The sequence below is a fragment of the Asparagus officinalis genome, chromosome 3, assembly GCF_001876935.1.
Source record: "Asparagus officinalis chromosome 3, Aspof.V1, whole genome shotgun sequence".
NCBI lineage: Eukaryota > Viridiplantae > Streptophyta > Magnoliopsida > Asparagales > Asparagaceae > Asparagus > Asparagus officinalis.
The window spans coordinates 57,504,049-57,576,137 of NC_033796.1; the positions used below are offsets into that span (position 1 = coordinate 57,504,049).

The 72,089-nt window shown below is 36.1% G+C and overlaps 1 protein-coding gene across 1 annotated transcript; it reads right to left on the reverse strand.

Annotated features, from left to right (window-relative positions):
• On the reverse strand, positions 13,349-43,057 carry LOC109835161 (calcium-transporting ATPase 1, plasma membrane-type-like). Its single transcript, XM_020403150.1, has 22 exons — positions 42,825-43,057; positions 42,525-42,697; positions 40,789-40,962; positions 40,518-40,641; positions 40,336-40,436; positions 40,115-40,201; positions 38,730-38,825; positions 35,697-35,817; positions 34,562-34,690; positions 32,519-32,610; positions 32,101-32,212; positions 30,324-30,506; positions 30,099-30,271; positions 29,343-29,584; positions 22,271-22,496; positions 19,512-19,724; positions 19,375-19,429; positions 16,545-18,496; positions 16,299-16,457; positions 14,688-14,859; positions 14,160-14,458; positions 13,349-13,931 (listed from the first exon to the last, which is right to left on the reverse strand). The coding sequence occupies exons 1-22, from the start codon at positions 42,892-42,894 to the stop codon at positions 13,683-13,685; spliced, it is 5,202 nt and encodes a 1,733-aa protein (XP_020258739.1). The 5' UTR covers positions 42,895-43,057; the 3' UTR covers positions 13,349-13,682.

Below are 72,089 nucleotides of genomic sequence, written 5' to 3' on the forward strand. Positions count from 1 at the left end.
GAAATTTCTCAAAATTTTCATGGACGACTTTTCCATCTTTGGTGACACATTTTCCCAATGTTTGCATCATCTTAAACTGGTCCTAGAACGGTGTAGGGAGAAAAATCTGACTCTCAATTGGGAGAAATGTCATTTCATGGTCAAACAAGGCATTGTCTTAGGACATGTAGTTTCCAATAGGGGAATCGAAGTGGACAAAGCTAAGGTAGATCTCATTTCCAATCTCCCTCCTCCCAAAACTGTCAAAGATGTCAGATCATTTCTTGGTCATGCTGGTTTTTACCGACGTTTCATCAAGGATTTCAGCAAAATTGCTAGACCCTTGACCAATCTCTTAGCCAAGGATACATCATTTATCTTCTCAACCACAGCTCCTATCATTCATGCACCGGACTGGACCTTACCATTCGAACTGATGTGTGATGCATCTGATTCTGCGATTGGAGCTGTTTTAGGACAACGGTTTGATGGAAAACCGCATGTGATCTACTACGCCAGTAGGACTCTGAATGATGCCCAGCAAAACTACTCTGTCACAGAGAAAGAGTTTTTAGCTGTAGTCTTTGCCTTAGAAAAATTCAGGTCCTACCTCATCGGTTCCTTAACCAAAGTTTTCACAGATCATGCCGCACTAAAGTATCTTTTGACCAAAAAGGATGCTAAAGCACGACTCATTAGATGGATTCTCCTTCTTCAAGAGTTTGACATTCAAATTCTTGACAGAAGGGGAACAGAGAACCTGTAGCAGATCACCTCTCTCGACTCCCAAATGCACCAACATCAACCGTTCCGATCAATGAGCATTTCCTTGATGAACAACTCCTAGAAATCCAGTCTGTTCCATGGTTCGCTGACATTGTGAACTACATAGTCATGAACCAGATCCCTTCTCATTGGTCCAAACAGGATAGATCTCGTTTTCTCTCCCAAGTAAAATACTTTTACTGGGATGATCCATATCTGTTCAAATACTGTCCTGACCAGATCTTTAGGAGGTGTGTTCCCACGGAAGAAACTAGGAGTGTTCTATCATTTTGTCACGAGCAAGCCTGTCCAATCTGGGCTGTATTGGCCCACTCTCTTCAAGGATTCATTCGAGTTTTGCAAAACTTGTAACCGCTGTCAGCTTTTAGGGAAGGTCACTAGAAGAAATATGATACCCTTACAACCCATCTTATCCGTTGAACTTTTTGATCTGTGGGGTTTCGATTTCATGGGACCATTTCCAAATTCCTTTGGAAATGTTTATATTCTAGTAGCCGTTGAATACATGTCAAAATGGGTTAAGGCGGTAGCTTGCAAAACTAATGACAACAAGTGTCAAAATGGGTTAAGGCGGTAGCTTGCAAAACTAATGACAACAAGGTCGTTGTCAAGTTTTTGAAAGAGAACATTTTTGCCCGGTTTGGAGTACCCCGAGCGATCATCAGTGATAACGGTACACATTTCTGTAACCGTTCTTTCGAGGCTTTGATGAGGAAATATTCAATCACACACAAATTGTCAACTCCTTATCACCCCCAAACCAGTGGACAAGTAGAGGTCATAAACAGGCAGATCAAACAAATCTTAGAAAAAACAGTTAATCATAACAGAAAAGATTGGTCTGTAAAATTATGTGATGCTCTATGGGCATATAGAACAGCTTTCAAGGCCAATTTAGGAATGTCACCATACAGACTAGTGTTTGGGAAAGCTTGTCACCTACCAGTGGAGTTGGAGCATCAAGCAATGTGGGCAATAAAACAGTTGAATTTTGATTCAGACTCGGCAGGTAAGAACAGATTGCTCCAAATAAATGAGTTGGAAGAAATTCGAAATGATGCATACATAAACTCAAAATTTTACAAAGAGAAAACACAAAATTTTCATGACAAATCAATTTTACGAAATTTTTTTTCTCCAAGACAGAAAGTTTTATTGTACAATTCAAAATTGCATCTTTTTCTTGAAAAATTGAGATCAAGATGGACAGGTCCATTTTTTGTCAAACAAGTTTTTTCACATAGAGCTGTCGAGATAGAAAATCCTAAAAATGGTAATATTTTTAAAATAAATGGTCAACGTCTAAAACCATTTTTAGAATTTTCTACGCTCGGAGAGGAAGAGGTGTTGGTTCTTCATGAACCTCATTATCTATAAAAAAAATTTAAAAATAAAATAAAATCAAATCAAATAAAAATAAAAATAAAATTTTTTTTCTCTCTTATTTGATTTCTTCATCCTCACAGTAATTGCAGATTCTTATTATCATGGTCAAACGAACAAATGTAAGTTCTTCAATTTTATCTGCTTTACTTTGTGCTTCAGCGAATTTGCATTGACGACAATGCAAAATTTAGATGTGGGGGTGAGAAGTACATATTTTCCTCTTTATTTTACCTTTTTAGTTGTATTTTTGTTTGTAGGGTGTAAATTTTGATCTCCCGGAAACAGGGAACTTCGTTTGTATTGATAAGAAAGCTTATTACAAACTAATAATCAAATGTTTACAACAGAAGCGGAGGGAAAGCCCTCCTAGTTTAACGTGGGTTCCTCGGTGGCGATAGGACGCCTCGCTCGGTGCTCGTGCCGAGTCTGCTTCCCTTGGACGATCCGATCGAAGTTGCTGCTGGAGCCGGAGCTTCGGTTCTCAAATGAGGGAGCCTTTGGCAAAGATCCAGGTTCAACCTTTGGGAGATTAGCCAGCCGAATATGCAACAGCCAAAATCCCTTTTCATGCTGGCTAAAGATGGGTTTTAATAGGCAAGGGATAAAATGGGCCATCCCTTGATTCATGGGATTTGACCACGTGAGGGAGACAGCTTGACTACTCCTTGAATTATGGGATGTGACCACACGTCGTTCAGAGATATCCTGCTGTTCACCTGCAACAGGAGCGGTCATTCGAGGAGCCATGTTTTACATCACGTCACTTAGGAATGGGAAAGCCCCTCCTCGTATGCGTGACAGCGGCTGTCAGGTACTCGAGTGGATATGGCCAACTCACTGAGCGCCGGCGGCCCTCCCTTCTGCTTGGACAAGTGAGGTAAGCTGCATTTATGAGAGTGCAGGCTGTTTCGGCGCCTGTCCGCTCATTCGTACTGTGGACGGCCCTCTGACGGGCCTGGAGTATTGTGCCCCCCCTACCCTCACATCACGGAAAATAAGGGAGGTTTGTCCTCGCGAGCTTGGGACTGCAGGCAGAGCTGGGGATTGCAGGCAGACTTGGGGTCTGCAGGCGGATTTGAGACTGCAGGCAGACTTGGGGATTGCAGGCAGACTTGGGGTCTGCAGGCGGATTTGAGACTGCAGGCAGAGCTGGGGATTGCAGGCAGACTTGGGTCTGCAGGCGGATTTGGGACTGCAGGCGAATTTCGAGTTGCAGGCGAGCAGGCAGACTTGGGTCTGCAGGCGTCGAGATAGAAAATCCTAAAAATGGTAATATTTTTAAAATAAATGGTCAACGTCTGAAACCATTTTTAGAATTTTCTACGCTCGGAGAGGAAGAGGTGTTGGTTCTTCATGAACCTCATTATCTATAAAAATAAAAAAAATAAAAAAACTAATTTTTCTTTTGTTTCTTAAAAAAAGTTCTTTTGTTTCTTATAAAAAAACATAACAAAAATTTGAATAAGTAACATAGGTAAAAAAAAATTACTTACAATTTTTCCTCTTATTTGATTTCTTCATCCTCATACTAACAGTAATTGCAGATCCTTATCATCATTGTCAACCGAACAACTGTAAGTTCTTTAATTTTATCTGCTTTACTTTGTGCTTCAGCGAATTTGTATTGAGGACAATGCAAAATTTAGGTGTGGGGGTGAGAAATACATATTTTCCTCTTTATTTTACCTTTTTAGTTATATTTTTCTTTCTTTTTGTTAAAAAAAATTATAAAAATATTGTCACTTGCCAAATTAATAGAGTTAAGTAATAATTGATCAAATTGATAGATTTTAAATTTTCTAATTCTTAGTTAGTGACATATTCAAGTTCACCTTTTATGATAACTCCAAATAAAATTCTTAAGAAATGATTTTTCAACTAGTATACTTTACTTAAGTCTTACCTTAGATTTTTAATTAAAAATAATGAAATTTTTGCATGCTTAACTTAGAGTTGAAAATATTTTTTTTTCAAGTTATCTTGATTTATACATTTTTTTTTAAAGACTATATATACTTACACATATATATATTAAAAAAAACTAACCTTATAAAAGAAGAGTGCGAAAAATGGGCACAAAAAAAAACTCTTAAATTCAAGGTGATTCTATCTTATAAAGCCTAAGTTGACTGAGCAATTAAGCCCAAGGAGTATCTCTATACTTAATGACCTAAGCCCAATTGGGTTGGGATTCATTGGCCCAAAACTCGTTAAATGGTCACTTAGAAAGCCCGTTAAAATAGAAAACAATCACCAAGAATTAGAGAGTGAAAAAAAAATATATATATAACACTAACCATTGTTTTTATATATATATTGTTGTTTTGTATATATGGTCTTGAAAAATAATTTTTGATCAAGAGACTTGAAAGTTATTTAAAACAAAGAGTTGGCATGTTCTTTTCAAAACTTTTTAATTAAATTTCTAAGATTTGACTTGGTTTTGTATTGCTATAATGAAAAAGATTTTCTAGGGGATTTACATTGGAGTTACATATAAAAACGTTTTCTTGATTATTAACTAGCTTCAATTAGAATGTTTAAATATATCAAGGAAAATATGTTATTTACTGACTTATTTAACTTGGCAAGTTGACCGAATTTTGTGGGTAAATATATCAAGGAAAATATGTTATTTACTGACTTATTTAACTTGGCAAGTTGACCGAATTTTATGGGTATATTCACTGCAAACCCTCACGAGACTACAACTCGTCCACTAGGATAACCTAGGGGTTTAAAAGCTTGTTGTATGCGCTAAATACAACCGTGATTCCTGCGAAAGTGAGTTAGGATTTTATTTTTATTTTCTTTGCTAGAGGACTAGCAAAAGTTTAGGTGTGGGAGTATTTGATAATCACATTTTATTATAATTTTATACCCTCGTTATCTATTTTATATGAATAAATATACCACTAATAATTGCTTTTATCTTTAATTGCAGGTTAATGAAGAATAAGAGCCCAAACTCTCATCTCTCAACAAAAAGCCCTTGATTTAATCATATTTTATTACAATTTTTATACCCTCATTATCTATTTTATATGAATAAATATACCACTAATAATTGCTTTTATCTGTTAATTGCAGGTTAATGATGAATAAATCTCAAACTCCAATATCTCAACAAAAACCCCTTGATTTAATGAAGAAATGAAGCCCATGAAGCCAAAGGAATTCTTTCAAATATTTAATGAAGAAATAATTCAAAGCCCAACGGAAAATCAAGAGAAAATGCCAAGCCCAAAAGTCCAAGCCAAAGCCCAAGACACAAGCCCAAAAGCCAAGAGTTCTGCGGACAGCAACCAGAAGAAGGCATGCATCGATGCCTGCATCGATGGGGGCATCGATGCCTGCATCGATGCCTGTGTCGATACCTACATCGATACCATCGTACAGTTTGTTATAGATCTAAGGCTGAAATTTGTTGTTTTTGGATAAGATTTCAATCCAATGGCTATCATTCACTGATGTTTACTATAAATAGGGGTAGAGAGTGAGTGGTTAAGGATGTGAAAAATTTTATAACTCCATTTGGAGAGGAGGGCTACTCTTAATTGAGAAGGCATTCCAAAAATTATAACTTTAGTTGCAATTAATAATAATAATTTTTCTCCACTTTAAATTTGTTCTTTCTCCTCTTGTTGAATGATGAGGATGGAGATGAAGAGCAATTTGAAGGTTTGCATTTCTTTTATTTTCCTCTTTTATTTCTTTTTTGTAATTTCTTTATTATTGCTTATTAGTTAGATTTAAATTCATGCTTGTAGTGTAGATTTATTTTCTTGTCTTTTTATTTCTTTTTGCACTTTAATTTATAGAGTATATTTATTTTCTTGCATTTAATTTTTGCAATTTATTTTTTAGTTTAGATTTTAATTCTTTGTAGTTAGATTTATTTCTTGTTCATAGTTTAGATTTTTATTTTCTTTTTAATTTTGTAATTAGTTCTTTTTCTTTTTGTTTTTATTTCTTAAGATGTGAAATTAATTCTTGTAGGAATCTTAGAATTGTATGATGCTAGTCTAATTTCCTTTATAGTATGCAAATTATTCTCTTTCATTTAAAATGTTCATGTTTAGGATAATCAACTAGAAAACTAATCGGTAGAAGAAGAATTTGATAATCTATGCTTATCTTAAATGGTTTGATAGGTTATGCTTATGAATTCTAGGATTACTATCTTGTTGTTGTTCTTATCATGAATAGTAATTTTGATTTAGATGATAATTTGATAGGTTATACTTTCCTTAAATGGTTTGATAGTCTATGCTTAATAAACCTAAGTTGAAATATGATAAAAAGAGAATAGTTTGTATTTTGTAATTGAAATTTGCTAGTGGATTAAATTCTAGATTTCTCATATCTTAAATTGAATCATCCATCTTAACTTTCTTGAATTTTCTTTTCATTCTTGATTTTATTTCTTGATTTTATTTCTTGATTTTATTCATTCCTCTTTCCTGCCTTATGATTTCATTTATTCTTTAATTCTTTCTTCTCTCCTCTAAAAATTCAATTTATTGTCTCTTGCATATATTCACAACAATCACTCATCACAATCACACTTATTCTTTAATCTTATTTTGTCACGCACACAATATAAGAACCTATTCTAATAATCTTTTAAAATCACCTTCCTCGTGGGATCGATAACTTTTTATACTATAACTTGATCAATTGTGCACTTGCAATTTTGGTACATAATTATGCCGCATCACTTACCGAAGTCATGTTGGATGAGGAAATTGTTAAGCTTATTTGGTTGGCCCTAGTGCTTACATTGGATCAATAAATAGAGTAATCAATTGTATGGATCGTATGAAGTCTGAACTTGATCCGTAGAATGTTTAGAGAAAATATAGATATGAAGTCATCCCTTGTGAGATACAAAAAGGATCGTTAGTATTGTGAAAATTCAATTTATTTGTTTTCCATTTACGAAAGTAATAACTATTGCTAAAGGTGTCCCATGTGAGAGATACCCTCTTAGAAAGACAAATTTGAGGAAGGATGATATCTCTTATCGGGGAATAAAAATAATCCCTATCATCACCAATAAGAGTAAAAATGAGGAGTAATTTATGTCCAAGGAGGTTGTTCAGAAAATAAGAAGGTGAAGCCGAAAAAGGTTGGAGAGAGAACTAAGGGCCCGTCAATAGGCTACATAAGCGTTTTAAATTTTTTACACTTTCTTACTTGTTATTGTTTATTATTTCTTATAACTTTAATATATGGCTGTTTATTTGCATAGTATCTTGTTAACTTTCATTCTTGCATGTTAATTTTATTGTTGATTGTTAACTTTTATTATTGCATGTTAATTTTAATTGTTGTTTGTTAACTTTTAGGATTACATGTTAATTTTTATTGTTTCTTGTTAACTTTCAAATTACATGTTAATTTTTATTGTAAGTTGTTAACTTTCATGATTACATGTTAACTTTCATTATTGCTTGTTAAATTTTAGGATTGTATGTTAATTGTAATTGTTTCTTGTTAACTTTTATTATTACATGTTAATTTTTGTTGTTTCTTGTTAACTTTCTTAATTACATGTTAACTTTCATCCTATTATTTCATTGTTTTTTTATCTTTAATAACTATTCCCCTTGATTTTTTATTGTTTATTTAACTGATAAGTTTTTTTATATATTTTTCAGATTGTTTATTTCCTTGATGCTTTTAAGAGGAAAGTGGAGATAGAGAGGTTTACCATTGAGAAGCAGCTTTGTCTTTGGAGGAGTACTGCTAAATTCAATTATAAATTGCTTAATGTGTGCAAGTATAGTAAGCGTTATCAGTAGGATGTTTGTACAAAGGAGATACTATGGCTTACTAAGAAATTGAAAACCTATGAAGGGACCTGTGATATCTTTGAACCTGAAGAACTAGAGGAGAATATAAAATCTAATGACACTGAATGATAGGCATATTAATGCTACACAAAAGAAAAATAAAAATGATTTAGATTCTTTCACTCGGGGGGATGATAATCAATATTAGAAAAGAAGATAGACATATTGAAGAAGAGGTTGTGCAAAAGGAGAAGGAAGAAGAGAAAGAAGAAGATGTTGTACAAAAAGAGAAAGAAGAAGAGAAGGAAGAAGAGAAAGAGGTGGATGTTGTGCAAGAAGAGAAAGAAGAAGAGAAGAGGAGAACATTGAGGAAGAAACAACAATTGAGAAAGTAATTGCCCGACTGGAGATGAAAGTGTATGGTAAGAGGTACAAAAAAGTGGTCTCAAAGTTGGAGATAAGGGCACCAAGTACCAGGATTAGAATGAGATCACAACTAGTCCGAATTCCATTCATTGAAGGAAAAAAGGAAAGAACTGACAGTGCGATAAATAAAATACCACACCAAATAAATAATGAGGAAAAAGAAATCAAGTACTACTACAAACTCGATAAATATAGGTGGGATTTGTTGAAGAATAGGAAAAAAAGAAGAAGCAGGAAGCTCTTCGAAAGGTATTAAATGAGGGTATTCATAAAGTTTTAGATTTTAGCATATGCCTAGTGGATAGTGAATGAACTTTCATGCATAACTAAAGGATACCTAATCATGTAGCGTCAAACCTCACACAAGATGAGATCAGATGGCTCTCAAATTATTGCAATAAAAAATATCATTAGTAAGTTTCATATGAACTTTTATGTTTACTTGTACATTACCTGTTAAGTTTTATCTATAAATGTTAACTTTTGTGTATAATTGTTAAGTTTCCGTGGAACTTGTAAACTTTGGGTACTATGTGTTAACTTTTGTTTATAACTGTTAATGTTCATTTGTACATGTTAACTTTTATTTATAACTGCTAACTTTTGTTATTTACTTGTTAATTCTTTTAAGAATTTGTCAACATTTTAGTGTAGTTTCTAATTATTCTCCACAAATATTGATGCTATATTTCACTATTATATTTTAGGAGGAGTATTACTGTCAATACTTTAATAGTAGTATTGATAGTTTGGAGCTTCTATATTTGCTTCGTGGAGGTCGTCTCAATGATCATATAAGTTTATTGTTTATTGTTAACTTTCATATCTACTTAGCAATCTGTATAGTATTATGTTAACTTTCATTCTTGCATGTTAATTTTGTAGGTCATGGAGGCATTGATAGATATATTAAGTGAGTGGTTAGAGAAACTAGAAAATAACTCTTTGCACAAGGAATATGGAGTCGCATTAGCTCACTTTAGTGTAAGCACCGGATCAAACCCCTGATCCTCTTCACATCTATTTTATAAATGATATAACATTATCTTGTTCGAAATACAACATAGTATTTATGGCAAAACTCCTGATTTTGCAAAAATGTATTACTCATTTGTACAAAAGTATATTGACGTGGGCAAGAAGATTCTATTTGTGCCCCCCTCATGCGCTAGGACCATCAGCATCTTGCCAAACTTTAGTTGGATGAGGAAGTTGTTAAGCACTGTCGCTCGGATGACCATAGTTCTTACGTTGAAACCAATATAACTGGTTTATTCACTGGTTGTATTGTTGATACGTTGAAACCAATGTACATTAAGTTGTTAAGCACTGTAGCTCGGATGGCCATAAAAGTTAGTATATTGCTGAGTAAATTAACATCTAACAATGTACATTAAGTGTCTACTATAAAAATTTATATATTTAATAACAAATCTGTAACTTTTACCAGTTGATCGTAAGACTCATAAAAATCACTATATAACTCCTCTTGTGCTCTCCCTTTACCCCACCATATCTCACTATAATCAATCACCAATCCATACTGAGTGAGAAACTCCTTTTGCACATCAATTAGGTGGATTTCGGGCAAAACTTTTAACACATAATGCAATTGTGCTGCTATGAATTTGTGAGATACTCGTGATTGACCTGACATGTTACTATGTTGTCCACAACTGTATTCGTTCACAAATTTCTTGATAGAAATTCTTTTTTATTTTTAACAGGAGAGGCAAAAAATTCCAAGGGCATCCATATGTTTTCTTATATCAACAAAAATCTCAGATACGTTTGGGTTCATTCTTTGCAAATTCATAATTAAACTTTTTTAGATATGTTAGGGGGTAGCTTGCTTCGGTACGCAAGCTCGGTTAGTGGTACGTTGTAAATTTTTTTATAGTGCACTTAAAGCTTTCCAAAGTATATAGTAGAAAACTAGAAAGCTAATTATGAATTTTAATATTTTTTTTCATACAAAATACTTAAAATACTTTTTTTGATAGAGTTTATTTCTTTGTACTGTTTTATTTTCACAAAGCTCGTTTTAGGATCATGGTTTCATTTTACATTTAATTAACATATGTGTTTAGTTGATGGTGAGCCTTGGTGCAACGGTAAAGTTGTTGCCTTGTGACTTGGAGGTCATGGGTTCAAATCCTGGAAACAGCCTCTTCGCATACGGGGGTAAGACCCTCCCCAGAGCCCACAATGGTGGGAACCTTGTGCACTGGGCTACCCTTTTTTATATGTTTAGTTACAGTAAAGTTATTGGCTCATACGCTCTATTGTGTGTCTCCCTTCATTTAATTGCACGCATTGTATTGTGTCTTGTGCATGTGTATTGGCTCATACGCTCTATTGTGTGTCTCCCTTCATTTAATTGCACGCATTGTATTGTGTCTTGTGCATGTGTACTTAAAGAGACTTTGCATCTAGCATACTTGTAAGTGGTACGCTAATTTTGAGGAACCGGTTCGTGTATCGGAAGGAATCGGTTCGCAAATGTACAGGGAATCGATTTGCAGGAATTGTACGACGGTTCGAGGAGGATCTGGGGAATCACGCAACGATGCTCATATATGATGTACTGTCTACAAGATATTGAAGAGGTCCAATGTGATAATTACGAAAGAACTTATCTTTTTCTTTTCAAGTGCCTGAATCAATTAGTATCGAGTGTCTAGTTCCCATATTACATACACTGCTTTCATTGGCTAACACTTCAAAGAGGTGCTAATCATATGTGCAGCAGTTAATTATGATTATCATGAGCAATATATTAGCTTTAGCATGTAAACTAAGTGTTTTATGACACCAAAGATTTGGATGTTTTCAACATCTTTATCGTGTTACTAATCAGTCTGAACATTTTTTATAATTTGTCCACCACACGAGTGCCGTTAGTCTGGTAATTTTGTGAATTTTACTGTTTGTTAAATGTAGTTATTGTCATCGGCACAGGAAGGATGTCTAGTGTGGTAAGCATCTATAAAAGTTAAATTTATTGGTATGTGTTGCTCCAGTATGTATTATTCTAAAAACATGGTAATAAACAGGTTTAAAATTCAAAAGTTCTATTAGATTAATCTTGTATATACTAGACTACGAGTTAATTTTCCTGATTTGTATGCATATAATTACTCTGCGAAATGCTTGTCCTAATGTCGCAATTGATTCTTTCCAATAATTTGTTATCAGTAACAATATTCTTTGATTGAAAGTAAAGCTTTGGGACAGTTCTTTTTTCCTGGGTGTCGGATTGCTAAGCAACATTACCTACTTGGAGCTCCTATATTTAGAAGTGTTCCACTTGAAGTACTTCACACGCTACTTTTTTCCCTGGTCTAATATGCATATATTTGTTTAAAAAGTTACATGATTCTTTTAGATGTGTGCATTTTTTCCCCTTTGATTTTGATTCATTTGTCTTATCTGTTCTATAGAGCTGTTCTTTTCATGTTGTAAGTAATCTCTTTCTTGGATTCATTTTGTCTTTAGACTGATTAATGGAACAGTTTTTTTTTTAAATATAAAATTTCCTAATACTGTAAACTGTACATAATCAGTATTCCTAGATGCTGATAATTTAGTTGACCCATGAGTTAACAATGGTTTGCGGTGTCACGCTGCAGGGAAGTTTGAAGCCAACCGCGAATGTTGAGTTGCTGGGGATCAGTTTGTAGGACTTGTTGCTGAAGACCTACTTTCTTCCTGTACTGGAAAAACGCTTTTGTTCACTAGTTCCAGATGGTTGCCTACTTGTTTCTTTTGTGTTAGTTGCATGCGCTCTTATATTGCCAGTTTGAACTGTATGTCTGCAATCTGTATGCTCAGATGATGCACAAGATCTTATGGATATATTGTGATGGCTTCGATATTGTGATATGCGTAGCTCTTGTGCTTGTTATAGAGATAGTTACTAGCATTTCTGATACCCTTTCGATTTCCCTTTTAAATTCTACACGGGTAGAATCTGTTTTGGCTTTGATGTTTTAATTCTAGTTTATTTTAATTTCTGGTTGAGTCTTAATAATTGGTAGTTCAATTAGGAGAGCAAGATGGGTGTTAACCTCGACGAGGATAGAAGGCATTGCCTTATATAACGCGCCAGAGAGATTCTTGAACAGTTCCTATTGATCCTGAATGAAGGGTAATTAATGGAGAATACAATGAGATATCACAGGCCTTTGTTATTGGCATATATTACTGACATCTGAGCAAATGGTACTGAAGAAAGTATGTATGAGCTTTATAAATAAAGTATTAAACAAGCAACTTAATTGTGACTAGTAGATCCAAGGTGCAAGTTGCCTTGGTTTGCATAGCTGCATGTTCTGTTTTTTTAATAAATTCACAATGAATTGAATTGGTTATTTTGCAAGACGGCTGTAGTTCTAGTTGGAACTGTTAATTTCATGGAAATTGTGTTATTTTTGTAGTTGTAGTTGGAAGAATGAATCCCTTGTTGCCAAAGGACTTGCAAAAAATTTGAGAAAAGGTTATTTTTACAAAACTTAACATCGACTAGGAGCTTGTGGAGTAGCATAAAAGGTCCTAAAGAAAGTATACGTGTTGTTACCGAATACTCAGAACAAGCAAATTGATGAGCTTAGAAGACAAAAGGGAAATTCTGCTGGTAAAAGGTATATCAAACGTGCTGTTGTCCTTTGTCTTTTTACCTGCCTATTCATCTTCAATTTAATGAACTCACATTGAACTGAATACTAGTCTCTGTTATCGATCATATTATAATAAACTTGAGATGTTACTATTTATTATTTATAACCAAATTGTGTTGCAGAAGGCTGAGGTATCAATTGAAAGAGCACCTTCAAACTGCCACAGAAGTATCTAGATTTAGACTTGCATTAACCGTCCAGAAACAGAAGCAAGGGCTCTTTATACAATTATGAAATAACACGATGCACAATCTGCAGATGTTCATCATGCAAGCTTCGACCCACAATAAATTCACGCTAAGGAAATCCACAACACTCGTAGAATCAAATCCATCGAAAAAAGTACGGCATTGTCAGACGAATTTCTTCCTGTTAAACTGAAAGCTCAACACGCTTTCTACATCAAACTTGTTAGTTGTGAGTGACTAAACTTCTACATTACAAAACCAATCAAGCCAATACAAGTGGAAAATAATCAAAGGAAAATACATAAATACAACCATATTCAGTGAACAATTGCTGCGCATGCTTTGACTCATGACAGCAGAAAAGTAAACTGAAGTAGAGAACTGAATGCTCGATTTTTATCTCATAAATATCAGTTCTACTCTCCTACGTTAAATCTTCTTCAATTAGATCCAACGGTAATCATCTTCACAACAGCAGCAATAGGCATGCCAAGAAAGCCAATAAACACACAGATGAACCACTGTAACAATGTCAATGGCGTAGTGCTTGCGAATTCACCAAGGAACTGGACAATTATTATCTGAAAAATGACAGTGCAAGAAAGAACACCCACAAACACATAATTCTGCAATATGCCTTTGAAAACATCTATCTTCTCCATGTCTCTAGAGCTAATTTCATTGAAGACCTGCATACACAATCTCAAAGAATCAGCTAGGCTCGGATTCAATAAGAAATTTGAAAGTTCAATGTCATCGCATGTGCATCACATGTAAATTTAACCAATGGCATGTTTGTATCTTCATTTTTTATACACATTTAAACACATATTCCTACTACTTGTTTCTCTAACAATAATAAATAGAACCAAACAATTAAACTCCTATTAGAAGAAAGCCCTGAGGCTTCAAATTACCTGACAGAAGACGAATGTATTGAATATAAGCGTATTCAGTGTAAGATCAGCACTAGGCTCCTCAAGCCCAAATATACTTTTTCCTTGAGTCTGGAGATACCACATAACTAAAAACTGATATAATGACTGTCCAAAGATATTCCTCCACATTACATTACTTATAAAATTCCCTTTCCTCCCAACCGGCATTCGCTTCATTAAGTCATTGTTTGGTGGTTCAGTGGCCAGAGCAAGTGCTCCCAGAGTGTCCATAATCATATTGACCCAAAGAAGTTGAACAGCAGTGAGGGGGGCATTTCCTGAAGCATAAAACACAAAGAAGAAAGGAATAGCTCAAGAGACAAAGTGCACAATCTAATAATATTGAGAACTCAAAATATATATTTACCTGTCAGACAGGCTCTCAAGAGACAAAGTGCACAATCTAATAATATTGAGAACTCAAAATATATATTTACCTGTCAGACAGGCTGAGGAGAAATTAACAATTAACGCAACAATGATTGAGAACTCAAAATATATATTTACCTGTCAGACAGGCTGAGGAGAAATTAACAATTAACGCAACAATGTTAACAGTGAGCTGGAACTGGACAAACTTTTGTATGTTGACATACACTGAACGGCCCCATTTAGCCACAGTTACAATCGTTGAAAAATTGTCATCCAGAATTATGACATCAGCACTCTCCTTAGCCACCTACAGAATGTGGTGTACAATTAAAGAAAGATATCACGATAATGAAGAGCTAATATGAAAGACCATCTATAAGCTGACAGAATCTTGAAAAGTAGTAAAGTTACACAAGGAAGACACTAAAGTTGTTTATCTTTTAGTAATAAATATATTTCCATGTTTTGCTATAATAATAAAAAATCCATGTTCTATTACTAGTCTTGTTAAAAATGATTTTTAAGTTTTGTATTTTGCACTTAGAAGAGAATTTTTCTTAGCAGTTCAGATTCATCTTTGGCTTACATTACCCAAAGAGCTATGATCCATTTCAACTTAGAAAGTTTAGAAACATTTAATATGGAGTTTTTGTTAAAGTGGAGGAGTAAACCTATTCAATCTTTATGAAAGTGGGGAAATGGATAGTAAAGAAGAAAAAGGCAATTTTGTATCAGGACATGCTAAATACATATAGTAATAGCATTGTATGAAGCCAGTAATATCAAGCTATATGATATGATAATGGCTAAGATCCTATACCGATGCGAAGGCAGATCGAAAAATTTGTCTTGGTATCCATCCAGTGCTCGCAGATAGGCATATTAAGGGAATTAGTAGTCGGGAAAAAAAATAAGAACACAAATAAGTTGACTAGGAAACACTAAAGTGATCTCAAACTGTCTTTTGGAATTAGTAGGCATTGTAAGCTCAAAAAATGAACCATGCTTTGCAAAAAAAAGTACAGATATTTGAGCTAGAAAAATAAATAAAACTCAAGGCAAGAAAAACTTATGTCACATTAATCAATCTTATGAGGTACACGGAAACTAGTATTTACATTATCAACATAACCTATGTTACCCGGGTACTTCTATAATGAAGCCGTACCCGTACCGACATGTACCCGACACTTTCCCGTACCCAAACTTCATGGACACTTCTTGAATATATGTATGCATTTATTACAACATGTACTCAATTATACGATATATGTGTTAATTTAAAACACTTGTCAAAGACTTCCTGGACGTAGAGCTTACACTTCACATACATCCGTCTTTTGAAACTAATGAGATACGGGTCGGATTCGTTTCAGTCCATACCCAAGTTTAAAACTATATAGTTAATGGGTCGTTTAGATGTCTAGTAAAAAAATGATTAGTTTACAATTCACGATCATCAATATGATAAAAGAAACTCAAAAATGTGATCGGAATTTTAAATCTAATGACACATGAAGGGGAAAAAATTATCTTATGTACAATATTAATTCAATATATATATGTAGTCGTGTCTCCGTACCCTACATTTTACAGTTTTGCCGTGTCCTGTACCCGCACCCGCACCCGTACCAGTACCTGTGCCCGTTTCCATGCAACTTAGAACATAACAATAGGTTTCTTCTCTTTTACTGACTTTAAAACTCGATTCTCTAACATTATTTAGTGCACACAAGCAAAATTTACCTCTGTACCAGCGATGCCCATAGCAAGCCCGATATCTGCCTCATGAAGTGCTGGAGCATCATTTGTTCCATCACCGGTAACAGCAACAACTTCATCAAGAGTAGTGCGCAAGTGCTTAACCAAGGTATGCTTATCAAGTGGTGAAGATCTAGCCATTACCTAGTAAACAGTAACCAAGTTGATGGGGAACCCTTATTGTTTAGTTGTAAAATCTACAGAGTTAGAACATACAGGAGATTCATATACCTGTATTTTAGGAATTAATTCAATCAATTCTTCCAGGCTCTTCTCTCTAAACTCTGGACCTTCGATAGCAACACCTTCATCTGTAAGAATACCACATTCACGAGCAATTGCCTTTGCTGTATTGATATTGTCACCTGTAACCATTCTCACAGTGATCCCTGCAGACCTACATATTGCAACTGACTCCTTCACACCAGGACGGACAGGATCTTTGATACCCACAATTCCAATACACGTGTATCCTTTGACTGGTATTTGTTCCTCAGCTGTGAAGTTATTCTCAATATCCATATAAGCTAGGCAAAGAGTACGAAGGGCTTCACTCGCAAAGTTTTCAATTGTATCATTGAGTTTTTTAGTTACTAAATGATCAAGGGGAACGACATTGCCAGCAGAATCAATAAATTTGTCACAAGCAGCGAGAACAATCTCTGAGGCGCCTTTACAATGTGCACGATATCCTCCTTCAGGTAGTTGGATCACCACGCCCATTCTCTTCTTTGCAGAATTGAAAGGTTCCACCTTCACAAGCTTAGCATCTTGCCTTACAGCCTGAAAGTCTCCACCCATTGACAAGCCAAATTCCAACAAAGCAGTCTCTGTAGGTGTTCCCAAGATCTCGAGCTTCCCCTCTTGGTTGATCACAATTTCTCCTCCCGTATTGTTGAATATCGACTGTAGAAGAGTTTTAACTGCCATATCTGGAATCTTTGAACACATTCTAGTAGCCTTATTGGAATCGCTTACTTCCTCGATATTTCCACAAACACAAGCTTTAACAACGGTCATGTGATTGGTTGTCAGGGTTCCTGTCTTGTCACTGCAAATGGTTGTGGCGGAACCCATGGTTTCACAAGCTGCAAGGTGGCGAACAAGTGCCTTATCGTTCATCATTTTCTTCATGGCGAAAGCAAGACTTAGAGTCACGGCCAAAGGGAGTCCTTCAGGAACAGCAACAACAACTATAGTAACTGCAATTGCAAAATATTCGAGCATTTCCAAAGCATCATCCCCTGACCAGCTCATGTACTGACCCTCTTTATATTTTCTGGTGACAAGTCCCTGAGCAAGCACTGCAAAAGTCACAATCGCAAAGAAGAGACCAATTTTTCCTATGATTGTTGCAACTCCGTTCAGTTTCACCTGCAACGGAGTTTCATCATCTCCACCTTCACTAAGTGTTGCCAACAGCTTACCCCATTGTGTTCTCATGCCCACAGTTGTTACCAACATTTTACAATACCCATCTTCGACCTTTGTTCCTGACAGAAGAAACGGGTACTCGGCATTTACTGCAACAGGCTCACTCTCTCCTGTTAGACTCGATTCATTGATAAGTAAAGAGAACCCTGAAACAAACAATCCATCCGCAGGGACTTGATCTCCAATTGCCAGATGGACAATATCCCCTGGAAGAAGATCGTATATCGACATCTTCTGTCTAAACCCATTTCTGGTAACCTGGACTGATATTTTCTTCTTCTCCTTATCCAAATCCTTAAACTGCAAAGACTGGCGATAATCACTTATCGCTGTGACAAGCACAACCAAAAGAATGCTCGAAACGATTCCCAACCCATCATGGGCGCCTTTTGGCCACCCTTCTGTGGCAATACCAACAAGGAGAGACACAAAAGCACACACTGCCAATATCATAAGTGTCATATCCTGCAATGCTTCCCATACAAACACCCAAAAGCTCCGAACTTTACTCTCAGTGAACTTATTTACTCCATAAATCTCTTCCCTACATTTCAATCTGTCACGTTTAATGTCTACACCATCGGAAACCGACGTCGAGAGTTTGGTCGCAACGCCATTGACGCCACCATGGGCCTTCAGCTTCTTCACGTCGTGGCCTTCTACGATCGATCCCAGTTCATCGGCGCAGATGAGGAACCCTGCTTCCTTCACTGGTTCGGGCGGAGTGTATTCACTGCGCACTTGGATACCTGAACATACAAATTGTTGAATTAATAAATGAAAAGTTAAATTATCCGTGTATGTTTGCGAGTTGGATAATTCACCCCTTATTTTTATGGCTATAAGATTTTCTTGGTGGCTGGAGATTGAAAAAACGTATAAATAAATCAACTTTGTTAACAAAAAGATAGTTTCTGTAATTAACTTATTTGCGGAAGCTAGGAATTAATGGCAGGTTCCATTTTTTCTCTCTTCCAGAAGGAAACAAAATCTAAGATTAATTTGGCACTAAATCTTGGATTCATTGAAATTTTAACTTTTACTTGCCAAAATCACCCTTTCCTTCCTATCTTACTTTAATTTTGTTGTAAATTGTTTCTAGATATTAGATCGGACTGCTATAGAAATGAGAGAGAGAGATTCATTCTCCTATTATCAGAAGAATAATCCAATTCTACGTACAAACATACATATGTTCATGTAAGCATGCTTGCACGATCCACATTCACACACGCATGGATGCCCGCTCACACACACATATGCGCATATAGCACAATCCGAAGAAAAAAAAATGATTTCTAGCATTTTCACGACTAGTGTAAGTTACTGATTAATAAGATAGAAACTTCTAAATCGCTTGATTATTTATCTTCTTGTATTTTGTGACTTATGGATAACCTGATCATCAATAGTTCAATACAGATATTCCACTTTTGTATTTTCATAGATATGTGTAAACACCTCAGTTATGTCCTATGTAGAAATATAATAAATGCGTGTTGTTGTTTCTTCCCAACATGGCATGCTCTACGGTGACAATCTGAACTCTTCCTTGCGTGTCACGTCAGCAACACATCACATACACACCATAATAAAATAAATAAATAAATAAAATTAAAAAGAGCACCATTTATGAACTGAAGAGCAGCTTTTGAAACCAAAACAGCAATCCGCAGCTTCTCCTGTCAAAATCACACGATCTTATAAGTAATTTACTACCAAAAAACAATAGAAATTTTTACAAATTATCTAGAAATCCCGTACATGATTGGTCCTTTTCATGATCTGTGCCTCGGATCTCTTGCTGAGATTCGCAGTGAAACGAAACCGACGCTTCGGGTTCTTAACGACGGAGCAGAGGAGCCGCCATCGGCGGAGAGCCTCCTCCGACGAGTTCTTGGCCTTCACTCCCCCAAAATTCTCCTTCAGATAGCTCTCCATCACCCCACCCAACAAAGAATAACAGCAGATCTGAACTTATAAAACAGAAGAAACCCTAGCAACTGATGCAGCAAATGCTTTGTATGAAAGCTGGCGCGGTTTCTACAAAAGACGACTTGATTGATTTGAGTAATTTCTTAGATTTTGAGGGGTGAAAGCAGAAAATGCAGAGATTTGGTGAAGTTTTGCGTCACTGAGAGAGAAAGAGGAAGGAGACTGGAGGTTTCTTGGTCTTCTATTTGGGGGAGGGGGGGTAGAGAGTAAATGGGAGGTCAACTTAAGACAGCGAGAAGCAAAGAGACAGACTGATAGGGCTACCGCGGCCCCAATCAGTGTACTTGCTTTTGCTTCTTTTTATCAAATAAGCCCCTTGAAGAATTTGGTGTTTGCGCAAGGAAACCGTTAAACGCATTTACCTGACTAATGTTTGGCTTTCAGCTGGACCGGTATTTTGTTAGCACCGAAATAGTTGAAATTTGGTAAACAATTTTGGATCCTCTCCAATTATGTTGTAAATAGGGTGTTGTGCGTGCGCGGAAGCTAATTGTTGTGTTTTGAGGAACCAAACACAAACGCCGAGAGAGAAAGCCAAACAATGCAAAATAACGGCACAAACACAAACAATCAATTTTTATGTGGTTCGGCAAGTTTCCTACGTCCACGGGGCAAGAAGGGGATGGAGTTTTTACTAATAGAGAAGAAGATTACAAACCACTCAAACTTACCAATTAATTTCAACAACAAAACTCTTAATCTCTCAAACAAAACCTTAACCAATAGCTCCAGAAAATACATCTTTTTTGTGCTCCAAATATCCCCACAACAGCTCCCAAGAAACCCTAAAATGTGGTTGCTATTTATATCAACAGCAATCCCAAGCAAAACAGGAAACCGCAATCAAGCCTAAACCCGACTGGTGGTCGACCGCCGAAATCGTCATGGTCGACCGGACAGAACGACAGAAACCAAAAAATGCATTACAAGGTCCGCGGTCGACAACACTTGACGTCGTGGTCGACCGGCGAGAAAACCGAAAAACACCATGTAGTCGTGCACGTTTGCGATTGACCGCGCCAAAGCTCGCGGTCGACCGGCAAGCACTCAAATGCATGTCTGCATCAAATTTTCTGATCTTCTCCAATGTTTTTGTCGTTTATACAATTCTCCACCTCAGCAAAGTTTTTCCAAAACTGAGCCGACACCAACCAAACCATATGTCCCACTTGTTGCGTCCAGTACGAAGTGAAACAAATTCATAACAACGGACTCAATTCACAACAAGTCGAGAACCTAAACGAGAATGCGAACAAACTCCAAATGTCGGTATCAACTCACCAAACCGGCTACATCTTAAATAACTGCCTACATATCCTCTTACACAAGGAATCAAGCCTTCACATAGTTCACCCAAATGGTCTCCAATGACCCTCAATCCAATAGAAGAGTTCTCAACTCTTCACCAACAAATCTACGGCTGATAGCTCTCCCAATGACCCCAAAGTGAAACAAACCAAACACATCCACCTGAGATGAACCAACGACCATATCCAAATCCAAACTATGTCCACCAGCTGCACTCGAATTAACCAACTCATCATCTGCATCCACATCAACATGATACCCAATCTGTGTCACCTCAGCTAGAATTTTAAATGATACAGAATGATCTGGAGTACGTGGAGTAATCTCCACCCAATGTGGAGTAGCATCACCCTCCACCCGATACGATATCCCAACGATCTGATCAACACTCTCCACCTGCCGAGAGTCAAATATGACATACCTGCTCAGAACAAAATCAGAAGCCAATACCTGATAATCAAACACGCCTCTGAATTCCAAATGTGCACTCAGATCAAATCTCACATCCTCGATGTGACCATATGATCCTCGATGTGACCATATGTTGGGCGACCAAACATCCGAAGCAACCCAATATCTGGAGTAGCTCCACCAGATCCAAAATCTCTAAACGTAGCAATCGGTAACCTATGACTAAGATGACCCAAATATGTCGAAGCCCGAACACCGAAAACAATGCTTGACATCAAACGTTGATCCTCCTTAGTAAGGAACGACCCATCAAAACTGTCATCTCATCTCGTTTCCCCCAATGTTTCCTCTCCAATGAAGTGTCTCAAACTGCCATGAGCTCGACACAAATGCAGAAAAGAATCCCTACCAAAAATAGAACGTCGTGTTACATGTTCCGCTAATGCACTTCCTCCACTTGTTATTGACTTTTAGGACTTCATACCAACGGGACTTGGTGGAAACCCACAAATACCTAGAACAGTCCCCAACATAGGAAACCAATTACAGATTACCTTCAATGATGGCTCCTTGGAAGCCCCCCAAATACCTAAATGAACACCACCTAGAAGACCCCTCGCCCGGTGAATAGAAGTGCTAAACTCCACTTCGGTTTCCTTGTTCAAACCAATATGCTCACAGGACTTCAATCTGCAGGTCAAAGCACTCCTCAACAATCCATACACGACACCTATAATCGAATAACCCAGACTCAACAAACGTCGTAGTCTAGCCAAATCCAAAGAAGTCGTCGGCTCTCTACCAATCACCGTGCTTCCAATCAAATTGTACAAATTCTTCCTCCTGACGCCCTTCATCATAATCATGGACCCAAATATAACCTTCAGAGATGTATCCTCTGAGGTCACCCTATAGCATGTTGCTTCCAAAACTCCAAGTGAAATGATGTTTTTCTTTAACTGAGAAACGAACCTCACTTCATCCAACTCCTGAATCACTTCGTCATACATCCTAATACGAACGGTACCGATACCACTAATAGGGCATTCATGATTATTACCCATGAGCACGACATATTGAAAGTACCCTAGAAGGGGGGTGAATAGGATTATTGCTAATCTTGTTAGATATTAATGCCGACTAAAACTTGTTAACAAATTATTCTTGTAAGATAGATATACAATGTGATATGAGCAAGAATGAGCAATATAAACAATGAGCAAAGGCGAATAAAATAGACTAAGCACTAGACGCAAATGATACGCCAATGCAAACTCTAACACACAAGGATGATCACGGAGTTCGGACCTTCCGTCCTGCGTCTCCGCTCCCCACTCCCGGGGAGAAATCCACTATCACAACCGGGTTTTCTACGATCACCCGAACAACGTTTACACCTCACAATTTGGTTTTCTAGTTTACCGAAAAACTTTACAACACACACAATTATAATCACACTCTAAACCCTCTAAGTGTTGGTCTCTAGCCTGTGTTTCTCTCAAGTGCTCGGAATTACGACCTACCTCTAGGCATTACTACCGACGTCACTCCTCTTGGGACAACCCCGTCTCTCACCACACACTCCTCTCGGTGTACAAGTGTGATATAACGTGTAACTCACAATAAAGCTCAATTACAATAAAATGTTCTCTAATTGGATGAGAACTCAATGTAAGCTCAATCTCACAAATCACAAACACACAACCCAATATATGATGTATGAATGCTACAAGCTCAACTAGGGTGTGTGTGGTAAAATGAGTATAAATAAAATCTAACTCAATTAGCAAACTAGCAATAATAAGAATATGAAAATCAATAATAAAATTGCTAGAGAAAAGAGTTAGAAAAACTTCTCTATAAACACAAAGAGGTTGAAGAAGATTGAGGATGAATTTCTCAATTAAAAATGCAAGCATCCTCTTTGTAAACTCAAACTTAGAAACAAACTTTAAAACTCTTTAAACTCCTTTTTAAACCCTCTTTTCAAAACTTTATTCTGATGAGAACAATAGGGGTTTATATAGGAAGAAAAACCAAGGCACAAAACCCAAACAAATCCAAAAAAAACAGAAGGCTGGAAAAACTAGTCGTTGAGCCGTCAGTCGATTGATGGGTTTCATCTGTTGACTGATGAGCTGACCGTTGTAGGCATTTACCAGCTCATCAGTCGACTGACGACCTTTATCAGTCGACTGATGGATCATCAGTCGACTAGTCGGTCGACCAAAATAAAACAAAAACAAGTTTTAAAAACTTATGGAATATTTATATGGACATAATAAAAGATGTTTATGATGTATATATAGTCCAAAACATATTACCATAGAATTTGCATAAAAACACCTATGTTTTGAGAAAATCACAAATATATATATGTGTGTGTGTATGTTTGAGCTTATAGAATTAACACACATTATATAAACCTTAAACTAATTTACCCAAGCTTAATAGATCTTCAATATGCTTGACTTGGTTGTGGATGAAGCTTGATCTTGAATATGACTTGATGTACAATGGCTTCATTCCACTATTCTGCCAACCTTCATTTGATGTGATCGTGAAGGCTCAATCCATCCAACCTCCAACATATTGATTATCTAGAATACCTAATAATAAAACATAAATACTAGACAAACAATATTAAGAATTATTTGTAATCATCAAAACAAGATTAGAAGATATAGGCTCATAACATGAGACCTAACAGACATCCCCTCTTTTCAACTCCTGAAAGCTGGAGAACCAATCCCTCCTAGAGCAAATGTAGTAAGAAGCACCCGAATCCAACATCTACTCTGTAGAGTCGGTAACAAAAACTGACGGTAGTACAGGGCACGAATAGCCCGAAGAATCCAAATCTGAATTATCGCCACTAGTCTTGACAATATTCACCTCTGAAGCTTGAATAACTTTCACCTTATTCTTCCCGGTTCGATCTGTCAACTTTAGGCATTCGGCTTTAATGTCCATCTTCTTTACAAAAGACACATTGATTCCTACCAACTGAAGGATGTGCTCCTCTAGACTGCGACTTCCTACTTCAGTTTGGACTCTTTCCTCTTGCGACCAATGCCCCCGCTACTGTATCAATCGAAGTCTCATTATCCTTCTTCCAAAGCTGATAATTCACAAGTGCAGCGGTGACCTCACTATACGAAAGAGATGCCTTCATATTAATAAGAGTAAGAACGAATGTCTCATATTCCTCGTCGGGCAAGGAACACAAGAATAACAACGCTTTATCCTCATCTTCAATCATCACATCTACATTCGCCAAATCCGTAAGAAGTTTCGTGTAGTGGTTCATGTGATCATCAATAGAGGTCGCTTTCTTCAATTGGAAGCGATAAAGCATCCTCTTCAAATGTAAGCGATTTTCCACACTCTTGGTCAAATACTTGCTCTCTAGGATCTCCCAAATCTTTTTTAGCCGAAGTCTCATTGATCACATCATATTTTAGATCTTGGGTAAGACAAGACCTAATCACACCACACGTCGTTCGATTCATCTTTTTCCAAACCTTTTCCTCGATGTCATCCGGTTTCCCGTCCAACTCCAAAGTATCCTCCAAATTTTGCGCGTTGAGCGCATCCAAGACTTTGCATCTCCAAAGACCAAAATTATTTGTGCCATTAAACTTCTCCACGTCTATCTTCATAGAGTGAATATTCAAACTTTAGACGGTCTTCACACCGGAAGTACCCTCCACAACTCCTTCTTTCTCGGGCATATTTTTTAAAGCACCACCAAACTAATGCGGAACAAACGAAGAATAGATCCAAACTGAAAAGAAAGATTTTTATCTCCAACTGAAACCCTAACAAGAGCCTCTGAAGAATCTTACCACCACACGGCGGTAGACAAGATCCACAATAGTAAAAATCTCACATTTATCACTAACTGAAGCCCTAGACGAGCTTCCAAAGCGATCTACTCATCCACCTAACCCAAGCGTAGCCAAAGCTCTGATACCACTTGTTGCGCGCGGAAGCCAATTGTTGTGCTTCGAGGAACCAAACACAAATGCCGAGAGAGAAAGCCAAACAATGCAAAATAACGACACAAACACAAATAACCAATTTTTACGTGGTTCGGCAAGTTTTCTACGTCCACGGGGCAAGAAGGGGATGGGGTTTTCACTAATAGAGAATAAGAGTACAATCTGAGATTACAAATCACTCAAACTCACTAATTAATCTCACCAACAAAGCTTTTAATCTCTCAAACAAAATCCTAACCAATAGCTCCAGAAAATACCTCTTTTCTGCCCTCCAAAATATCCCCACATCAGCTCCCAAGAAACCCTAAAACATGGTTGTTATTTATATCAAACAACAATCCCAAACAGAACAGGAAATCGCAATCAGGCCCAAACTCGACTGGCGGGGGGGCGCGCCCGCCGAAATCGTCGCGGTCGACTGGACAGAACGGCAGAAACCAAAAAAATGCATTACACGGTCCACGATCGACCGCATTTGACGCCGCGGTCGACCGACCAGAAAATCAAAAAACACCCTATAGTCGTGCACGTTTGCGATCGATCGCGCCAAAGCTCGCGATCGACCGACAAGCACCCAAATGCCTGTCTGCATCAAATTTCCTGATCTTGTCCAATGTTTTCGCTGTTTCCACATAGGGAGGGTCCAATTATCTAAATCTTTATCGTTATATTTCACTTGTAATTGATGAGATTGTGCATGCAAGGTTTCCATTGTTATTTTAAAAAGCATGTTAATCTTGAAAACCACTAGTAAACTTGAAACCCCACTATAATCAAACCATTATTTGTGATAACGAAAATATTAGGTGATGTGATCTAATCCATTGAAATTAAGATAGATGGTAAGGATTAAAATTATTGCACCCGAGAGCGTATAAATCCCACATTTTGTATAAGAGCTTTAGACTGAAAATGTTGCTAGTCCATCTGTTAATTAAATTTTTTAGAAATTAATGCTACGTTTCCAAATAGTTGAAACAAATTGCACTTAATTTATAAACGAATATGCAAATCCAACTTAATTTTGGAACAAACCAAACACGGGGTATGTATTCAAAAAAATTATCATCTACAATAAATATATCCATATATCTGAACGACAAATTTAAGGTTGTTTTTCTCAACAACTGTTACATTTTTAATTAAAATAAACCAAAATTTTTCCCCCCTACACTCTTCTTTAGTTGTCAAATATCCATATATCTGAGCGACAAATTTAAGGTTATTTTTCTCAGCAACGGTTACATCGTCAATTAAAATAAACCAATTAACTATAAAAATAATTCTAAGACCAGCATGGTTTATATAGAAAGTCCATTCAGTAAGATTTTAAATGGCACTTATTAGACACTTTTTGTTACAATTTCTACCATGTAAATTAAGGTGGATTAAAAAGAAACTATAATTATAGGACAACCATGAATTGTCCGGAACTAACTTTGATAGATACCCTCTCCACTCACGAAGACAGGCAGGTAGGTAGGTAGAATAATTAAGTAGGAATCGGGAAATGGGCGGTGCCTTCTTGTGTTTAGCCACGCACGAGCAAATAGAGTGGTGTTAGGGGCACATCCCCTACCACACCACCAACTACACCTCCCTCTCCTATCGCTACAGTAAACCGGGCCCTACATGGGATTTTAAAAATTTTAAAATCCCATGTGAATAGCGATGAGAGAGGGGGTGTGGTTGATGGTGTGTTAGGGGGTGTGCCCCTAACATTATTTGAGCAAATAATCACAAAATTAAACGTTTTATGTCCCTCGCCACACGCAACGCAAGCGCGTACTATTCCGAGTCAAAGACCCTTGGTTTTTCTTCTTCTTCTTCTTTCGTATGGGTCGTCGCTGTTACCCGAGTCAAACCAGCGTCCAACAGACAAACAAATGAGCTGAGAATAAATGACGATGCCTTAAAAATACAAGTACCCTACAGCAGAAAAAAAAATGTTAGGAAAGCTCTCCTGATTTGTTTTAGGCCGAAGCTTTCTATGGGGGCCCAAAGTTGAGGTAGAACCTTCAAAGAATTTTGAAAACTCAAACCTAACTCTTCTCTTTCCCGTCAAACTGTAGAATAGCATTTGATCCGAAGTTCCGAGTAGAACTTTTTTGAAAACTCAATAGGAATTTTATGAAACCCCCCCAGACTTTAAGGGCTTCCCTAACTTTCGAATTTCAGAAATAGCATGTGCGGATTACCTAAACTTCCGGGGGGCTTCATTGAATTTGACCTTGTTATCTTAAGATCATTTCCATTTGCGGATGGATGCTATTGTTCATCTTTTACAAGGTACGACAATTAGATTGATTTTTGTGAGCTTGTGATGGAAAAAATTATTGGGCTTAATGATTCATGCATTTGTAAGCTGGTCCATGGATATCCTCAGTCTATAAGCGCATATTAGGTTAAGTTTCTGCTTTGCGTGTCACTGATGATGAAATGTTGGCGCCAATTTTTGATGAAAGTTTAAAAAAAGATAACTCCACACTTTTCTCTCCTGCAGTGTATATGTAATTTGACAGTGAATAGTCCGATTACCTATACTCATTATGAGCCAATGCGCTGCGCAACTTTAAGACCAAGGAAGTAGATATTCGACCACTAGGTTACATGCGCGTTCGATGAAATTTGAGCATGAACTGTTACGTGACATTAACCTAATTTTTTCCCCTTTATAATTCTTTTCAGCTGTGCTGCTTTAATACCATCCTAAAACCCGTTCTAGGGCACGAGCATCAAAATTATTTTGAGAATTTAATAATATTAATGTCACGCTAGAGCATCTGGTACTTCATCCTAACCACTGCAAAGAGTGCACTTGCGCAGCTTTTGTTAATTAATAAAGCATCACGAAACGTAAAGATCAGCCGCACCTGCGCGTCCTTGATGAAGTACTGCAGAGAGACTCTCGTCCTTAGATGTCATTTTTCTATTAATTCTTTCATCATTACATCAAATTCTAGTCATGTTCTTTGCACATGCCACCGACAGATTCTTAATCAGTGCTTTAGTTGTTTCATCTTTATCTTTAAACCTCCGCATATTTTAGTTAGTCGCCAAGGCTTTAATATTTAGGGAGGCACTAGAGGCACACCCTCGAACACACTCTCAGCCACACCCCTCACCTGCTACAGTGCAGGGGGCCCCACATGGGATTTTTAAAAAAAATCTCATGTAGGACCCCTGCACTGTAGCAGGTGAGGGGGTGTGGCTGAGAATGGCTCGAAGGTGTGCCTCTAGTGTTTTTCTAATATTTAAACAAGTACCTATGTGATTGCTACATGTATATACTATGTTCAAAGAAAACAACACATAGAATGGTTATTAACTTATTACTATTCTGTATAGTACATATAAATACATGAAAAGAATGTGAAGTTACATGTTTTTCTTAGACTTGATAAAGAAAGCATCAATAGGGATGTGCTTATCTTCTTTGGGAGATGACTTGTGTTTCTTCCTTGAGTCCACGTTTTTCTTTCCCTTCTGTGAGAAACTGATCAACAAACAGTTAGCTATCGGAAAAGCTTTTTAAAAAATTCACATTAAGCCATTGCATATTGTTTCACAACGAAGACTGAAAGAAACCTTGTTATAGTTCATAAGTTTATATAACCCTGAACGTAAAGAGACATACAAGGGTGCGTTTCATTCCGAGCAGTTTATAAAGTCACATTCGGTCCAATACTCAGTTTGGCTAGATGTTGAAAAAACACAATGCGTTAAAAATAATAGAGTTGCTGCTGCTACGCTCAGATTGAAGAGTGTTATATATGATGTTTCAAATCCACTTGCATCTTTCACTACTCTAGACGAAATACATCCTAACTATGTAACGTATCACATATAATGACAGTAAAAGGGGAATATGTGATACCTCTCTCGCTGATCTAGTTGACTTCTATTGTTCACAGTTTCCTCCTCCTGAAGCATTTGAGCTAGATGGTAATCAAAGTGTTCCTGCCTTTCTGCAATGAAGCTCGGAGGTAATTCAATCCCACACACAGAACAAATGTAGTCATCAACCCACACCAATGGTTTATGACAGCACGATAATACTGCCTTGTCCTCTGCAGAATTGGATCCTCTCTTGAACTTCTCCATAGTGGTCGTCCTGGACTGGAGAAGAAATATTCTTTAGCTTTGACAGAATCAGCATATACGATCAATATTAGATTGGAAGTAGAACACAGGAGAGTGGTTTTAAGCCATTGAGCTTTGCAAGAAACCAATCCTGCTAGAACTCTTCACATGGGAATAGAATAAATATTGCAATCTAAAACAGCATCGAGAAGAATATGCAGTGAAAGAACAACTAAGATGTTGTGTTATCTTAATTAAGAATGAGGAAGCAGCCTAATACCAATAGCTGAGAAGCTTGATTGACTATTTCGAAACAGAACATATAACTATACAGCAATAGTTTTAGAGAATTATCGCAAGGCCAAATTGCAGCTCTAAACTTATAACAGAAGACATTAAAAAGAGCTCCACTTCTGAAAATTAATTAGAACTCTCTCCATATTAGCATGCTAAATATCGTGTAAATTTTTTTTAGTTTAAAGATCGTGTAAACTTTAGGAGGCAGGGTTAGATTATACTGAAAAAAATAAGGCTACCTAAGCTAACATACCTCTGTTGGGCAGGCATCATCAAAACTATATGTTCCGTACTCTTTGGTCCCCGAGTTGTTTGCAGGTTGCATCAGCTGGTTCGATTCAGTCATTATATCAGGTTCATATGGAACATTGGAGTAACCATCATTTGAGAAACAATTGCTATCACCAGTTGAAAATTTTAGTTCCCCTTCAAGCATAACATGCCTATCATTCATCAGTGAGCCAGTTGAGTTCTCCACATTTGCAAATCTTTTCCCCTTCAAGCATAACATGCCTATCATTCATCAGTGAGCCAGTTGAGTTCTCCACATTTGCAAATCTTCGAGTAGCATCTTCTCCTGAGATGACAAAGCCCATGAGGGTTTTCTGCGAGGGATCAAGAGGACTGTGACTGTCATCACGGAATTGTGACATACGCAGCCCTGTTATAGTAATAATGCAACTATATTACATTCTGAAACACAGTAACAATACGTCAAAAAAATACCAGATTAAAAATAAAACTCAAAGTCGATCACTAGAAATACTATTAAATACAAAGCTATAGTTAATTGGACGTCATTGATGCAGAGTAGTTATCATTAAATTACTATCAGATATGTTAATTATCATTAGAACTTAGTGTTTTAAACTTTGCTGCAAACCATACTATATTGAAACTTATCGCGAAAGCTGATCCCAAGAATATCATTACATTTCAATTTTCGAGTTACGGTTAATTTGTTCATTCAATTAATACAAGCAATTGTATGCATTAAATTAGTATGTAATAATTGAATGATAAATATGTCATCTAGAAAAAGTAATAGTCAAACAGCATAGTTGGCATTCTGAGACTAAAACGACTGACGTCCTGCTCCCGCTTAAGTAGAACAGGAGCCATGCCAGAAATAGAACAGGTGATACTAAGCAATCCAAGAAAGGTGGCAACTAATATCACAATTGATTTACTCCCATGCATCATAGTACTAGAAAAAAAGGCTAGAATACTTCAAATAAAAAAAGAAAGGAAAAAAAAAGATCTGGACTAATTCACTAAAATAATAGTAAGCAGGAAGCAAAAAACTGCATGCTATGGTAATATTAACCAGGTTCCTTGGAAACACTATGTATGAACAATATATGAAACATAAATGAGCTATGCCTTTAAAAGCAAGTGAAACGACATCAATATTTGATTCAGTTTTGGTCAAGAGAATGCACGTATCCAAAACATCATCCTAGGATGATCCCTTGCACTCCTTTACCAGTGACCTCATTAGCAATATTCGCCTATTGGTGTAAACCTTATGCACTAATAATTTAGTACTTCGACCAAAAAGACCTAACTGAAAAAAAAAAGTTTTAACAAGTGAACACCAACCATTCTCCATTACTCCAAACATGTCAAAACATGCATTCAGGAACTCTTATTTCTCTTATTGCACTAAATACAACGTCACACATGTGAACATGCTTCCAAGTAAATAAGCAGTAACCATAATTTTTTATTTTATTTGTAACCATCTCCACTTTGGACTAGCTTCTCCTGCCTCTAGCAAAACCAATCACTCTTACTACACATGCAAAGAATCATCTGAATAAGCTTTAGCCACTCTGAAACATGTTAAACGTGCGATCAAGAAGACGATCAGTCTGAAAAATCATTTCTTTTTGCAAATTGTCAAAGTTTGCTTAGACAATAGTACCAGGAGGGGCGACTTCCTTGGAAGTCCTCATGCTGCGGTCCTTCTAACTTATCAGAGAAGATAACCTTTAAAGGAACTGAATGGTAAAATAGGAGTCATGTAGCCAACCCCAAAACTTGGGATAAAGGCTTTGATGTTCTTGTTGTCTTCTGACAGCAATTTTTATTTGACGAGGAGGGTCTCAACTTATGCCTCGAGGAAAAACATTATCAATCTACATGTTAAGAGACATGCTTGAAAGAGAAGTACAGTAATGTAATATGAACCAACAGAGATGAACAGACAACTAGTAAGAATACATATGAACACATATGAACAGTCTGCATACCAATTAACCTCAAAGAAAGAGGAAGTTCTGCCTTTAGTAGCTTAGAAGCAGCACTTAGAATCTCATCCTGAGAATGAATATATTTCTGCAGAGATACAGCCCTAGTTCGAACCTAGAAAAATTTAGCACAAGATATAATGTATTAGCAATGTGCCACAACAGACAGAACAAAAGCAACTTCAGTAGTATGCACAGTTGCAATGGGTATGCCAGTAATATCAAAGCTCTCTATCTACATTTGCCTTTATAAATCCTTTTTGTATAGAAGAAAAATGAAATGTAGTTTTCACCATCTAAACCCTGAACAGTAGTTGAGCTTGTAAGATGATAAATTCAGAGAGTAGGAAGTCCACACACAGCAACATACCGACAAAAAGGGTCAAAAAAGGATGACAAATGAAATAAAAGCTTTAAAAACCTCAAAGGTAGCAGTCTTCAATTTCAATGTAAGGGTTCGTCCGCACAGGCTTTCCTTTTGCATGTCCTTGGATAAATTTTCTGCAAGATCAGCTGCAAGAAGAAAACAAGGCGAAAAAATAGATAGTTTCACTAAAGTACAAATGTACGATCTTTATTAAGAAATAGATAACACAGGAAAAAACAAGAAAAGAAGATTGTGCTGTGGAGCCAAACAAAATCCAAGTGAGAAAATTGTATATGGAGAAAAGTGTCTTACATCAAATGAAATTGAACCACGGAGAGCAATAATTTCATATAGAAATTTGAATTAAAGAACAGACTTAGAAAGAATTCAACAAAATAACAAGTGAAAAATAGATGATTTCTAGTTTGATGGAGGAGGCCTTTAAATCGGTCTTAACGGGCCGAGTGCAGAAGAAAGACATATAATTCAAATAACTGATTATCTGAAACATGTGCATAGAACGACAGAAAATACATGGCGTGCTTGGTCATATATTCATACATAAGGTCATATCAACATTGCTTAACTCAGAAACCAAATAGGCTTTAGGGACAAAGAACAGCAGATACGAGCTTTCTGAATTCACTAAACTAGGCTACTGGAATAGATATTGTATTTAATGCTCAAATCTCGCCTTCACTTGATGATGTCAATTTTTTCCCCTTTCACTACAATAATGTAACCACAAAGTCAGGCTTGACTGGTCATGTTGATACGAATATAGCAACAGGAGGTGACTTTGATCTCAATGTTGTCAATGCGCGAGGCGCAATGCGGGGCGCAGGAGTATCATGCACACATGCGCAAGGCGCAGTGTGAGGTGCATGCCCAAGTGATGCGAGGTGAGATGCATACAACACACATAATTTTGCAAGATACATAGTCTAACATGAAAGAACATATTTAGGAATTCACATAAAAAATGTGCCAGGATAAATAATATCTTACTACCAAATTACAATATAAGGTCTTAATTCTAATGCTAACACATCAAACATAGTAGCAAAGTTCCTAATTTTTCAAATCAAATGTCAAACCAAGACTAATATCCAAGCAAAACCAATAGTAAAGAAGGATTAGTTACAATAGAAGGTTACTAAAAAGGCCTAATGGATTTATTTTGCTAGCAGTGGGCTTGATAGTAGCATAGGTGGGCCATCGGGCGGTTAATTCAGGGCTAAGGGCTGGAGCTTTATTCCCACTCCCAGTAGTCTGTCTTCAGTAGTTCGCTTGGAAAGTCTTTTTTCGTAAGCAAGAGCATAGCGTTTCGCAGGTGAAGGCGCAGGATGTTCTTCTTCCCTTTATAGCGGCTAGCGGAGCCTGAAAACGAAACGCTTGCTAGCTAGCGTACTCTTCTGCTATCAATGAAACTGAAAGAAAAACCAGTGTTGTTTCGTATAGATCGAGACGCGGTACTTTTTCTTTACTTATTCCATTCCATACTAGGAAGAATGGAAGGAAATAATTCGATAACACTTATTCCTATTTATCAATGATATGGGTTATCAAGTAAAGACTCGATTGAAATGTTAACAAACATCAATATAGGAGACTATGTACTACATGCACCCTGCAAAAAGTCAAGATGCTTGTGAGGTGCAAAAGGCGTTGCTGCATCACATGCAGGACGCTTTGCCACCAGCCTGCGATGCAGGGCGCATGAGGCACAATGAGTCGTGCACCTTTGAAAACACTATCTGATCTAATTTTACCTCTTACAGTCATGTACCGTTTCCATATTCTATCGAGGAATGTCTTGATAAACATTAAACATATAGAAAGCAAGAGCAAGAGCTAGAGAGAGAACGTGAAGCAGATTTGTTTATGTGCTTGAATGTAGATTCATGACATATTGGTACAAACACATTAGATTGGAGAAAATGAATGAGTTTCATTGAGGTCGTACAAAGTTACGACCAACACACTTGACCAAAAATTTTAATGTTTCATTCCGAGCATTAAAAATGAAAAAGAAAAAAATCGAGTTCAGTTGATCAAAGAAGAAAAGACTCGAGGAAAAAGAATTGTTCTACTTGCCCAATTTTTGGAAGAGAAATGATTCATCTCCAGTTGCAGAAAATGTTCGCTCACTACTTATACTCTTCCGCGACCTACATCGGGGAGTTTCAGTTCCACCCAAGCCAAGTCCAACTGAAAGAAAGAAATCTATAACAAGTAAAATGCAATTGCATTAGATGGCCATAAAGCAAAAGTGGTACAGTTAATTGATTGTGTGTGTGTGTAAACAAGATCAATGGTATTAAAAAAATCTTTGTGAATATGCAAAGAAACTATACATATATGAGACCGGAAAAGACCGTTCTACAAGTAAGCTCTGTTATTTGTCTAAACCAACTTCCTGTTGATTTCTTTTTGGTTTTTGTTAGGGAAAAGAAAACAGTCAAACACCAACAAAAATGTTAGTCATGAGAATGTGCCAAAAGTCTTGACACGTGATCGTATGTATCATATAGAAAGAGAAGTTCTTGCGTAAGAAAGCATAAATGGTAGGAAAGAAAGCCATTAATCACTCGCGTGACTGCATCGTTAACACAACCTTAATAGTGAAATTCTGACAAACAGGCTAACAAGACAAATGTAGTTGCTCTGAAACCAGTGGCTATCTACTGGATAATACATCCAATTCAGTTATGAGGTATGATAAGGTTCCTCTGAACAACAAACAATTCTTTATAAATTAAACTATCAGAAACTACCAAGAGCCTTTATCACTTTTTGCATGCAAATATTTTCTTGAATAGAGCACGCTAGCTTCTTTAATAGACTTGAAATCTTACAGAGCATGCAAGTGTATATTATAATTTCCACCAGTACCCCCAATGAATATTAGCAAATAGCAGCTGGACAGGGCTCTCCTTAGATGCTTTTCATTTTTATAAAGACTTTGAATTCTTCTATTTGCAATTATTCCTCAAGGCTTATAAAAATCAGAATAAGTTGGCTAGTAGCTCACAAGTGCTTGTAAGGGTACTGAAGTGCATATTAATTCAAAGCATTAGACAAAAAGATTAAAATAACTATATTAGGTGAAATCATATAATCAGTAAATTGGCTATTCTTAACTTAATAACCGAATAGTTCCAGAAGAAATCCATTCATGTTAAAAATTCAGATAATATAGTAATTGGCACCTACAATGTAGTATACGAACCAGTTGAACAAGGAGAAAACAATGCGCATAACAAAGAACCCTTTTGCAGCATGTCCTCACAAGTACTGATTCCAAGTACATCCCTAAGAACTTGTTCAGTCACCTTACCGATACCCCCAACCTGTATCCAAAATCTTGGAGAAACATATTAGACTAAACAGGATAAACTTTTTTGTAGAATTAAAATTTTATCAGATAAATATGTAGGTTAACTTAGAACTTGCTACAGCAGCAATATGAGAAAAACAGTTAAACTTAAAACATACATCAATAAAAAAATAAGAAAAAGAAAACTTTATAATCATAAAAGACTACTGTTTAAGGATAAAAACGAAAAGTTGTGGTAAAATTTGAGACGGAAGGCAAGCTAAAAAAACATAACATAAACTTTTATTATGGAAGTTGCCAAAGCAAAATAATAATAATATAAAAAATAAATAAAAGTGGACTCATTAAGTCTTAACATTCAAGAAAAGAATCTGGATAATTACAATATGACCAATCTTGGTATATGAAACTCAACCAAACATGCAGCAATTAAGGAATATACAAATTACTGCACATCACTAACTTTTTAAGGAATTTCAAATAAGAAGTTATGGTCCTTGACAAGAAAAGTGTAGACCAGAAGGTTCTTATTTTTTTTTTTTAAAGAAGGTTAACTTGTTTAATATATCTTAAAGAAACACTGCGAATGTGTGCGGCAAACTAATACCTTGTGACATAAAATCTAGGCTACATCAGGTGAGTCTAACATTAATAATTTACACAACTTATGCACTGTTAGATAGAAAATAGAAAATAGTATATCATGTCTCTATAACATGAAATTAACCTCTAGAAATCTCAGGAAAATATAGCACCACCTTATACAGATTAGAAGTTATGTGCATCAATATTTCTCATCCATATTTTTAAGACTGGCATCCAAAGTTAATACAAGTACTTCAGGTTATTCTCAGCCAATCAGATTTCTCCACCTTGCACTCCTTACTAACACCTAGGTAAATCCCACCTTACTAGGATGGTACCCAAATATTGTGCATGTGACACAGAAAGTTACATGCACTTCTACTCTACATCTCCAACAACTGCACTATACATCCACTGTCACCAGCAAGCATATAAAATATTTCTCCTAGGACTTAAAGCAAAGTTTTCACTTTTCAATCTTGACCGAATCTCCACTTAGTAAGTCCGAAAGTTCATGCAGATTTGACAGGTAATTAATTATATCCCTACACTATATCTTCAAGAGAAATAGAACCAGTCATTCTGCTTCTGGGTTAACTTTGAACCCATCTTTTCATTACACATTGACCTCACCTAATTAATAAGTGTTCATCCTTTGCGATTGTTCACCAATTGTATTATAAGAAATTTTACATTTAAGCCAATGCCAAACTGTCAAGACAATTTTACCAACAAATAATTGGTGTATCAGATAGACTCGAACATGACACACGTGTCCATCCAACTCTGGCCTGACAAATGTGTAGAGTAATATACTAATATTTAGCTTAAAATATGCATAAGAGGAAGGATGTTATGTTTGTTTTGATAATTATCAATTGTTTCATAGATCACTATACAAACGTGTGCTTTTTTATCGTACATGGATAAAACCAAAGAATATATCCATATCATTTAAATACATATATTCTTTCTCCCTGTGTAGAATTTGGAAAATTATCGTATCTGTGACAGAATACAACCCTCATGTCCATTTCATCTATCATTGAGTATAATTAACAAGCTTGCTAACTCATTTGGTTGGGTATCAAGTCAAAAATGGTAAGCTGTGCAAGGTCAAGATGAGGCTACTGTTGAGACTAAAATCTATCCATTTGAAGTGATGTGCGCAAACTGATTGCTTCAGCAGTGCATAAGAAATAAGCAGATCCAAAATTTATCCATCAAATGAAAAGAGGAAAAAGGAGAGAAACAGCTCATACTGGCTTCTCTTTTTTAATAAACGATTCCTTAGTTATCCATCAAAACGAAAATAAAAGTTTAAGATTTGCACAAATAGGTCAGATCAATCAGAGTTGAGAACAAAAGAGAGTGAGTCAAGTCATAAGTTACTATAAGAATTCTGAAAAAAAAAGAGAGGAGAAGAAAAAAAAAATGGCATGTGTTGTTTATATCTTCTTCCTGATACATATGTCTCTACGAAAGTGTCCCGTGGTTACTTGACTTTTATGAGAAGTTACCAAAAAATACTATCCCTTTTTTATTGAAGATTGTAATAATCAAGTACAATCACATAATCAAGCCTCCACTTTAATATCAAATATCAACTCGTATAATTCATAAATGATAAGCTTCGTTTACAATCTTATACTGAGATACGACATTCCTTTTGCACTTTTGAGATCAAGTGTTGGATGCATCAACATAGATACACCCCGTAATCCAGATTTTCAGAAGACACGCAATGCATTATCATCATCTTCTTTATCTATTTCCATCAAAACAAGAATCCACTATGAGTGGAATTCCAAAATGAAGAAATCTCCATGAAGATTTGGTACACTATTACAGAAAATTGTACCCAAAATGTCAACTGGCAGAGAAAACTGTTAGCAAGAGTAGTCCCTCAAAATTCTCGTGCACTTTAGGAGGAGTATAAAAAGAAGTGTACTTGATAAGATATTGTATTCATATCGAGACGTCATATACACTCAAAAACCAAATGATTGCATTTCCACATCAGGAATGTTAACATGTATATTTTCATGTAGAAGAGATGTTAACATGAAGACAGCCTGTGATTGTTTCTTACAGGAACAACTGTGTCCTCATGAAGGAAACTGTATTCTTAATGAAACTGAGTATCTTCAGATGCCCTACCTGTATGAAATCCAAAGATATTTTCTTTCATCTTTGTCAAGATAGAGCATTGGATAATGACTTGATAAAGAATCATGCAACATTAAATATCATGTTTTTGTCTTAGATAAACTTCAGAATTTAAAGAGTGAGCAGAAAGATAGCAGATACAGCTAAATTCAATACAAGATAGCAGAATACCTTTCGTATTGGGAGTGATGATATAAAGGTCATGACAGCCTTCCGGTCATTTGTTAATATAAACTGCCCATTGGGTTTGTTAATATCAGAGCAAACCTAGTTACACATGAGGAGTAAACTCAGTAAAGTTCAGCCACAGGGAAAATTGTATGGCTATATAAACAAAAACATGATTATATTAGCTTTTGCAATATTAAGTTAACAGATCTCAAAAATAAAGGGAAATTTTCAATACTACAAACTTTTCTCATCTCTCTAAAAAATCAGAGAAAATATTTTCTGACAGTCATCAAATAAAGAGTTCCTAATGATAACGCAAGGACCTAGACCATCTTTTAAAGGAAATCATGCAGATGCATGTACGCAAATGTAGCTTGCCACTCATAATGCACATTCTTATCACATAAAAATTTAATAAAAAAATATTCTTTCATAAAAAATACACACAATACAGTTTCCTGCATATTATTATAGCAATAACTGAATGTAAATCTTAGAAAACAGGTTTCAAATGGCATTGCAGCAAATACAAACAATTTGGTCAATTGCTGGTAATAAATTGACATGTCCTTCAGGCTGGGAAATTTGCCAGTACTGAACATAAATCTAAGAAAACAGGTTCCATGCAAGGGCTTGGAAAAAAATTATACACCCCGCATATGTCACAGGACATGTCCTTAGGGCTAGCTTAGTAAACATTTGTTACAGGTGTTTTGATGAACAATTAATTAACAATAGAGTATAGGCATTTCATTGCAGCTGACTACCTTAAATGTTGGAAATTTCCCAGTACTTTCAGGTACAGATACTCTTACAGAAAGATTTCACAAGGGCCATAGAATCATTTCTTGGAAGATAAGACAGTTCAAGTTCCACAATCAAGTCTACCGAGAACATTTCCAATCCATCCAAATTCACCCAATCCTCCAAGAATCCTCCAAACAAGGAATGAGAAACTCGGTTCAAATGTCTAAAGAGGTTGCATGCATTCATGTCATCTTGATGAATGCAAAAATGTGAATGAAGATGTAAGGATCCAACATTTCAGAATTTTAGCTTCTATTACGCGCTTCCAAACTAAGAAACGAATAATGCACTTGAGACCTTGTAATATAATGCATATGAATTATATTCGTCCAATTGGTGAAACTGTTAATGTGCTTCATGTACATAAGTCATATAGAGGCTATATATTTTTTAACCATCTGGTGTGTGGTATTCTAGCAAATCTAGCCTCCTAATAACATATTTTATATATAGTTACTTAGGAATGAAAGCCAGTGCCTTACCAAACTTGAACAAAAAGTTGCTAAAGTTGTCAAATTTTATCCTATCTTCACTTCTTTTTACACAGAATTATAGCATAAAAAAGCTAAGGCAATTACCTTTGCAAGCATGCGGTTAGGTGCAACTCCAGCACTACATGTAAGACCAGCCTCCTCGAAAATAGCCTTTCTAAGTTCATCAGCAACCTTATAGAAAAGAATAATCATTAGTGATTCAGGATCCATCTTATTAAATCCAAATACAGGTAAGTATTAATAATTCTGGTCTTAGACCATCGGTAAGAAGCTTAATCAATAGGTGAGATCATGGTAAAACATACTTCTTCACCACTAATGCCTCTTTTAACACAAGTATCAGTAATATTGAGGTATGCTTCGTCCAAACTAGTTGCTATGAAGTCTGGGTCATATTTCTGAAAAACTGAGGAAATGTGAACATAAGAATTATACATTATCCAATTAGCTCAAAGCTGAGAGATTCTTCAAGAGCAGAACAACTTACTTTTTCTGGTCAGTTCACTGTAGTAAGTATACTTCTCAAATTTTGGAGGAACAAATACCAGATCTGGGCATAACTTGCACGCAATAAAACCTGGCATTGCAGCGCGAACCCCAAACTTCCGTGCCTACATCACACAACAAGAAGCCTGTGGTGTCAGTAAAGTAAATAAGTAATGCATTCAAACGAAACGTTCACATACATAAACAAGTCTTAGCCCATTTTACTTGCTTCAACCCATCTTAAATAGGCATCAATAAGAAAATATGAGGACCTCATAGCTAGCAGTACATATCATAGACAAGCTTCCCACTGCCAAAGCTTTACCCTTCAACGATGGATCCTCCAATGTCTCAACAGCAGCATAAAAAGCATCCATGTCAGAATGCAGCCACACTTTTGTAAGGTCACGGGAAGCTTCCAATTCTACAATCTTTTTATCAGCAATCTGAAAGACAACAAAAGCTAGAAATGATACATTTTCCTATGCCTGTAACAGGCTAGGATCACCTGCCATAGAACTCTAAAACAGAGATCATCGCAATTAAAGTCTTTCCCAAGACATGCTCATACATAGATGCAAAAGCTGTTATAAGTCAAAAAAAAAATTAATACTGAAGAATAGTTACAGAATAAACATATGCGCATGTGTGTATGTGTGTCTGTGAAAATGAAGGTACATCTCCCAAAAAAAATTTACAAGTCTGAGTTTAACGATTGCAACTAGAATGTAAAACAGGCAACAACACGATTTGTGATGTAAGAACATGAATTCTGAAAGAAGGATTAAAATTAACTGTATTTCCTCAGTAGTTAATTAATGCAAACAACTTTACCAGTTACTTAAATACCACCATATAGCATAAGTAACAGCATCAAGCATTCAAAGAAAATGCTACAGATCCATCCGACATTGTACGTCCGAGGATTTTCAGACATCATAGTTATTTAAGATCGCACTATTCTTTGTTCTCATGCTCCAGTTCAACACTATCAACAAGTCACCGTTAAACACCAGACATTTGCCAATATCACCAAAGAAATTCTTGTAGAATTAATTGAATCACGAAAACTGTTATGTTATTGAGAGCCTAGTAAAGGGTTATTTAGACGTAGTTCTAAAAGAAACAGTTCACAGAGAAATGGAAGAGAACTAACACTTTACAAACATAAGTTTAAGAGAATATCTTAGAAGAAATTGTGCTATAATGGTGTCTGGGAATAGAAAAGAATGGTGGGTCCACCTTCTTCAATGTACATATAGGTGCAAAGTATGGGAAGATACTTTTACAGGCCAACTAGGAGGATAATCTGATAAGGGTATGAAGGTTTGGTGAGTAGGCCATATCCATTCAATATTGAACTTACGGATCAGACAAGATGAAAATATATATATATATACAAAGCAGGCATAAGGAAAATGGATAAGATAGAAAAATATACAGGCCATGTAATTCAAGAGCCATTTAAATAAACAAAATTTCTCAAGTCGGGTTCATAGATATATTGGACATATCTTAAAGAACTGAGCTTAGATTTATGGATCACCAAAATTGATAACAAATACACTAATCTAAGGTCCAAATAGTGTCAAATGTCTGATCAATACATGTATCATCCAGATGTGCCAGTAGATATTTTATCTATAGCCATATTTTTTAAATGTATTCTGAAAAATAAGAAAGATATCTACATCCGTATCCATATCTCACTGAATATAGACAATTAATATTCACATACGCATACTAATGGGATACAGATGAGGATATATCCGCAGATGACCATATCCACCTTTACTCTTCGTATTCACTGTTGTGGTTGGCGAATAGGAAACCTTATTGTAAGGTGAACTTGTTTTCACCACCATATTCCTGGGAAACACTTCTCAAGGGAATGCAGGGAAAAAATGCACTCTTGTTCAACTCATTTCCTACTACGCACGGTAACAAGCTAAAGGAATAAAGAATTCAATTAACAGTTCATATTCAAGTAAATCCCATGCGCGATTACCTCTTGAAAATGGGCGATGTCCTTATCTGTAAGCTTTTCCCGTTGAGCTCGCAAATTCTCAACTTTTTGCTGTATGAACGCCTCCTTACGTTTTTCGCTCTCGAAATACTTGGATCCTTTGCTCATCTCATACACGATCCTTTGCACTCTCTCTTTATCAACTCCTTCCATCCCTGAAACAAATCCACAAGAAATTCCATCTTTGATCAATTTCTTTCCCGAATCAAGCCCTAATTACCGAAATTTTTTAGCGAAAGAGGGGAAAGAACAGAAAACAAAACCTTAATTTGATAGAGTTACCTGCTTTGGCGTTGGTGTAGACGGTGTGATAAGATTGCCATGGCCGATCACCATCTGAGGTCGATGCCATGAATGATCTGTCGATCTTTGACGACGGCGGCGGAGAGACGAAGAGAGGGAAAGGGTGAGAAAGAGCGCGAAAATTACAGAAATACCAAAAATAATTTTATAACTGCGATGCTTTCGAATTGGAAGAAATTTTCAAAATCGTGTCAATGCAATTTTTTTTAGAGAATTCGACCCCATCTACTCCTCTATATATATAAATTAAATTGGAGAACCCTCCTACAGGAAATGCTATAACAACATTTGTTATAGTAAACAGAAAATTGGATATTGTAGCATCTTTGAAAAAATATTGCTGTAGCACACGAGAATATTGTAGCTTTTTAGAAATCCGTAGCAACGGTGGGAACTGTAGCAACCAAATTTTAAAAACATTATTGTAGCATTTTAAAAATCGGGATTACTGTAGCAAGGAAAAAATGATATGTCGTGCTTTGCACGGTGTTCACGACTAGTTCACTTTTAATTATAGAAATCGACTTACTTTAAGTTAATTAAGGTACTAATTAGTTGGGGTTACCAACCCTGACTAATTAGTAGTCTAATTAGCCGCCGCAAATATTTCTCGCTCCTTAACCCCGCTTGTAATTAGGCTACTAATTAGTCAGGGTTAGCAACCCGACTAATTAATACCGTAATTAACTCAAAGTGAGTCGATTTCTATAATTAAAAGTAAATGGGGTCTATTTCTTTTAAAAAAATTCGCTTGAGGCGATTTTGAAAATTTCTTCTTTTGAATTGTCGAGCCAACTTTCCCTAATAAGAGCATTTTGCTGAGGGCATGTTTGGTTGGGCTGTTTTTGCTAGGAAGCTACTATAGCCATTAGGTTACAGTATACGTCTTTATTCAGTTTGTCAGGCAAATAGAAGACTGATGTGACAATAAAAAAAATTAGTCGGCTACCTTTGACTAATTCTCGTCAAAATAAACCGTTTTAGATGGATTTTACTGTAACTATCAGGTCAAGATGCACAACTGGTTTCCTAGCTACAGCAGCTTTTACGTGGTTTACAAAAAGAACCAAACAGGCCCTAAAGAACTTTCATGCTTTGACTTGCTAGAGTGGAAAATAGAATTCCCTAGATCTTTAAGTTTTATCAATTTATGAGTTTAGTCTTTTTTTTAAGAATCTAATCTAATCTAATACTATTCTAAAAGGGCTCAAAATTACAAGATTAGTTTTTTTTTTAATCCACTTTATCACTTTGGTATTTTTTTATTACTCCGGCGTCAATTTGATTTTTTTTTTCTTGGCCCAATGGTCAAATTATTCCAAAAAGAATAGTGTTAGGGGTACCCCAAATATGAGACAGGGGGAGGGGACAAGTGATGTGTCCCCTCCCCATTGCATGATATAATGTTCATGAACAATTGTATCATGCAGTGGGGAGGTGTGAACAGTGTATCATGCAGTGAGGAGGGGACAGGTGAACAGTGGGGAGGGGACACCTCACCTGTCCCCTCCCCCTGTCCCATATTTGGGGTCCTTTTGACATTTCCCTTCCAAAAATTGGCGTCGGCTAAAACATTTTTAAAAAATTCCCTCAAAACTTTAGTATTTTGATATTAGTCCCCTCATTATCCCATTTAAGTGTCTAAACTCCATCTTGTGCCTTCACTTTCAACCCTCTCTATGACTCTACTATCGGCCCCTCCCTCTCTGACTCTGCCGCCAGCCCTTTTAGACCCGAGCCCATTTCCCTTACTCAACGATAGAAACAGAAATTTTAAGGATGTTGTTCCCTCACAATGAATTGGTGTATTACTGAGAACCACACTTGCTACTGACAACCTTTTTTCTACTTTTTCTTCTTCGAAGTTCCTCATTTCTTTTCTTCTACCTTCTCCCTTTAATTTGTGTAATTTTGCTTTCCACCAGTGATTCCAACACCAACAATCACAGCTCATGGATTCTACTCGATTCCCTCCGTCATTCTCTATGGCTAAATCAATCTAGGCAAGTTAAAAGGAATGACTAAATACCCATATTGATATTTTAATTCCACCCCATTTACCAAAAAAGTATTTTAATTAGGCAAACCTGCTTTAAGGCATTTTAATTGATTCAACTTACCAACAAGGCCATTTTTCTCATCGGCGACTAGCTTTTCAGCGAGAGCTCATCGTATGTGTAGCACATGATGACTTCAACTGTTTTTAGCTGATGATGTGGTACGAATTTTTTGACGTGGATAAAACAGTTGGGCGAATCTGTCCTATTTTGGGTGAATTGGGATTTTTAGAGGGTTAATTCCCGCCTTTAAACACTGTCACGTCAGAAAATCCGTGCCACATCAGCAGCTAAAAAATAGTTTAAGTCATCACACGCCACGCACATGACGAGCTCTCGCCAAAAAACTGGTCGCCGACAAGAAAAGGGCCTTGTTGGTAAGTTGAATCAATTAAAATGCCTTAAAGCAGGTTTGCCTAATTAAAATATCTTCTTGGTAAATGGGGTGTAATTAAAATACCAATATGGGTATTTAGCCTAAAAGGAATTTAGCCAATAATTTTAATGATTTGGGGGGTCTACATTATAATAGTGTAGATTAATTCCAAACTTGACCTACTTGACCTTAGGGCTAAGAATAAATATCAAATGATGTCGGAATAACGAAAAATGGCAAAGTAGCAAAGTGCGACAAGAAAAAAAATACCAATATGGTAATTTAGCCATTTAAGAAGTGTGTGGCATGTTAAAACATTTCTTCCAAAAAATTGTAGGGATTTTTAGATCTCGTAAAAGCCCCCAAAAAACCACCAAACGCAGCAAATAAAATCACACAAGATTTAACGTAAAAAACCCTCAACAAGGAAAAACCACGGGATCAAAATCAATCCACTATCACCTCTAAATTACAATCTTTTGCACAGATAAAGACTGTCAAACCCTCTCTCTCTACACTTCTTTTTCTTCTCTTTTTTTCTTCTTCTAACAATAGAAGAATATATATAGAGAAACCAAAACCCTATCTCTAGTCTAACTTCCTAATTAGAATAAGATTCAAACTCCCAATCGTGATGGAACCCAAACTCCTAATCATGATAGATTTCTAACTTTATCTAATTCTCATGAAGTTATACAAAGAATTAAAAACTCTATCCTAACTTGGAGTTTGAGTAGATACCCAATGTATCCTCCCTCGACGAAAAATCTCTAAGTGTCTCAACGACTTCAGAAAAACTCACTCTCTTTTTCTTGTTCTTCACATCTCCCTTGTGGACAAGAGTCTGAGAAGAGTAATATGCACCATTAACAGATCCCCCATCTAAATAGCAAATATGATTGCTTCCTCCCTCGCAAAATCAAATCATCATCTCTATACACATTGCACCACTCTCCTTCACCCACATACTTTGTACCCACGTGATGCCATCTCACCTAGCGAAATTAAATTAGCACCACATGTCGGCACATATCTCATATGATGAAGAATTCTGACCTTCCTAGTGTGAAGCTTGAGGCGAACACTTCCAACACCTTCAACCTTCATCTTCTCGTTGTTTCCAACAATCACGTCGTTAAATTCTTCATCTGTCTTTAATGTGTTAAAATAATTTTTGTTGTTGCAAACGTGCATAGAGGCTGCAGAATCTAACACCCAAGTGTTACTCGCATCAGTACTTGTACTCTGCATCAATAAAATCACATCTTCATCACACACAACCACTGAGGAGTCCGTCTTCTTCCCATTTTCTTGAAGCTTCATCTGTCTAATACTCTTCAAATCATCATGCATCTGGGAACATCTGAACTGAATGTGACCATTCTCTCTGCAATAATAACACTCATTTTCGCTATCGTCTCGCTTGCAAGCTCCACCTAATCTGGCACTGTCCTCCTCAAGTATACACACCAACCAACTCCTGCTCCTAAGCTCCACCTAATCTGGCACTGTCCTCCTCAAGTATACACACCAACCAACTCCTGCTCCTTATCTACCATCAGATTTGTCTTGTCCTCCTCAAGTATACACACCAACCAACTCCTGCTCCTTATCTACCATCAGATTTGTCTTGTCGTTAAATAGCGGAATATCAAACTTCGGACCCAAAGAAGTCATCATCCTCTAACCATGATCAAAATTCAAATTAGTCACCGTAGAGTTTGAATTTGATGAAACCGATGCCAAAAACAAACTCAACACGTCGAGAAACCATAGGAACGACTCCTGGATCACCAAAATCTGCCTCCAAATTCTCGATCAAAAGACAAATCGACCTCAACCGTCGGATCTGTCTTCACTACAGTACCGCCGCTACAGTATCGTGACCAGTATGTCACCGTGAACAGTTCCTCCGCTGAAGTACCCTCAGTGAACAGTGCTGTTGCTACAGCCCGTTGCCACCAATGTCGTTGCAAATCTCGAATCTCCACTAACCGTCGAACCCCGCTCTGATACCACTTGTAGGGATTTTTAGATCTCGTAAAAAACCCCCAAAAAACCACTAAACGCAACAAATAAAATCACACAAGATTTAACGTGGAAAACGTTCAACAGAGAAAAACCACGGGATCAAAATCAATCCACTATCACCTCCAAATTACAATCTTTTGCACGGATAAATACTACCAAACCCTCTCTCTCTCTACACTTTTTTTTCTTCTCTTTTTTTTCTTCTAACAATAGAAGGATATATATAGAGAAACCAAAACCCTATCTCTAATCTAACTTCCTAATTAGAATAAGATTCAAACTCCCAATCATGATGGAACCCAAACTCCTAATCATGATAGATCTCTAACCTTATCTAATTCTCATGAAGTTATACAAAGAATTAAAAACTCTATCCCAACTTAGAGTTTGAGTAGATACCCAACAAAATATTCTCCTATATACATGTGTACTGTAAAAATATCATTAGAACTAATATCAATGTAATTTTATATATTTTGATGATGCCACATACATACAACATCACAACTATTCGAATTCTTAACATATGCACCACTATCAAGTTTTTTTTTTTTTAATAATATATTAAATTCCATAATCGTCTTCAACCATTCTAATTCCCATTTCATAATACCCGTCTCTTATTAAATAACCCTCCTCTCCCTCATGCTCCACACCATCTGCTAGCCCATCAAAGTAAAAGAAAAAACTCTTCCACGCTATCTGCTAGCCCATTAAAAAAAAACTCTTCATGAATACTATCATGTAGTGACTCTGTGTGGATATATGGTGCATAATTCTAGGAAAATGAAGTTTATCAAATAGACATAACCACAAGCAGCGATAAAGGAAAATGTATTGGTTAGCAGCTCGATTTAATGTTCTCTTAAAGTTTCTTTTTTAGTTATGATGTGCTTCTAAAAGGTCATCACAGGTAAGCAGTAATCTATCCTCTATAAAAATAAAAATATGAGTAAATTTCACTAAATTCCTAATAAGGTTGGGAGTTTAGTATTAGACCCCCAATATTTTTAAAACTCTTATTCACCCCCCCCCCCCAACCCCCCCCCAAAAAAAAAAAAAATAAAAAAAATAAAAATAATAATAAAAAATAATAATAATAATAAATTTTGAGAAAAAAACACCTAAAGTTAACACCATCAATTCATGTATGGTAAAATGACCAAAAAAGCCCGCAATTTTTTTTGATAGAAAACCCCCAAATAACTTTTAAATTTTGTCTTTTAATCCCCAAAAATTTTTGGTAAAAAAATATAACAACGATTGTTTATCATTTTTAGATTTTTTTAAAGTTTTTTTTTGGATTTTTCCGGGATGTTGTTCATAAGTTTTGGATATCCGAAGCGAGTTATTTGTAAATTTCATTATTTGATGGATATTTGTAATATTCAACTTTTTATGTGGTTATTTGTAATTTTTTAAATTTCAAGGTTTGCTTGAAATTTTTACATTTTAGAGGTCATTTTATAATTTCAGATTTTTGAGGGCCTGTTTACTTTAGATCTTTAAGGGCGTTGTTTGTAACTTTTATATTTTTTAGGTATCTATTTATAATTTTTGTATTTCTCAGGATCTCTTTGTAATTTTTGGATTTTCAAGTAATTCTGACATGTAACATCTATTTTAATGAACCATATATAATCCTTAAGTCATAGTGTAGCCATATATTTGTTGACCACTATATAATGAATTAGAGATGGGGTTTCTCAAAAACATAAAAAAATAAAACAAAACTAATTAGAGATATGACGAGTATTAAAAAACATCCATACTCTTCAAATAACACAAGAAATTATTATAGGAGAAATTAATATCATAAAACAAGTTTCGATGGTAATTCTCTTGTTGAGTGGAATCTTAACAGTTATATTAAATATCAAATAATACATCTTTTGCAAGAAATGCTTATTTATACCAATGCCTGTAGACAACAAGGTAATCTCAAAAAAGATACTACTAGTGGTTTATGCTCATCCTTTTCTAGCCAATTGCAAGAGTGGTGGGACCGTTATCTCACTGAAGTAGAAAGATATAACATTTTAAATAGTCATAAACAAAATCAACTCGGAGAACCGATTCTTGATAAAGCAGGACATTATCTTAATGATGCAATTTATACATTTCTCCTTTTTATTTATCATTATTTTGTTGATTTAACTATAGCCTTCAAGATAAAGTTCAAGAATAATTATAAATTTTAGGTGTAAACCCCTTAAAGACTTTAAATGGTATAAAGATGTTTTTCCTAAGATTTACCAATTACATGATTGTTATGATCCTATTTAGAAAGAATTTTTTTATTTCTAAGCTTCCATCGTTATTTACCAAAAAAGTGAGAGAATCTCTTAAAGAATAATGTAATGGTCAAATACATTATGATCTAATCCCTTTTGGAGAATTAATCCAAAAGATCAATACAATTGGTTTAAAACTTTATAATGATGTTTAAATTAAAAACAAATTAAAAAAATCAAAACATGTTGAGTAAAAGGGAGTTAAGAGATTTTTGTTATCAATTTGGTCTTCAAATGGAAAATCCAAGAATTAAAATAATCATAGAAATTACAGAAAAACACAAAAAATTAACCTAGAAATGAAAAAATAACGAAAGAAAACCCCTTAGAAAAAAGTTTTCAAAAAACTTTAGAAAAGAATAATAATAATAGTACATGTTATAAATGTAAAAAAAAGAGCATTATGCTAACATATGTGTTTAGAAGAACATAAAAAAAAGAATATTAACGAGTTAATATTAAAATCTAAAGAATTTACTGAAGATGAAATTGATAAACTTATTAATGCTTTAAATCTTAATAATGATAATAGTTCATCCAGTATGAGTGTGATAAACTTTACACTTGTTATGAAGAAAATAGTTTTGAATCATCTATGGAATCTTCTGATAGTTCTTCTAAGTTAAATACTTTAGATGAACATGAACAATTTATTCTTAATACCATTGATGCTATTAAAGATCCACAGGAAAAAAAGAATACGATTAATAAAATATTTTGAGATGACGAAAAAGAAAAGAAATAACTCCAAATACTATACTTCTTTAAAAATACAAACTAATAAAAAGACATCTGTTGAAGATCACAAAAGGAACAAAAAGAAGCAAAATTTAAGCTTAAAACTCTTAAGCAAGAAATTCATATCTTGAAATCTCAACTAAATTATACAGAATATTCTAATAAAATTAACACTATAGATAAATATATTAAACAAAAATAGAATTGACATTACACTTAGAATTTAGTCTAATTTTAATGTTAAAGATATCACATTGGTTGATGCAGGAGCCGATATTAATTGTACCACAGAAGGTATTATTCCCTCCCAATACTTTAAAAAAAAATAACTCATGCGGTTAGTTCTGCAAATGGTCAATATCTCAGCATTGAACATAAGCTTTCTGATGTTTATGTTTGCAATCAAAGCCTATGTTTAAAAGCATCATTGATTCTGGTTAAAGACTTAAGATAAGGTATTATTCTTGGTATCCTTTTCATCAACTTATTAAACTCTTTTTTTGTTGATGACAATGGTCTTTATTCTTATACAAATATGTTTAAATATACTATTAAGTTTTATAATACTCCTAAAGAAGCTTATCTTAATCATTGAGATCTACCTTATCTTATAAAGAAAAATTAGTTCAAGATATTTTTGAAGAAATCAAATTAGAGAAAATTAAAAAGCATATTAATGAAAAAAAATTAAAAAAGTTAAAAATAGTTCATGAAAAACTTTTTTAAAAATTTTGTTCTGAGTTTCCTCATGCCTTTTAGTTTAGGAAAAAGCATGTTGCTAGCCTTCTTTATGAAAAAGATTTTCTAAAAATCAAATTCCTACCAAAGCACGTCCAATACAAATGAGTCAAAGACTTCTTGAAATATGTAAATAAGAAATTTCTGATCTTTAAAATAAAAAATCAATTAGGCCTAGTTCTTCTCCCTGGAGCTACACAATGTTGAGAATGCTATAAAACTTGAAAGAAGGGTTCCTAGATTAGTTATTAATTACAAACCTCTCAACAAAGTCTTATAATGGATCCGCTATCATGTACTAAATAAACAAGATCTAATTAAAAGACTTCAGGGAGCAAAAATATTTTTAAAATTTGATATGAAATTGTTGGGCGCAGAGTCACGCCCACCGCCGCGGAAGCGATATCACCTGAGAGAAAACCCTGGCTTTTGTTGTCACAAAAGCACAAGTCAACCTCTATATTCTTGTTTCTCAAAGGAAACGAGAATAGATAATGAAATTCTTATTTCTCAAAGGAAACAAGAATCGAAAGTGATATATTTCATCAAAGTGAAATATACACTCTTCCTCTCATCAGCTCTAAGACCGAATTTTGAGGGATCCTACAAGCAATAGCCAACAACCCAGAAAATAGTAAATGCACGAGATTTACGTGGTTCGGCAAACTTGCCTACGTCCACGGGAGGGGTGAGGGGAGATTCCACTATAAGGAGAACACCGACGACTTGTACAATCCACAAGCTCGTCTAAAAAAAAGATCTAATTTTTACCCAAAAGAAATTAACCTCTCTTTTGTAGAATCTCTCTTTTTTTTTTCTCTCCTCAAGACTCAGATCTAAGGCTCCTAAAGAAAACTCCTCAAAATAGCCGCTGATTTACCCTGCAGCCGAAAGACCTTTTTTTTAACCTCTCTGCCTTTTTCTCTTTCCCGCAGTCCTTTCCAAGTCCTGCAGCCGAGTAAAGAATTTCCCACCTCTCTCTCTCTGCTTTTGTTTCCGCAGACTTTTCCCCGTAGCAAGAAACCCTAGCAGCTAGTTGGTATTTATAAGAATCACTGTGCATCAATTTTGTTCAGGACAAAACCCGAACAGGCCCAAATACCGCTCCATGGGTGATTGATAATCACGTGGGCCACACTCACGTGAACCTGCCGTTCACAATTCTCCACCTCGTACATCATTTGATAAACCTCAAAATTTGGACGAACACCAGAAGAACTCCGCGAACTTCACCAGAGAGATCTGAACACCAAACCAGGCCAAACCAGCTGCGCCACTTTACCGCGGCTGCCTACGTACCCTCCACCGGGATCAAGCTAACCGTAGTTCTGCAATTGTTCTCCATATAGTCTGCACCTCACCCCATCACCGCCCCTAAGGGCCATGCCCTCTCGGGCAAATCAACACGGGCTGATATGAAGCAAGTCCAAGCAATGCTTAAACTTGCTACCTGTGACCACCTTGGTTAACATGTCTGCGGGATTCTCATTCGTGTGCACCTTCATGAGAAAAATATCACCTTCCTCTATGACATCCCGCACAAAATGATACCTGACATCGATATGCTTGGTACGAGCATGATGAACTTGATTCTTCGCTAAGTGAATCGCACTCTGACTGTCGCACCACAAGTTCACGTTTTCCTGCTCAATTCCCAAATCGTCTAGAAGACCCTACAACCACAATGCTTCCTTCACTCCCTCCGCCATGGCCATGTACTCGGCCTCTGTAGTAGAAAGTGGCTTCCCAGTGCGCCTTTCCCGGATTCGCCATGAATCTGCTGACCACACTAACCGCCTGTGAAATATCAGGGCGTGTACACACCATTGCGTACATTAAGCTGCCAACTGCACTAGCATAAGGAACATGCTCCATGTGTGCCTTATCTTCCGCTGTAGTGGGAGATTGTTTACCTGAAAGCTTGAAGTGTGGAGCCAATGGAGTCACCACTGACTTTGCACTTTGCATCCCGAACCTCGCGATCACCCGCTCTATATAGCCCTTCTGACTCAAGAACAATCGCCGATTCGCCCGCTCTCTTCTAATCTCCATACCCAGTATTTTTCTAGCAGCGCCCATGTCCTTCATCTCGAACTCTTTACCAAGTTGAGATTTTAGCCTATCTATCTCCACCTTTCTCTTCGAAGCAATAAGCATGTCATCCACATACAAAAGGAGATAAATATAATCACCTCCACGAAGCTTCTGAATGTAAACACAACAATCATAATCGCTTCGGGAAAACCCATGCTTCAGCATGAAGGAGTCAAATCGCTTGTACCACTGCCGAGGAGATTGCTTCAGTCCATAGAGTGACTTCCTCAAGTGACATAAATGATGCTCCTTATCCTCAACCTTGTAACCCTCAGGTTGATGCATGTAGATCTCTTCATCCAAATCTCCGTGCAAGAAGGCCATTTTAACATCGAGTTGTTCCAGCTCAAGATCACCATGAGCAACAATACTCAATAGCACCCGAATAGAAGTGTGTTTCACCACCGGAGAAAAGATCTCATTGTAATCCACACCCTCTCTTTGTGCAAACCCTTTAGCCACTAGCCTCGCCTTGTACCTTGTACCACCGAGCTCTGAAGGATCTTCCTTTCTCTTATACACCCACTTACAACCAATAGCTTTTCTTCCTACGGGCAATGGGACCACCTCCCATGTTTGGTTCTTCCGAAGAGATTCCATCTCCTCCTCCATCGCAGCCAACCAACTCTCGCTATCTTTATCCCGAATAGCTTCCTTGAAGGAGACCGGCTCATCTTCCTCCACCGAGAGTGCGTATTCAACCAAATTAACCTACCCATAGTGCTTCAGGGGTTGATCAGCCCCCAACTTTTGTACCTGCTTGTATACTCGCTTTGGCCTAGTGGAAGCCAAAGTATCCTCGAGCTGCTGTTGTTGTAGTGCCTGTGTATTCTCCTGGAAGCCAAAGTATCCTCGAGCTGCTGTTGTTGCAGTGCCTGTGTATTCTCTTGCTGAACCTCCTCTTGCTCAAGCTCATCATCTACCTGATTTTCCACTTGAACATGACTAGAACCTGGTTGGTCTTTAGGTTCTATCTCAATAACCTGGGACTTTGAAGTCCTAACAGTCCCAACACCATCATCCTTGGGCGCCCTAGCAATCATGGATTTTTCATCAAAGGTAACGTCCCTGCTGATCACGAACTTCGAATCTTCTGTACACCAAAGGCGGTAGCCTTTTACGCCCTTTGCATACCCCAAGAATATCGCCTTCTTGGCCCTCGCGTCAAGCTTTCCCTCATTGACGTGATAATAGGCGGTACATCCGAAAATTCTGAGCCTCTCATAATCTGCATGTTCCCCTGACCACACCCTATAGAGTGTATCACCATCTAGTGTAGAATGTGGAGAACGGTTCACAATGTAACATGCTGTAGCCACCGCTTCTGCCCACCATTCGTTGCCCAATCCAGCATAAGATCGCATACTCATTGCCTTCTCCCGCAATGTTCGGTTCAGTCTCTCCGCGACCCCGTTCTGCTGTGGTGTTGACCTGACTGTCCAGTGTCGAACAATGCCCTCCTGATCACAGAACTTCTTGAAAGCACCATCTGTATACTCTGTACCGTTGTCAGATCTCAGTGTCTTCAATTTCTTGCCCGTCCTGTTCTCAACCATTGCTTTCCACTTCTTGAATGTCTCGAATACCTCATTCTTATGCTTAAGAAAATAAATCCAAGCATACATAGAATAATCGTCTATGAACGAGATAAAATACCTGGAACCACCTTTGGAAGTTGTCTGAGCCGGACCCCAAACATCCGTGTGCACATAATCTAGTATACCTCTGCTCTTGTGATTGCTTTTCAAGAATTGGACCCTGTGCGCCTTTCCGTACACACAATCCTCACAAAAATCCATGCAAGGTTTCTTCAGATTCTTCAGCAAACCCTCCTTACCAAGCAGAACCAGACCCTTCTCTGACATGTGCCCAAGCCGCCTATGCCATAACCGGGTGTGCTCACATGGGTCTCCACCACTTCCATCAGTTCCAACCGCTGCATCTCCTGTCACCGTCGTACCCGAGAGAGTATATAGATTACCGTGACGAACACCAAAGCTCCGACTGAGATGAGATTCTTCCGCAAGCCGGGAACGTGCCGCACGTCCGTTAGAGTTCGAACCACTCCATCATGCATCTTGATTTTGATATCACCTAGCCCCACCGTTTTACAAGCATGGTTGTTCCCCATCAATACGGTTCCACCATCAATGCTCCTGTAGGTAGTAAACCACTTCCTATTTGGACACATATGGTAAGAGCAACCAGAATCAAGAATCCACTTCCCGGAGGAATCCTCGCCATCCGTGACGACATAACATTCCTTATCGCTCCCATCCTCTGAAGCGTAGCTCGCCTCTTCCTTGCCTTCTCGTCTTTCAGTCTTGTTGTTGTTCTTTTTCCCACCTACTCTCTTGTTAGGACAGTCGACCTTGAAATGCCCAACTTCACCGTATTTGAAACACGCTCGTCCCGCAAGAGGTCTCGATTTAGATCTAGACTTTCCTCCCTTGCCTTTTCCTCGCTCATTGCTCCTTCCTCTAGCAAACAATCCCTGGGGTTGTTCTTTGTTACCACCAGTAGTCATGTCACTGGTTGCAATCTTCCGAAGGTCATCCGCTAGAAGCGCCGTTCTAGTCTCATCCATCGTCAAATTGTCTCCCACAAGCATCAGTGTTTGCACCAGGTTCTCATAAGACTTCGGCAGAGATAGAAGTAGTAGAAGCGCCTGATCCTCGTCTTCTACAGTCACATCGATGTCCTTCAAATCCGATATTATCCTATCGAACTTGTTGATGTATTCCCGGAGTGATGAGCCCTCCTCCATCTTGCAAGTATAGAATTTGGATTTTAAATAGATCCGGTTCGTTAGACTCTTCGTCATGAAGGTGCTTTCTAACTTCGACCATACGCCCGCAGCCATTTCCTCTCCATCTACCAAGAAAGCTACATCCCTTTCAAGGCAAAGGATAATCGACGCCCGTGCTTCCAGATCCAGCTCTTCCCAATCCTCATCCGACATATCCTTGTGCTTCTTCTCTTTTCCCACCAAAGCTTTGTGCAATTTCTGCGAAATCAAAGAGTTCTTCATCTGCATCCTCCAATAGGGAAAATCATTCTTCCCATTGAATTTTTCAATCTCGTATTTTCCCACTTTAACTGTTTTACTTGTTGACGCCATTTTCCGCTTGTATTAATGAATCCGTTTCTCTCAGGAAATTACCGAGCACAACCTCAAATCAGAAGCTATATCACTCCCAATCTGAATAACAGCTCTAATACCAGTTGTTGGGCGTAGAGTCACGCCCACCGCCGCAGAAGCGATATCACCTGAGAGAAAGCCCTGGCTTTTGTTGTCACAAAAGCACAAGTCAACCTCTATATTCTTGTTTCTCAAAGGAAACGAGAATAGATAATGAAATTCTTATTTCTCAAAGGAAACAAGAATCGAAAGTGATATATTTCATCAAAGTGAAATATACACTCTTCCTCTCATCAGCTCTAAGACCGAATTTTGAGGGATCCTACAAGCAATAGCCAAAAACCCAGAAAACAGTAAATACACGAGATTTACGTGGTTCGGCAAACTTGCCTACGTCCACGGGAGGGGTGAGGGGAGATTCCACTATAAGGAGAACACCGACGACTTGTACAATCCACAAGCTCGTCTAAAAAAAAGATCTAATTTTTACCCAAAAGAAATTAACCTCTCTTTTGTAGAATCTCTCTTTTTTTTTCTCTCCTCAAGACTCAGATCTAAGGCTCCTAAAGAAAACTCCTCAAAATAGCCGCTGATTTACCCTGCAGCCGAAAGACCTTTTTTTTAAACCTCTCTGCCTTTTTCTCTTTCCCGCAGTCCTTTCCAAGTCCTGCAGCCGAGTAAAGAATTTCCCACCTCTCTCTCTCTCTCTGCTTTTGTTTCCGCAGACTTTTCCCCGTTGCAAGAAACCCTAGCAGCTAGTTGGTATTTATAAGAATCACTATGCATCAATTTTGTTCAGGACAAAAACCGAACAGGCCCAAATACCGCTCCATGGGTGATTGATAATCACGTGGGCCACACTCACGTGAACCTGCCGTTCACAGAAATCGGGATCTTAGCAAATACAATTTGCTAAAGAAGATGAAAGTACCATAGAGGGGGGTGAATAGGGTAATTTCTAATCTAATCCGATATTAATGCCAAATAAAAACTTATTAACTAATATATCCTAACAATATGATATGCAATAAAATATGCAAGGATATACAATAAGCAATAGGCAATATAAACAATGAGACAATGAAAAGTGCGCCAATGCCAAACACATACACAAGCAAAATGATCACGAAGTTCGGTCGACCCACGACCTACGTCTCCGCTCCTCACCCTCGAGGAGAATCTCCACTAATCACAAATAACTACACAATCGATTTTCAATGCTCACCGATAAACGTTCACAAATCACACAATTATCAATACACAATACACTCCTCTAAGTGTTGGCTTAGCCCGTGTCACCTTCCTCAAGTACTCGGAATTACTACCTCTCCTTAGGATTTACAACCGATGCCACTCATCTTGGAGTTGACCTCGTCTTTCACCAACCACTTCTCTAAGTATCCTTGTGTATTATAATGTGTTACAACAATAATAAGCTCAAATAAATAATTTGTTCTCTAATAAAAAGATGAGAATGAAATTGTAAGCTCACTCAATGAATCACACCCCACAACTCAAGTATAATATATGTGAAAATACTTAAGCTCAAATGGTTGTGTGTGTAAACAATGACAATAACGAAAATTATACTCAAGTTAATCTAGCAAATATATAAGAATCAAAACGAGAATAAGCTAGATTAAAGAGTTAGAAAAACTTCTCTAAACAAAGAGGGATGAAGAATTGAGGTTGAACTCCTCAGATGAAACTTGAAATCCTCCTCTTTCTGAAACTTTCTTCACATAAACAAACACTTGATTTTTCTTAAAACTCTTAAACAAAACTTGCAAAACTTGTTCTAAACTTTATTGTTAAAATCTAAGTATTGAGAACTATATATAGTCTCTTAACATGTCAGCCCAAACCAAAGGAAAGCACAAAAAACAAGGCAAAACTCCAAAAAAACAAAAATATGGAAAAACTAGCTGTTATTGCAACGAGCACATTTTCGGTCAACTGATGGTCAAGTGTCGGTCGACCGAAAAATGCCTATCAGTCGACTGATACAAAAGTATCAGTCGACTAATAATCCTGAGAAAAACAAACACTGAAACACCTCTCTGGTCGGTCGACCGGTGGTCTCACGTCGGTCGACCGATTGACAGATATCCAGATACTCAATTTTCCAGAAATACTGACTTTCTAAAATCAATTAAAAATAATAAATTAATTACAAAATTAATAAAATTGGGGGAAATGTTTATATATATGAAGATAAACATGTAAACAAAGAAATTTTTAAAATTGCATTTCCCAAGTGTGAAAACTTATCGTTTTGCAAACCGATCAAAAATATGAACTTGCTAAAACTTGATTTTGATTGAAATCATTTCAAACAAGTTTTGAAATACTTATAAATGGATTCATAGACTTTTGAAAAGATGTAAACCAATATTGTTAGGTCTATAATCCTTAAACACATTATTTTCCCAAAAAGGTATATAATGTGATAAATATGAAACACATGTATATGTATATGAATATATCTATTTGTTTCATATTTATATGACTAAAAAACTTATCTTTCCAAATATTTATATGGCTAAACATATCTTTTAGCAAAGCGAAACAACCAATGAAAGCTATAAACGAAACAACATGTATGTGTGAAATTTTGAGCTTTAAGCATAACACATAAGGTAAACTCCTAAACTAAAAAAGATACCCAAGCTAATGATCTCTTGTTGAAGCTCGATCTTGGTAGCCGGAATAAAGCTTGATGATGTGTTGACTTGAATGCACAGCTTTATTCCTATTTCCTCCAACCTCTAAAGTATGTTCTCGTTAAGCTTAATTCCAACCAACCTCTAACAAATGATCTTTGTGTAGGATACCTAACAAGCAAATGCAAACACTCGACAACCATGTTAGGAATTGTTTTTTAATTGTCAAAACTAGATTAGATAGTAGACTCATAAATATGATATCTAACAAAAGATTAATGTAAAACAGCTTTTACTGTCCCATTTGATCATGACAAATGGAATGTTATGTTTTTTGGATTAAAAATGAACTATCTGAATTTTAGAAAATTATGAACGAAATATTTAACCCTTATACTTCTTTTACCATTGTCTACATTGATGATGTACTTGTCTTTACATAAATAATTTGGTATAGTCACCACTTTTCTGGACTATGATAAGGAAATTGTATAAGAAGATCCTAAATCTATCAAATACTTCTGGAATGGTTCCCCTGACATTATCCTACAAGATCGAAGGCTATTTCCAAGATTTACTATTTTGTGGATTGGGAAGAATTTTTTTAGAAAAACGGTAACAAATTCATCCTACGTGGAGATAGAATTTATGGGCAAACTATATAGTTATTTCTTACCCTTGCCCTTAAGAACAAAGGGGACAAATCTAAGCTTAATGGCATCCTTAGATAACTCTCTAATATTAATCATAAGATAAACTTTCTCAAACTCGGATATAAAAATGTAGCCATCTTCGGACTAATTACCTAAAAACTTAGGAAGCACGTTTATAAAATGCAGTTTAAGCATATAATATACACCATTAACCTCGGGATGTCAAATGCAAGATGGGATCGCATTCCTAGTAGGATAACATATATATTGAAGAATGTGTGGATTTGTATTAGCTATTTCTTATTTTTTAAAACTAGATTCGACACGAATTAAGAGATTTGTATTGTCCCTAATCCACACTTGCATGCATTAATCAAAGAACTTTTTTGAATTTTCTCAAATTTTATTTCTAAAACCTAAGAAAAGATCTTTTTTTTTGTTAGAAGGGAAACAAAAGCTAAAAGTTCTTAAAAAAATTTTAGAAAGAAAAAAAGGAGAAAAGAAAACCTAACTAATAAAATAAAAAAACAACCACTTGAAACAATCACCATTAATTTTAGGGTTAAGCCCAAACTCAACTAGACAACCTCCTAACCAAAAACTTCTTTACTGAAAAGGTCTAAGTTTATTTGGTCAGTTAGCTAGGTAAGGATAGTATTAGATGGAGGTAATGGCCAAATCACTTTGTGGTGAATTCCTATTATCTATATACAATACAACCCTAAGAATTAAAAGCAACTACTAGAGAATTCAAAAAGAATTTTTTTTTTAAATTAGGGTCAACAAATAAACAAATGAGAGAGAGAGAGAGAGAGAGAGAGAGAGAGAGAGAGAGAGAGAGAGAGAGAGAGAGAGAGCGCTCTTGTCTAAATATATTATCTTGTTTAATAGTTATTCAAGTGGAGGGCAGAATGTATTATTGTCAACAAGAGAAAAAAATTTATTTTTATTTTTATTAGTTTCTAATTGTCTCTAATTGTGAAAAACCTAAATAGAGGGTGGAATAAAAAATCACAAGAAAGAGAACACACATTTTCAAGCAAATTTTCTTCTTCAATCTTCAATCATCTTCTAGTTCTATCCTTCACAATAAAATACACAAATCTAATAAATAAAATAGAACAATCCTAATTATAATCACCTTCGCCCAATAGCAACGCCAAAAACTTGACGGTGATAAAAATATGCTAAGTTGCAAGTGCACAATAATTAAGTTATAGTATTTATAGATATCGATCCACCGAAAAGGATAGTATTAAAAAGGCAATCCTATTTGGGTTCTTAAATTATGTAGGAAAATAATGAGAAGGTAAATAAAAATGGTGTGTATTCTAGTAGAGGTTTCTTACAAAAATAAAAGGCTTAAACAAGAGGGAAGAATGAGAGAAAGAGAAGAATTAAATTTAAAAAAAATCAAATCAAAACAAGAATTGAATGAAAAGATGGAGGAAATCAAGAAAGGAGAATATGAATCTAGGGTCGAATCTACTAGTTCATTTTAAATTACATTTAAGAATTACTTTATTTTTGTTCACATATTTCTTAGATTTCCTACGTATAGACTATCAAGTTGCTTAAAATAAGCATAACCTATCAAAATTATACCTAAGAAATAAGCAATTAGATAGTAACCCTAGAATTGAATAAAAGCATAATCTATAAAATCACTCCAGGAAAGTATAGACTATCAAACTCTTTGTCTACCAATTAGTTCTCTATTTGATCATCCTAACATGATTGTTTTAAACACAAAAAGAGCAATCCAAAAATAAAAAAGAACTTAAACTAGTTTCATCTAATTATAGATTTCCTAAAAAAAATAGCTACTCATATTGTAAAATAAAAGCAAAGAAAGAAATATACTAGAAAGCACTAAATACAAGAAATCAAACCTAAATTATAAAGCAAAGAAAGAAAGAAAGAAAATTTACTCTATAAAGCATAAAAATAGAATCTACACTACAAAGTATTAAAAGGGCAAGAAAATAAATCTAACAAATCTATACTACAAAACAATAAATCTGATCTACCAAACATGAAGTAAAAAGAAGAAATAAAATCCTCAATCATACAATTCTAAAATAAGAAAATAAAAAGAAGAAATAAAATCCTTAATCATATAATTCTAAATAAGAAAATAAAAAGAAGAAATGAAGACTTACATCATAAGAGATCGGCACCTTGAGAGGAAAATCTTCATTAACAATGGAAAAGAAGAAAGAAAATGAAAAAAGAGGAATTTTTTTTATTTATTGTAAATAAAAAGTTTACAATTTTAAAGGTCTTCTTAATTAAGATTAACCATTCTCTTCAAAATAGAGTTTACAAAATTACCTCCCCCTAACCCTCACTCTCTACATCTATTTATAGACTACACAAACCAATATTAGTCCTTTGATCAAACTTGGTCCCCAATTTACACAATTTTAGGCTTTAATTCGTAGCTATTAACTGGGTATCGATACAGGTATCGATACATGTATTACTTCTAGTATTGATACCACTATTAACACATGTATCAATACGGGTATCGATACTTCTTAGGTTCCTATTTTTACTGAAATTATTAGGTTTTTTATTTTGGGATTTTATGGGCTTCTTTTGGGCTTTAATCTGAGCTCTTTTAAGCTTGATATAATCTTCATTTGAGCTTTTATATGTTCAATTCTTTATTTATTCAAAAACACATGATATTAGGTAATATATTTATTCAATAAAATAGATGATTATGGTAGAAAAGTGTAGTAAAATGTGATGATCGGTATGAAAAATAGACAAGTTGCAGGTAACTGGTTTGCTTATAGCTATTTGTTGAGAATCAATGACCATCCAACATGGCCTATTGACTCATTTAAAGAGACCTTTTTACGTAAGTTAGGTGTAGATGTTCATGAGGACCAATAGAGCAAGAAAGAAGGCTAAAAAAAATCATTCACGGGAGCTGCAAATGGTTTATCTTTCTATTAATTTTTTTCATTTTGATGGAGTCGACATGAAATTACCCTAGAGGGGGGTGGGTGTGGGGGTGTGAATAGGGTAATCAAATAATAATGTGCAACTAATAAAAATTCAATGCAAATTTAGACACAAATATTATTATAAGGCAAAAAAAAAGAGAGAGAGAGAGAGAGAGAGAGAGAGAGAGAGAGAGAGAGAGATAGCCAATAGACAACGATGTGTTCACGAGGTTCGGTCCTCTCGACCTACGTCCCCGACCATCTCTCCCGATGGTAATTCACTACACAACCCAGTTTAGAAGCCGAAACTTCTACACAACGATCTCCCTGAGATCGAATTCACCACACAATAATCTCCTCGAGATCAAGCTCTCCACACAATACAAGATGACTAAAAATTGTCTCTCTTACAACAATCCTATGGCAATGATGAAGAGATGAGCAATTGAAGCACAGGGGTTTGTGGGATGTGAAAGTGAAAACCGGAAATTTGAAGAGCATGAGAACTTGAGAATAAGTTGAAAATGTAAGCTTAGAAGTCTCAAAAACTAAACACAAAATTTTCTCTTTGTTTTCTTGGTTTTCTCGATTGTCATGAATGAAAACCAGAGGACTATATAGTTTCTCAACTTATAACCCAAAGTCCAAGAAAAAACCAAGAAATCAAACAAATCCCATAAAATCAGGAAGTCTGAAAAACTAGCCGTTACTGTTGATGGCACGATCAGTCAACTGATGTTGAAAATCGGTCTACTGGTCAGTCGACCATTGGCAGACTAGAAAAACATAAATGAACTATCGATCAACTGTTGATGTGCTATTGGTCGATTGATAAGTGCTTATCGATCGACTGATAAGTGTGTATCGGTCGACTAATAGAAGGTCAAACAGTAGCTGAAAAACCTACTCCTGGACAGTCGACTGATAAAGAGAAGCTAGTCAATCGAAAACTGATATTTCCAGGCACTTGGTTTTTTCCAGAACTATTGAAATTCTAAAATAGATTGAAAATATTAAATCAACTTCAAAATTAATAAAAACTTTGGGAAATGTTTATATATTAGAATAAACACATTTGAGAAGAAATTTTCAAAATATCATTTCCCATTTGTGAAAACCCATTGTTTTACAAAAATCGTCAAAAATATGAGTTTTGACATGTGTGTGTTTGATCCCTAAATGCTTCAAAAGTTATCTACTTTATTTCTTACCTACATTATGATCTAGAGAGAAGTAAAAATGCAAATGTCGCTTACAATTGAATACAATACTTAAGTGTCGATATTTGCTAAGATTTGTTGATGAAGCTCTTCTTGAATATACGCTTGAATGCTATTCTTTATATGATATTCACATGAGTCGATCTTTGAGCATTTTATGGCTTCTTCATCAACTTGCCTCCACCTCCATGAATAACATCGTTATGGCACGAATCTATCCATCCTCCAAGTATGACACTATATTGCTTGATGAATATATCCTACATAAAATTACTTGACAAGCAATTAGTACCAATAATGGGGTTTGTAAATCATCATCAAAACATGAGACCTAACAATCTCTCTATTTTTGATGATGACAAACCACCATTATAAAAGAACATAAGAATAAAAATGCTACTTACAGATAGATGCTCCCCTATCTATAAGACTCTCCCCTATCTATGTGCACAAAGTATAGGAGATTTTCTCCCCCTTTGTCAACATCAAAACGGGGTAAATAAAACTTCTTACAATACACATGTTGTCAATCTCATAAGATACTCCTCAAAGTGTTGGCCTACCTGTATCACCTTCCTCAAGTGTTTGGAATTACTACCTCTTCCTAGGCTTTACAACCAACACACTCCTCTTGAAATTGTCCCCAGTCTCTCCCAACCACTCCTCTAAGTATCCTTGTATATTACAACATGTTATCACAATGAGTGCAGAATAAAGAATACCAAGGTGATAATGTTATAACCCAAAACCAGAAGACATGCAAAGCCATGAGACAATGTAATCAAAAACAAATAATCAAAGGATACACATGCCTAATTCACCTCTTATACAACAAAAATCTTCTTCGCAAAGAGGCTTGGTAAAGATGTCCACTACTTGTGAGTTTGTATCAATATAAATAAGGGAAACATCTTCCCTATCTACATGATCACGTAAAAATAATGGCATACATCTATATGTTTGGTCATAGAATGAAGAACAAAAATTTTTAAAATATTTATAGCACTAGTGTTATCACAAAAAAAATTTGTGTCATAAAAATGTAAATCAAAATCAACCAAAATTTGTCTCATCCATAACAATTGAGCACAACATAAGCCGACGGCAATGTATTTCGCTTTCATAGTGGATAAAGTTATACAATTTTGCTTCTTAAATGACCAAGAAACAAGATAGTTACCTAAGAATTAATATATGCCACTAGTACTCTTGCGGTCTACATTGTATCCGGCAAAGTCGACATCACAATAACTATAAAGATTAAAAGTAGTATGCTTCAGATAAAACAAACCAAGTTCAATAGTACCATTTATATACTTAATAATACGTTTAACCGTAATTAAATGAGATTTTTTAGGGGAGGCTTGAAACCTTGCACATGCACAAACACTAAACATAATATCCGGTCTACCAGCAGTGAGATAAAGTAAACTACATATCATACCTCGATATAGCTTTTGGTCTACTTTCTCACCACTTTCATCCATATCCAACTTGATGGAGGTGCTCACTGGAATTGGTGCATGCTTAGAGTTTGACATCCCAAATTTCTTCACCAACTCTCTTACATATTTTCTTTGTGAGACAAAAAAATTCATCATCACCTTGTTTGACTTGGAGACTAAGAAAAAATGTGAGCTCTCCTATCATACTCATTTCAAATTATTCTTGCATAACCTTTGAAAATTCCTTGCACAAAGATTCATTAGTAGCTCCAAAAATAATGTCATTGACATATACTTGAGCTAAAATGAAATCACTTTTCCTTTTTCTAACAAACAAGGTATTATCAATTTTTCCTTTTAAAAAACTATTTTCTATAAGAAAACTAGAGAGACGAGCATACCAAGCTCTTGGAGCTTGTTTCAAACCATATAAAGCTTTTTGAACCCGGTATGATTTAGAAACAAAAGATCAATAAATCCGGGGGTTGCTCAACATAAACTTCTTCATTAATAAAACCATTTAAAAAAGTACTTTTAACATGTAAAACCCCGTAGAATTTGATTAATGAGTTTTTATTATGAAATATATGTTCATATCATAGATGAGTATGATAACAAGTGTTTAGGGATCAAACAAGTATATTTATGAGTATGATAACAAGTGTTTAGGGATCAAACAAGTATATTTATGTGAGAGAAATCGAGTGTCAAGACCAGCACACACACAACATGCACAAATAGAAGAAAACCTACGTGGTCGACCGTGGCGGTCGACCGTCGCGCGCGTAGTTGTGGCAGGAGGCCTCTGCATCTTGCGCGGTCGACCGTGGCAGTCGATCGCTGGGAGTTTTGCCAGTTTTCCTGTTTCGGGTCAGTTTGGGTTTTTGGGTCGGGTTGAAGGGCTCATATATATATTATTTTATTCGTGAGAGCCTCCTCATCATCTCAGAAAACCCTAGCAGCCTCCCCCTACCCTCTTGCAAACCCTAACCCTAATTTTTGGGCGTTTCTCGGTGAGTTTTGGGAGTTCGAGTGAGATCCAGCGGCGTTTAGCGAAGGAGAACCTTCTCATGACCTTACCCACAGTAGTTCATCACCTCTCAAGCGAGTTTCATCTCGCTCAATCCTACGCCCCTGCTTTTAGATTTGTTTTCTAATGTTTTCTTGCGATTTGTGAGCCTAATATGCTATTTTCTTTGTATAAAGATAGATCTTATTATTTTATGATGCAAAAGAACAAGTTTTCAGTTAATAAAGATCACACACGAATTTCTTAAAGTAGATTTAGATCTGGAAATACTTCTAAAAAGAGTTTTGTAAGAAAAATATATGTTTTCAAAGGTTTCGACACGAAATATACATGTTTAAGTTTTGATTTGTTTTATCTATAGTGATTAGTCTGTAAGTAACATGTTCTGGTTATGTTAAATCATTTATGAAGGTTTAATAATGCTTATAATTATCGCATGGAAGTTTTGGATCGAACCCACGGAGAGCAGAAACCAAACTAGGGTTTCTACTTTTACGCGATCGACCGTGACGGTCGACCGCGTGCCGTGCACAGAAGAAGTAAGTGTTGGACCCTATAGGGGGGTGATTATGGTCTTAAGGCTATAAAAGTGCAAAAAAATGAGACAAGCAACAAACCACAAAATGAACAACTATAGCAAATGAGATAGAGTTAGAAATCATTATCCAAGTGACGCGCGATGTGTTAACGAGGTTCGGCCCGCTGACCTACATCCCCGCTCCCCACTCTCGTGGAGAATCCACTACACAACCCGGTTTGAAAGCCGGAACTTCTTCTACACAATGATCTCTACAAGATCTCACAACTACACAGTTGATCACCACAAGATCTCACTCCCACACAGTTGATCTCCACAAGATCAAGCTCTCAATAGTAGTAATGGAGTAAAAACTCTTTCTTTACATTGTCCCTATGGCAAGGAAAAAGATTACACTGAAGCTGGGAAGTGAAATTGAAAACAGAGAAAATCAGGTTTTGAAAGTTTGCTCTCAGTAAAAACAGATCTCTGATTTTTTCAAAATGTTTGGGACATTGAAGAAGAAGGGGTATAAGGGGTTTAAATAGGAGAAAACACTGCAGCCAAAACCCATACCTATATCCCCTAAATCGCGTAAAAAAATCATCATCTGAAACTGTACGTTAAAAGACATTAGAGTAAACGGCGGTCGACCGTGAAAATCTCACGGTCGACCGTGAGCCACTTTCAAAGCTCAGAATTTTCCAGAGACTTTTGCGGTCGACCGTGGCAGTTGACCGTGGGAAATTTTGAGCTGACGATCGACCGTGGCGGTCGATAGCGAAAGTTTATGCTGCCCACTCAGAAAAGAACACATGCGTGGTCGACCGTGGCGGTCGACCGCGAACTGATACATGCTGACACTGTTTATTAAACCTATTTTTTACTCTTTAAAAATTTGTAAAAATATTTAAATGACTTCCAAAAATTGTGTAACTTTGTAAATTATTTTTTATATTAAAAACAAACTGTTTGGAAAAGAAATTTTATGGAAAGGTCCTCATACTTGTGTAAAATGATATTTTGTCAAAACGCTCAAAAATAGAAGTATGAAAACGTGTGTGTGATATCCCAATAGCTTCAAATAAAATCTATAACTACTTGCCTACATACTAGCACTAGAGAGAAAAGAAAAACTAGCTAATATCCTCACATAGAATTACAATTCTTTGAGTCTTGATATAGCTTGAGTTGATGAAGCTTCTCATTGTATTTATTGTTCTTGAATAAACAATGCTTCATCACTATGCCTCATCCTCCTTTGGATATCATCGTTGTAGCTCATATTCTATCCAATCCTCCATAAGTGGTACTAACAAGCTTGATATATATATTAACTATAATATCACTCAATAAGCAATTAGTATCGATAATGGTGGTTGTAAAACATCATCAAAACATAATGGCTAACAATCTTCCCCTTTTTTATGATGACAACCAACCATTATATAGTAGCAAAATAAACATATCTTATAGATAGTAGCTCCCCCTATCTATGATCTCCCCCTTACTATGTGCACAAATGAGAAGATTTCTCTCCCCCTTTGTCACCATCAAAATGGGGTAAAAAAATAGTCAAAAATGCATATGAAATGCAACTAACCAAGCAAACAAATAGAACTTTCACATGGTGCATAAGCCCAAACCATTTCTTATGCGACAAAAATCATCTTCACTAAGAGGCTTGGTAAAGATGTCCGCTAATTGAGATTTTGTGTCAATATACACAAGGGATACATCTTGCCTCTCTACATGATCGCGTAAGAAATGATGGCGCACATCAATATGCTTGGTTCTAGAATGCAAAACTAAATTTTTTGAAATATTGATAGCACTAGTGTTATCACAAAAGATTTTTATATTTTTAAAAATCAAATCATAGTCAACTAAACTTTGTTTCATCCACAAAACTTAGGCACAACATAAGCCGACGGTAATGTATTTCGCTTTCGTAGTGGACAAGGCAACACAAGTTTGTTTCTTAGAATCCCAAGAGACAAGAGAGTTACCCAAGAATTGATATGTACCACTCGTACTCTTGTGATCTACCTTACAACCGGCAAAATCGGCATCACAAAAACCATATAGATAAAAAGGGGTACTTTTTGGATAAAATAAACCAAGATCAATTGTTCCATGAACATATTTAATAATTCTTTTAACCACAATCAAATGAGATGCTTTAGGAGAAGCTTGAAAACGTGCGCATGCACACACACTAAGCATGATATCGGGTCTACTAGCGGTGAGATAAAGAAGACTACCTATCATACCTCGGTATAGTTTTTAGTCCACATCCTCACCACTATCATCCGCATCAAGCTTGACACTTGTACTCATGGGAGTTGGTGCATGCTTAGAATTCTTCAAATTGAATTTCTTCACCAATTCTCTAGCATGCTTGCTTTGAGAAATGAATATTCTATCATTAGTTTGCTTGACTTGGAGCCCGAGAAAAAATGTGAGCTCTCCCATCGTGCTCATTTCAAAATGATCTTGCATAACTTTAGAAAAATCCTTACAAAGAGATTCATTAGTAGCACCAAAAATGATATCATCAACATATATTTGAACTAAAATAAAATCATTTTTTCTTTTTCTCACAAAAAGGGTATTATCAATTTTTCCTTTAGAAAAACCATTTTTAAGAAGAAAACTAGATAGGCGAGCATACCAAGCTCTAGGAGCTTGTTTCAACCCATATAAAGCTTTTTGAACCCGGTAAACATGATTAGGAAATACATGATCCATAAAACCGGGGGGTTGCTCAACATATACTTCCTCTTCTATAAAACTATTTAAAAATGCACTTTTAACATCTATTTGAAATAATTTGAAATCTTTAAAGCTTGCAAATGCCAAAAACATCCTAATTGATTCTAACTTTGCAACCGGTGTAAATGTTTCATCATAGTATATGCCCTCCTTTTGATTGTATCCTTAGACAACCAAATGAGCTTTATTTCTAGTTACAATGTCATGTTCATCAAGTTTGTTTCTAAAAACCTACTTTGTTCCAATTACACTAGCATTGTTAGGTATAGGAACTAGTTTCCAAATATCATTTCTTCGAAAATTGTTTAGTTCATCATGCATAGCTAAAACCCAAAATTCATTATTTAAAGCATCATTAATCTTCTTAGGTTCTAATTAAGATAAGAAAGCAACATTACCATACTCACTCAAAGCCTTTGAGCGAGTTAGAACACCTTGTGAAGGATTCTCAATGATTTGCTCATTTGGATGATTTGGTGCAAATTTCCATGCTTTGGAGAGTTCTTCTTGATCTTGCTCTTGAATATTGTTGCTATCCCCATCCTTTTGAGCATCTTTTGAGGATGTTTCATGTATTTGCAAAAATTCCAATCCTCCCTCAATATCATCATCATCTTTCCTACACACCAACTTGTAAACCAATATTAGTCTCATCAAAAGTAACGTTTATAGATTCTTCAACAACAAGAGTTCGTTTGTTGAAGACCCTATAAGCTTTACTTTGAGGTGCATATCCTAGGAAAATGCCAACATCAATTTTAGAATCAAATTTATCATGATGATCTTTTGTATTTAAAATAAAACATTTACAACCAAAGATACGAAAATATCCAATGAAAGGAGTTTTGCCATAAAATAGTTCGTAAGGAGTTTTCTTAAGCTTTGGTCTAATCAAAATACGATTTAAAACATGGCAAGCCGTATTGACGACTTTCGCCCAAAAATACTTAGGCAAATCAAAAGAATTTAACATAGTTCATGCCATCTCTTGTATGGTGCGATTTTTCCGTTCAACAACACCATTTTATTGTGGTGTTCTTAGAGCGAAAAAGACATGAGTTATACCACGATGTGCACAAAAATCATAGAAGAAATTATTTTGAAATTCATCACCATGATCACTTCTTATTTTAACAACTTTTAACTCTTTTTAATTTTCAATTCTTTTAACATGATTCGAAAATTATTCAAAACATTCATCTTTACTTGCAAGAAAGACTGTCCATGTAAAACGAGAAAAATCATCAATGATAACAAAAACATAGTGTTTGCCTCCAAGAGAGGTAGCACGCATAGGACCAAATAAATCAAGATGAAGTAATTACAAGGGTTTAGAAGTTGATACCTCATTGATGGATTTGAAGGTAGACTTTGTTTGTTTACCTTTAGCACAATCTTCACATATGGTATCTTTGATGAAATACAAGTTTGGTAACCCTTTTACAAGATTCCTCTTGGACAATTTAGATATCAATTCCATGTTCGCATGTCCAAGCCTCTTATGCCAAATCCAAGGATTTTCATCAACCGATGTAAGGCACTTGACATCTTGATCTACTAGTTCATTCATCTCAAAAATGTATACATCAGATTTTCTATTAGCAACAAAAATAGCTTTTTCATTTGAGCTAATAATGCATTTGTCCGGTTTAAAAAAAATATCAAAACCTTTGTCACTCAATTGGCTAATGCTAAGAAGATTATGATTCAAGCCATTAAGCAAATAAACATCTTTTATAATGGGAGAGAGTGTCTTACCAATACATTCAATACCAATGATTTTACCTTTCTCTCCACCACCGAAGGAGACGCTAGCTCCTTCAATCCTTGATAGGGTTGCAAAAAGCTCTTTGTTGCCCGTCATATGATGTGAGCAACCACTATCAAGGTACCATATCTCTCTACGTCGTGTTCGTGATGTTCCCTACAAGAGATGAAGATTTAGTAACTTTAGGTACCCAAATCTTGGGTCCTTGGTGGTTAGTAAGCTTGGTACCTTTGGGTACCCATGTCATTCCATAAATATCATGATTGTCTTTAATCATACAATGAGTAGAAATATGATCACGTTTCTTGCAATATGTGCACACAAAATTTCTCTTGTGTGTAGAGGCATGAGATCTATGAAATCTATTTCTCTCATGATGATGATAATTAGCATAAGCATGAGTGGGTCTAATCCTTCCACTCTCAATTTCAAGTCTTTCAATCTTGGATCTTCATTGTTTGTTTTCAAAATCAAGATCCCCTAGCAATTCATCTTTTAAAGCAAGTGAGGTTTGTAGTTGTTCTAGTTTGGCATCACAAGAAGCATTCAATTTTTTAAAGGAAGAAAATTCTTTTGACATCCTTTTAAACTCAATGTTTTATTCTTCTAATGTCGTAGCTAGATCACATTGCATATAAAAGGATTCACTTTCGGTATCGGAAACTACCTCCTTTTCATAAGCCATGAAGCAAATGTTGGGATCATGAAGTGCAATCTTAGCTCCTTCTTCATTGCTATCCGAATCG

Coding starts and splice junctions, on each gene's coding strand:
- LOC109835161 (XM_020403150.1), bottom strand. CDS start 42,894: ATGGCATCGACCTCAGATGGTGATCGGCCATGGCAATCTTATCACACC. Junction 42,698..42,824: donor CTACACCAACGCCAAAGCAG/GTAACTCTATCA, acceptor GATTTGTTTCAG/GGATGGAAGGAGTTGATAAA. Junction 38,826..40,114: donor CTAACCGCATGCTTGCAAAG/GTAATTGCCTTA, acceptor ATGTGTAACTAG/GTTTGCTCTGATATTAACAA.